The sequence below is a fragment of the Porites lutea genome, chromosome 2 (assembly GCF_958299795.1).
Source record: "Porites lutea chromosome 2, jaPorLute2.1, whole genome shotgun sequence".
In the NCBI taxonomy this organism is placed as follows: domain Eukaryota; kingdom Metazoa; phylum Cnidaria; class Anthozoa; order Scleractinia; family Poritidae; genus Porites; species Porites lutea.
The window spans coordinates 13947819-14017616 of record NC_133202.1 but is presented as its reverse complement, the minus strand read 5'-3'; the positions used below and the strand labels follow the sequence as shown (position 1 = coordinate 14017616).

The 69798-nt window shown below is 37.8% G+C and overlaps 7 protein-coding genes across 10 annotated transcripts in view; 2 read left to right on the top strand and 5 right to left on the bottom strand.

The window, feature by feature from the left end:
* LOC140927791 (copine-3-like) overlaps nt 1-9391 on the top strand; it is a 19563-nt gene extending 10172 nt beyond the window's left edge. The window contains exons 8-16 of the mRNA XM_073377474.1: nt 535-621; nt 738-797; nt 2533-2666; nt 3752-3806; nt 4062-4113; nt 4694-4827; nt 5188-5351; nt 6412-6481; nt 7043-9391. Of these exons, the coding sequence (XP_073233575.1) occupies nt 535-621; nt 738-797; nt 2533-2666; nt 3752-3806; nt 4062-4113; nt 4694-4827; nt 5188-5351; nt 6412-6481; nt 7043-7147 (861 nt within the window). The 3' untranslated portion in view covers nt 7148-9391. The remainder of the gene's footprint in view (nt 1-534; nt 622-737; nt 798-2532; nt 2667-3751; nt 3807-4061; nt 4114-4693; nt 4828-5187; nt 5352-6411; nt 6482-7042) is intronic.
* Nucleotides 9392-22153: 12762 nt separating this feature from the next.
* Nucleotides 22154-24630, bottom strand: LOC140927784 (uncharacterized). Its single transcript, XM_073377464.1, has one exon. The coding sequence runs from the start codon at nt 24575-24577 to the stop codon at nt 22169-22171; it is 2409 nt and encodes an 802-aa protein (XP_073233565.1). The 5' UTR covers nt 24578-24630; the 3' UTR covers nt 22154-22168.
* On the bottom strand, nt 24631-27259 carry LOC140925668 (uncharacterized). The gene has a single exon (XM_073375575.1). The coding sequence runs from the start codon at nt 27244-27246 to the stop codon at nt 24631-24633; it is 2616 nt and encodes an 871-aa protein (XP_073231676.1). The 5' UTR covers nt 27247-27259.
* An 83-nt stretch (nt 27260-27342) lies between these two features.
* Nucleotides 27343-36348, bottom strand: LOC140927797 ((Lyso)-N-acylphosphatidylethanolamine lipase-like). Of its 2 annotated transcripts, none has more exons than XM_073377480.1 (5): nt 36140-36348; nt 33982-34097; nt 32867-33391; nt 31130-31241; nt 27343-30130 (listed from the first exon to the last, which is right to left on the bottom strand). In XM_073377480.1, the coding sequence occupies exons 1-5, from the start codon at nt 36289-36291 to the stop codon at nt 29812-29814; spliced, it is 1224 nt and encodes a 407-aa protein (XP_073233581.1). In that variant the 5' UTR covers nt 36292-36348; the 3' UTR covers nt 27343-29811. The 2 variants fall into 2 exon arrangements, with proteins under 2 accessions (XP_073233581.1, XP_073233582.1); XM_073377481.1 differs by lacking the exon at nt 36140-36348 and adding an exon at nt 34216-34315.
* A 1062-nt stretch (nt 36349-37410) lies between these two features.
* Nucleotides 37411-41724, bottom strand: LOC140927798 ((Lyso)-N-acylphosphatidylethanolamine lipase-like). The gene is made up of 5 exons (XM_073377482.1): nt 41600-41724; nt 41393-41514; nt 39717-40235; nt 38972-39092; nt 37411-38424 (listed from the first exon to the last, which is right to left on the bottom strand). Exons 1-5 carry the CDS (start codon nt 41659-41661, stop codon nt 38124-38126), a joined length of 1125 nt encoding a protein of 374 aa, XP_073233583.1. The 5' UTR covers nt 41662-41724; the 3' UTR covers nt 37411-38123.
* A 649-nt stretch (nt 41725-42373) lies between these two features.
* On the top strand, nt 42374-44060 carry LOC140927806 (guanine nucleotide exchange factor MSS4-like). Its single transcript, XM_073377490.1, has 2 exons — nt 42374-42594; nt 43567-44060. Exons 1-2 carry the CDS (start codon nt 42490-42492, stop codon nt 43819-43821), a joined length of 360 nt encoding a protein of 119 aa, XP_073233591.1. The 5' UTR covers nt 42374-42489; the 3' UTR covers nt 43822-44060.
* A 4580-nt stretch (nt 44061-48640) lies between these two features.
* Nucleotides 48641-69487, bottom strand: LOC140927785 (rhophilin-2-B-like). 3 transcript variants are annotated; one of them, XM_073377465.1, is made up of 19 exons: nt 69207-69487; nt 68709-68845; nt 66389-66517; nt 65050-65128; nt 63687-63764; nt 59281-59414; nt 58702-58756; nt 57953-58006; nt 56297-56354; nt 55960-56051; nt 55297-55392; nt 54046-54135; nt 53838-53904; nt 53571-53660; nt 52886-52983; nt 52640-52736; nt 52403-52479; nt 51074-51220; nt 48641-50374 (listed from the first exon to the last, which is right to left on the bottom strand). In XM_073377465.1, the coding sequence occupies exons 1-19, from the start codon at nt 69282-69284 to the stop codon at nt 50003-50005; spliced, it is 2028 nt and encodes a 675-aa protein (XP_073233566.1). In that variant the 5' UTR covers nt 69285-69487; the 3' UTR covers nt 48641-50002. The 3 variants fall into 3 exon arrangements, with proteins under 3 accessions (XP_073233566.1, XP_073233567.1, XP_073233568.1); XM_073377466.1 differs by having other exon boundaries at nt 68709-68842; XM_073377467.1 differs by lacking the exon at nt 53571-53660.
* Nucleotides 69488-69798: the final 311 nt, after the last annotated feature.

Genomic DNA, 69798 nt, shown 5'->3' with positions numbered 1-69798 from the left:
GTATGGGTTACCATAAATGATGATAATTATAAATCCTTAATCCTCTAGTTTGACTGAGAACCCATTTTCTCATAAGTGCTAGTTCAAGTTCAGTAGCACTCTCAAGGCTGTGCTCTAAATATATTTAAGGAAAATTGATGGGAGCCCCCAGTGCTCTGTATCTGGAAAATCTATAGTTCCCAGTATATGATTTGTATAAAGAACTAAGTTTTTCTAGTCACCCAAGAGCAAAAGCTGGGCACCAGGGGCCAGCGGGCTCTGCTAGAGCACAACCCTGACTCTGGAAAAAAAATGCCCGGATTGATCACTATACATTTCTGGGAAACTGCCCACCTACCCTACCCCTCCCCTAAGCCAACAATAACACTTACTTCTCACTTAGGGCAAAATGTTGGCTTAGGGGAGGGGTAGGTGGGCAGTTTCCCCGAAACGTATAATGATCCAAAGGCCTTAATGGGACTAAGTAGGGGAATGTGTTTCTTTTAACTACGCCTTTATTTTGTACGTGGAAATAATTTTGTATTTTGTTTCTAGGTTCAGTGGCCATGTATAAATATCAAGAAACAGAAGAAGAAGAAGGGATATAAGAATTCTGGTTTAGTTTCTGTTTCAAGATGCGAGGTACAACTCCACTGGATTTTAGAGGGCAGTGTTTCTTTTAAACAGTGTAGTTTTTGTATTTTGATATATTGTTTGCTATTTATAGCTTGGAAACTTTTTGTTACTAATTTTTGTAGGTTATCAAAGTTTCATCGTTTCTAGACTATATTCAAGGTGGCTGCCAACTAAATTTCACTGTGAGTTATTTTTTAGTTGTTATGATCTTTTTTTGCCGTAAGGAATTCACCTGCCACCACAGATCATGGTGCAATGTTCCCCGTGCAAACCCTTATGCCATACATCTTGCTATGTTATAGTTATACACTGTTCTTTCTATAAATTTATTGTTTAAGGCCAAAGGAACTGCATCTATAATCATGGACAAAAGTCCTTGGGACAGTAATGCAGTATTCATATTTTTCTGTCATTTCTGGGTTCTCTCATAAAAATGTGCATCCTTTTGAAATTTTCTTGCAGTTCTCCCTCCCCTAGCCTATAACAAAATTGAAACTCAGAAAAAATCCTGGATACATGCGTCCAACTTTGTTTGTGGGGTGAGGGGAGGGGTTGGGCCTTTGCGAACCAGAAAACACCCAAGAAATGCAAACGTGTCCCAAGACTTTTGTCCATGATTATTATGATCTTTTTTTGCTGTAAGAAATTCACCTGTCACTGCTGATCATGGTGTAATGTTCCTCGTACAATCCTTTATGCCATACATTTTGCTATGTTATAGTTATACACTATTCTTTCTAAAATTTATTGTTTATAGCCAAAGGAACTGTCTCTAGATCTACATATAAGTAACGTAGAAGGAACAAAAAAGTGGCTGCTGTACTAACTTAGGGGGAAAAAAAAGACTTTGGGTTAGAGCTCTAAGCTGACTTGTAACAAGAGCCACTATCACATTTAGAAAAGGTTACTTACGTCCAGCAATGCAAGAAAACTTGGAACTCTGGTACATTTTGTACTTCATATCAGACACAATTATTTCTAATTTCCATAATTATAATGACTTTATGTAGACAGAATTGCTTGCATTTTGATGAGGATTAGAGCTTAAAAGAGACACTTTGTGGCATCTATCATCAAGAGCATGAATCTCATTAACTGGCAATCCTGGACAGTCAGATCTGATGAACATAGTCAAGGGTTTTTTTTTGTCCTGATGGAAGAAAAAATAGTAGCTTCTTAGGGATAACTGTAGTTTTGATGACTAGTAATGTCTTCCTATTCTGTGAATACTGCACGTATTAAATCTGGGCTGTTAAACTATTAATATTATTTTGACCTTAAATACCTTAAAATCAAAGTTCATATAGTTTGATGGTAAATAAGTGCTGTATAGCAAGACTTGCTGGGCTGTTCTCTTTATTTATGCTGCAATTATAGTAGATATGCATGTACATGTATTATACAAACATGTACTTACATGTAATGCAGTATTGTCTTAATTGAGGCCCCATACATGTCCAATTTGGTACAAACTTATCCTGTAAGCATCTTTTCAAATACCTCAATCCGCCCTCTACCCTGCCCACTTCCTCAAAAACCATTACTGGGGTCAAAATGTCAAATGTCAAAACATCAAAAGGTGCATTAATTGTAGAAGGGTTTCACATGCTCAACATGTTTGTTAGACTCTATGCACACGAAGCTAAATTATTGATGCAAGTGTTGAAGTAAGCTGTCACAATTAACCAATCACAGGGCACACCATGCCAGGAGCTGGTATACCGAAATGAGGTGTTGAAGACAATGCTTACAAGCTCCACTACTCAATCTCTCCCCAGCCCCCGCACGGTTCTTGCACAACTTTTTTCGAACCACTTTCCCCACTACCCTGGAGTCTGGAACAGGCTTTTTGTACTGTTACTCCGGCATGTGAACAGCTGATGTAATATTTATTACTAATTTTGCATTGGCTCACAGGTTGGAATAGACTTCACAGCCTCTAATGGTGACCCTACTAAGAGCACTTCACTTCACTACATCAATCCTTATGCACCAAATGAATACACGCAGGCGCTGATGGCTGTGGGGGAAATTATTCAGGATTATGACAGGTAATGAATGCTTGAAACTAATTAGTCAAGAACTAAATTCTTGTTGGTGTCTATGTCGTGGTTTGATTTTATCCGTGGTTTAATTTTTATCTCCCATTGTCTCAAACTCATTATCATACATTACCATACCCCCCAAAAAAGGAAAATAAGATTTAGACCAGGGAAAAAATTGAACCACAGCAGCTACACAAATGTGAGGTCCAAGTTATGTGGAATTGCTAAATTACTTTGAATCAGTGGATTTACTCGTGGGTTACAGTGTAAAGGGCAGTTTTGTCAAATATCAGAGATGATTCTTGAAAATTTACTTCAGCCAGATCTGTTTAGTGACACATCATCTGACTGTTCCAAGTTTCTGCAGCATTCACTCCTCAAATGTCATTTTGCAGGGAAACCAGCAACCTGCATAGCTGCAGATGGATCAAACTCCTGGTAATGTCTGCAAAACAGTGCCAAAATCCTTGTTCTGGGCCTCCACTTGTCTACCAGGATATGAGTACATGCCATTATTGGCCTGTTAAAATGCTATTGTTGATTTGTCAATCAGGTTGAAGGGAAATTTCTGTTAATACAATGAGCTTATTTGGGGCCAAGAACAAGGATATGGGCACTTAACTTTGCAGACGTCACTAACCAGGGTAAAATTTTGTGTACCAGTGGTGACTTCATGAAATGTCAGCTTTTTTCTCAGGTTAGGATCATGCTGGCTGACGCAGTCAGCAAGACTGTGTGGCTACAGTGTACAACAGTGCATTTAAAATAATGTAAAATTCCGAAAATAAGCCCCTCCATGTATAAGCCCCTCCAAATATAAGCCCCCCCCCCCAAACTGGTAATGAAAAAATTAACCCTCTGTAAAACCACCCCTCCAAATATAAGACCCCCAGGTACTTGGAAAATTGCCTTCAACTACAAAGTAAAACAAAGCAAAAATGGTAAAGTTAACCCTATCGATTTTGAAACACAAATTTCCCTCCGTAGATAAGCCCCTCAAAAAGGGCCTTTGAAAAATATAAGCCCGGGGCTTATTTCGGAATTTTATGGTATACTTGTCAAATGAAACCTTTTCATCTACTTTTTTACAGTGACAAACTTTTTCCTGCATTTGGTTTTGGAGCCAGAATTCCACCATCATACCAGGTATGTTCTGATAAGCTTTCTCCCCCTGGGAATTTTGGATCAATTATATGTCTCTGGGAAACTGCCCACCTACCCCTTCCCAAAGCCAATATTAACACTTACCTCTCCGTTAGAACAAAATGTTGGCTTAGGGAAGGGGTAGGTGGGCAGTTTTCCAGAAACATATAATGATCTGCAATTTCAAGGTTACATGCAGTTAGTGTTCTCATGCTTTACACCAATGTTTAAATTAGTTTCTTTTTTACTGCTTTTTAGGTTTCACATCAGTTTCCACTGAACTTTAATCCTAGCAATCCTTACTGTGCAGGTATAAATAATATTTTATTGTTTTCAATTGTTCTTTGTCCCTTTTTTGTCAGCAGATCGAGTTATACTAGACAGAGGACTGATGCTTGTATTGTATCATTTTCCTCATGCTCACTTCACCCAGGTTTATAAATGGGTACCGGCAAAATTAATAATATATGCTGGGGATAAGCATGAAATAGAGGAGGAACTTCTCCAGGGGGAAATAAAAATACAGTGTATTCTTAGCTGCCATATTAAAGGTAGCACATCCATAAACTGGTTCTTCTACTTGGGTTTTGATGAAAGGGAAAAATTGGTAGAGTACCCAGAAAAAAGTTTAAACCTCTGAACACTTTTAAAGAAGAGAACTAACAACTTAAATAATGCAACTTTACTTACATGTTTGGTATCAAAACCTGGGCCACATTGGAGGGCGGCCAGTGCTCTCACCACCGTTCCACCCTTGCTTCCAATTTATACTACAGAATATAAACCAGGTTGCTCCAGCCGAAAAGCCACTCAGCTTAAAAGCAGACTTGAAGATGTACCATGGCCAGTGGCTTAAATGCCAAAACTGCAATGTTTATCTTGTTCTGCAGGTCTCCCTGGTTTAGTTCAGGCTTATCAGTCTTGCATACAAAGTGTACAGCTTTATGGTCCAACTAACATCTCACCTATCATCAACCATGTCGCCCACTTTGCACAACAAGCAGCTCAAACCCCAACTGCCTCTGTAAGTAGTGAAAGATTAAGGGTTATCAGTTATCAGATTATCAGTTTTATGACAGTCAAATATCACCCCCATAGCTAGAGTCTGACAAGTTTAGTGAACGTACTTAATGCAAATATCGCCTCAAGATCTCTGGTTTCTTATCAGATATTGGAGGCCAAATCATAAGAACATGAATTAGTACCTCAAACTCTGAGTTTTGCAGGATCATCAGTGGAAATTTCATTAATTGTGCTCACTTCAGTTCTTACCTGCAAGAGCACTGCTGTGGGCACTGTAGTGTTTACTATTTCTGGTATTAGATTAATAAATGAAATAAGGGGATAATGTGGATGTTTTTTTTAAATTTATTTCTCTTTCCAGAACTACTTCATACTTCTAATACTGACTGATGGTGTAATCACAGACATGGATCAAACCAGGCAGGCTGTTGTGGCAGCATCAGGGCTTCCCATGTCAATCATTATTGTTGGAGTGGGAGGGGCTGATTTCAAAATGATGGAGGAACTTGACAGCGATGAAGGAGTGTAAGAAGATTTTCAAGTTTTTAATATCATTGTTAGTGAAACCTGTATTAAGCAGACTCCCGTGGGACTTATTTTGGTGATTTCCACCTAATAGAAAGGCGTGCTAAATACCCTCAGGTTTACAGAAAATATTGTATTATTAAAAGAAACGTTTTTGAAACAAATTGAACCATTTGTCTGTTCTATACAGAGTGTCTGCTTAATACATTAAAGGGTGTCTTCTTATAGGCTTCTTTTCTAGTTAAAGTAAGTTAACTAAGTTAACCACCACGAAATTAGCGGTCAAGCGGTCCTTGAGCTTAGCGGTCAAGCAGTTCATAAGCTTTGCGGTCAGGCGGTCCACAAGCTTAGCGGGTATCCAGCAGTCAATCCCATAAGTGCGGGCTTACATGGTACGTGGTAGCTTTCTACATACACTGCTAGGATCTGTGAGTTCTTCTTTGAGCATTTGTGCAGTGGTCTGTGGAGTGGTTTCTTTAGCATCTTCCCCTTACCCCCATCCCTTATTTTTCTTCCTTCCAGTGTTTCATCAGTGTGACGGGTGCCTGGAATGGGGGCTCATGGCTGGATTATTGCGGGGATTTGCCAGCCATGGGGCAGTATTCTATGTAGGGGCTGGCATGGCTGGCCACAGTGGAAGCCCCTGGGTTTCCCAGGCACCCACCTTCCACCTAAGCGAGGCAGTTGGTTAATTTTTTTATGTTCTGATTGTAACATTAAAGGAGGATGGAATGAGGCCATAACTGACCCTTTAATTAATAATTTATAAATTCTCCTTTTGTTAATCATAGGTAAATACCTGGTAATTTGGAATTTAAGAGTATTGATTTCTATAGCAGGCCATCAGTCACTATATTATATATTATAATATATTACTTAATACTAAAATGAAAGGCTTTTTCCACACAAGACAGACACTATCATTAATATCAAGGCAAATAATGTCATAAAATTAATTATTCAATTGCTAGATTTATGATAATTTACCAATAAATGTTTATGATGTTAAAACTTAATCGTGCATTGCAGTAATTATTTTGTAATGTCTTATGATCTTCAGGTTGAGGGCTGGTGGAAGATCTGCCCAGAGGGACATTGTTCAATTTGTTCCCTTTAGGAAGTTCAAAAATGTAAGGTTCCTGTTCATTCTGACTTGCTGTTGTATAATAATTTTTATACAACTCTCTGAAAGCTAGACTTTTTTAGGGGTGGGATGGTAGTGGTGGTTGGAGTAGGGAAGAGGGGGGCAGGGCCTAAGCCTCAGTTGCACTGAGGGCAAAGAAGGGAGTACAGACAGTCATATAATTATCTGGGGGGGAGAAGAAGAAGTGTACATAGGGTTTGTGGCGTGCACAAAGACTGGCCTCCCCCAAGATCTGTCCGAAATTTCATTTTTGGCTCAGAGCAGTCCAAAGAATAGATTGAAGTGTTCATTATTAATACCGTGTTATTATTATAATAGTTGGGCGAATGATGGAGCCAGGTGACTTGGAAGTCTTCTTTTCTTTCAAAAGTAATTTATTATTTATTATTAAGTGTATTGTCAGTGAAAACTCTACAACTTCACGAATTTTTCAAGGTAAATCCCATTTTGTGCATGTGTTGTCAAGTGGCTTTCGTTTGTGAAAGCATTGGCTTTGTCTTTGCTCATCATAAATTTTGTTGATTATTTATTCCATTGTACATTTCAGTCTTCTCCTGCTGCCCTTGCTAAAGAAGTATTGGCCGAAGTACCCAAGCAGCTGACAGAATTTTTCAGAGCCAGGAACATCTTGCCACAGCAGCGACCAACATAGGACAGTAAATTTAACTTATAAATAAAAATGAAATCAAGCGAGCAGGGCTGTCAAAAAGATTTTAAGTAGCAGTCTGATAATTAATGGTAGGCGGCTTTGGAACTCGTACCAAAGGTGCAAGTTCTTGAGGGCTAAGGCATCTAGGTACATTTTGAATTTAGTCTCGGAAATGGCGTTTCCAGGGGCTTTGAAGAGGTATTTCCACTGCAGACATCTTGTTGTTTCGTCAGAATACACGCAAGGCTAGGAACATTGCCTTCGAAATGTCTCAGGCGTTTTCCACAACATCGCACTGTTCGAACGTCTCACAGATCTAAACCTGTCTAAAAATGCATTCAGTGTCATTCAAAACTGGGAAACGGATGCTTTACAATTTTATTCGATGGTGCATATTTTTTGTTCGCAGTTCTGATAGAAGGAGATGAAAGTAGCCGGCTAAGGATGGCTAACTAGCCGGCCGTTTTGTCTGGCTAGTGGCCCTTATTGACAGCCCTGAGCGAGTAAACATGTTGTTAAGGTGTCCTTAGGATGTAAACGAGGTAGAGAAAAAAATATATTTTTTTGACACCTCAGCTTTAGAACTGCTGGCTAGAAGTTGAGATAGATGCCCTATTATAACTTCCTAGCTAAAACCCTGCTTGGTATTTTAATCTCAAGGTCAGTAAGAAAAGTACATGGTCAACAAAAATATACTTGAGAGGGCTATAAATTACACCACCCGGGGGCGGGGGGAGGGGGGTACTTCAGATAGGTGTGTGCCAACCAGGGTCTAAAACCCTGACCCTATTAAAGGAAGAGACAAACGAAAATTTACACCCCATTTAAGGCCCAAACACAAACATGTCACCCTATCCTACATGTATTCAAGGGAAAAACAAAAGCTAAAAATTTAATGGTAACACACAAACCTTCATCAAATCGCTTTCCTAATACTATAAGGAATAGTTCAGGTTTAACAATGCTTTGTTTCCCATCTACCTGGGCATTGTGCTCTTGAATCTCACCTTATTAAATTCCAGGTACCCTATCTAAGGATCACACCAGGGATGCAGTGCCAACAAAGGCACAAATGATACCTTATTTAAGGATCGGGTCCCTCAAAAACCATGCCCTATTGGGCAGCACATACCTGTCTAGCCCATTTATGGACGTACCCCCCACCCCGGACACTACCCTCATGATGATCACAAGCCTCATGGAAATTATTTTTACCGTGAAAATTTGAAAGCAGACCTCTCTATTTTGTCTGCATTAAGCTTACACTTTGTCACAAAAACAGCACAGGTCGGGGGCTTTTTAAAAAATGGCCGTTTTATGCTAGAGGCTTTTAAGCCTTCTGAGACATTGACGTCGTCTTTACACAACTTAATAATAATTTAAAGAAACAAAAGTGATCAAAGAAGACAGTTGAGTACAACATTTGACTACCTTAATGTCTTCTGTTAAAGGACGCACTTTACAGACAAATGTGGAACAGAAAAAACTTGTCCAGAAACGACTGGAAAGAGTTAGTGTTTTGTCTTCAGAAAACTCTCGACTGTTTTTTTCCATGTTTCTGTCTACTTTTGTGCGTCCTATAAAATGGCCAATGTTGTACTTATTTTCTGTCAATATTAGAGATGGGACTTTGCAAATGAGTAGCCATAGTTGTAATGACTGGGAAAGGCATGACATAAAGACACCTTGACCAATTTTCCTTCAGAGTGATGGGCTTGGCAGTGAAAAATGTTTTCAATTGACCATTAATTTTTGCCTTACTGGGTGTGTGTATGTACTGCAGTTGCGTCAAACCTTTGTTAGCAATTTTTTTTAGCATTCCATATTCCTTTTTCTGCAAACTTGGCCATCATAGCAACATTTCCTTGTTTAGTTTTACTTTTATAGACAAGAGTGTGAGACATTTTTAAAATAGTGACGTGTATTTTAAGATATTTACGCATAATCTTCTGGCTAAATTTAAGTTGCCTTTGGTTTTTAAATCTATTACTTTAAGCATCGCTGTGTTAATGTAGGGGTGGTGAGCAATGTACGTAGCCACAATACAAATGCATAGTTTTTTTAAGTACGATAATATACCTATTTTTTTTTCTAGCAGGTATGTAAAAGTAAAATATACAATTTTTACATGTGTAAAAATAAGGTATCAGAACAAAGAATGGATAGTATCTACTTTAACTATTTAAAAAATCATAGTCATCTTGATATCATTGCATATTGGTAAATTATTAAGATATTATGTATGAGCATGTATGTGTTGTGGTTCAATTTTATCCATGGTTTAATTTTGTTGGTGGGTCCCCTGCACTTAGTTATCAGTCACCAGCATGTCGCACTCACCACTTCGCTCCCCTTTATTCACGCAAAAAGTGCAAATTTGATACAACTGCAAAAAAAAACTGAGGTAAAGGTAACTAAGGTAAATTTTTTTTCCATGGTTGTTGGTCAAAAATTAGAAATTTTGTCCTTTTTTGTTTTTCAGCAAAAAAAAAGACCAAACGAAGTGTTTTGTGAACTTCTAGATAGTAAACTAGCCGTTTTAAATTCGAAAAACATCCATCTAAAAAAAAAGCGAAATTTGGCATTTTTCCAAAGGGGTTAGTCCATGGTTTGTGGTCAAAAATTGGATATTTTGTCCTGTTTTGTTTTTCAAAAAAACAGGCCAAAACAAAGTGTTTTGTGACCTTGTAGATGGAAAACTAGCCATTTAAGACTAAACAACATCGATTTAAAAGCTCGAAAATTTTGCATTTTTCCAAAGAGGTAAGTCCATGGTTCTCGGCCAAAATTGGAAATTTTGTCCTTTTTTGTTTTTCAGCAAAATAGGCCAAAACAGAGTGTTTTGTGACTTTCTAGATCGAAAACTAGCCATTTTAGACTAGAAAACATCGATTTAAAAGTAGAAAATTTGCATTTTTTCAAAGGGGTAAGTCCATGGTTTTTGGTCCAAACTTGGGAAGTTTGTTCCTTTTTAGTTTTTCAGCAAACGAGTCGGAAACAAAGTGTTCGGTGACCTTGTAGATAGAAATCTAGCCATTTAAGATTTAAAAAAACATCGATTTAAAAAGTCGAAAATTTGCCATTTTTCCAAAGGGGTTAGTCCACACCGTTTAGTAAAAAATTGGAAATTTCGTCCGTTTTTGTTTTTCAGCAAATAGTCCAAAACAAAGTGTTCTGTGACCTTGTAGATAGAAATCTAGCCATTTAAGACTAAAAAACCGACGATTTGAAAAAGTCGAAAATATTGGCATCTTTCCAAAGAGCTCAGTCCATGGTTTATGGTCAAAAATTGGAAATCTTGTTCCTTTTTTTCAGCAAAATGCTCCAAAACAAAGTGTTTTGTGAGCTTGTAGATAGAACTATAGCCATGTAAGACTTCAAAAACATGGATTAAAAAAAGTCAAAAAATTTTGCATTTTTCTAAAGGGGTTAGACCATGGTTTTTGGTCAAAAATTGGAAAGTTGATTGTTCAGCAAAATACTCCAAAACAAGTGTTTTGTGACCTAGATAGAACACTAGCCATTTTAGACTAGAAAAACATCGATTTTGAAGAGCTGAAATTTAAAATTTTTCCAAACGGGTGAGTCTATGGTTTTGGTCAAAAATTGGAAACTTTGTTCTTTTTTCGTTTTTCAGCAAAGTAATACGAAGCAAGTGTTTTGTGACCTTCTAGATAGAAAACAAGCCATTTAAGACTAAAAAACAATATCTATGTATCGAGTCGAAACTTTTGCATGTTTCCAAAGGGGTTAGTACATGGTTGTTGGTCAAAAATTGGAAATTTTGTCCTTTTTACAAATTTAAACGTTTTTTCCTCTTTTTTCAGCTAAATAGTCCTAAACAAAGTGTTTTGTGACGTTCTAGCTTGAAAACTATATATATACATTTTAAACCAGAAAAACGTCGATTTCAAAAAGTCGAAAATTTGGCATTTTTTTCTAATGGGTTAGTCCACGGTTTTTGATGAACAATTGGAAATTTTGTCCTTTTTTTCAGCAAAAAAGTCCAAAACAAAGTGTTTTATGACATTGTAGATAGAAATCTAGCCATTTAAGACTACAAAACATGGATTTAAAAAAGGGGAAATTTTGCATTTTCCAGAGGAGTTAGTACATGGTTTTTGGTCAAAAATTGGAAATTTTGTTCCTGTCTAGTTTTTCAGTAAAATAGTCCGAAACAGGGTGATTTGTGACCTTCTGGATAGAAAACTTGCCAATTTAGACTAAAAAACCTTTGATTTTAAAAATTAGAAAATTAGCATTTTTCCATAGGGGTTAGTCTATAGTTTTTGGTCAAAAATAGGAAAGTTTGTTCCTGTTTAGTTTTTCAGCAATATACTCCAAAACAAAGTGTTTTGTGAGCTGATAGATAGAAATATAGCCATTTAAGACTACAAAAATATGGATCTAGAAAAGTAGAAAATCGTTATTTTTCAGAACGGGTAAGGCTATGGGTTTTGGTCAAAAATTGCAAAATTTGTCCTTTTTTTTGTTTTCCCGCAAAATTGGCCAAAGCAAATTGCGTTTCTTGACCTTGTAGACAGAAATCTAGCCACTTAAACCTCAACAATTATCGATTTAAAAAGTCGAATAATTTGCATCTTTTTAGTGGGGTTAGTCCATGATTTTTGGTGAAAAATTAGAAAGTTTTTACCCTTTTTTTTTCCTGATTTTTGGACAAAAATTTTAACCTTTTTTCCTTTCTTTCAGCTAAAAAGTCCGAAACAAAGTTTTCTGTGACGCTCTAGCTTGAAAACTATCCATTTTAAACCAGAGAAACGTCGACTTCAAAAAGTCGAAAATTTGCCATTTTTCCAAAGGGGTTAGTCCACGGTTTTTGATAAAAAATTGGAAATTTTGTCCTTTTGGTTTTTCAGCAAAATAGTCCAAAATAAAGTGTTTTGTGACCTTGTAGAAAGAAATCTACCCATTTAAAACTACAAAACATGAATTTAAAAAGGTCGAAAATTTTGCATTTTCCAAAGGGGTTAGTCCATAATTTGTGGTCAAAAAGTGGAAATTTTGTTCCTGTTTAGTTGTCAGTAAAATAGTCCGAAACAAGGTGTTTTGTGACCTTCTGGATAGAAAACTAGCCAATTTCGACTAGAAAAACTTTAGAAAATTTAAAACTTTAAAAATTAGAAAATTAGCATTTTTCCATAGGGTTTCGTCTATGGTTTTTGGTCAAAAATAGGAAAGTTTGTTCCCGTTTAGTTTTTCAGCAAAATACTCCGAAACCAAGTGTTTTGTGAGCTTATAGACAGAAATATAGCCATTTAAGACTACAAAAATATGGATTCAGAAAAGTAGAAAATTGTTATTTTTCAAAAGGGGTAAGGCTATGGGTTTTGATGAAAAGTTCGAAAATTTGTCTTTTCCTGTTTTTCTGCAAAATTGGCCAAAGCAAATTGAGTTTTGTGACCTTGTAGATAGAAATCTAGCCACTTAAACCTTAAAAAATATCGATTTAAAAAGTCGAAAATTTTGCATTTTTTAGTCGGGTTAGTCCATGATTTTTGGTCAAAAATTAGAAAGCTTTTTTCCTTCTTTTTTCCTGATTTTTGATAAAAAATTTAAACGTTTTTTCCTTTTTTTTCAGCTAAACGGTCCGAAACAAAGTGTTTTGTGACGTTCTAGCTAGAAAACTATCCATTTTAAACCAGAAAAACGTCGATTTCAAAAAGTCGAAAATTTGGCATTTTTTTAGTCGGGTTAGTCCATGATTTTTGGTCAAAAATTAGAAAGCTTTTTTCCTTTTTTTTCCCTGATTTTTGACCAAAAATTTGAACGTTTTTTCCTTTTTTTTCAGCTAAACCGTCCGAAACAAAGTGTTTTGTGGCGTTCTAGCTAGAAAACTATTCATTTTAAACCAGAAAAACGTCAATTTCAAAAAGTCGAAAATTTGGCATTTTTCCTAAAGGGTTAGTCCACGGTTTTTGATGAAAAATTGGAAATTTTGTTCCTGTTTAGTTTTTCTGTAAAATAGTCCGAAACAAAGTGTTTTGTGACCTTGTTGATTGAAATCAAGCCATCTAAGACTACAAAACATAGATTAAAAAAAAATCGAAAATTTTTCATTTTCCAAAGGGGTTAGTACATGGTTGTTGGTCAAAAATTGGAAATTTTGTCCTTTTTTTTTCAGGAAAATAGTCCCAAACAGAGTGTTTGGTGACCTTGTAGAAAGAAATCTAACCATTTAAGACTAAGAATGCATCGATTCAAAAAAGTAAAAATTGGCATTTTTCCAAAGGGGTTAGTCCATGGTCTTTGGTCAAAAATTGGAAATTTTGTCTTTGTTTTTCAGCAAAATAGGCCAAAACAGATTGGGTTTTGTGACCTTGTAGATAGAAATCTAGCCATTTAAGACTCAAAAAACATTGATTTAAAAAGTCGAAAATGTAGCGTTTTTCCAAAGGGGTTAGTCCATGCTTTTGGTCAAAAATTGCAAATTTTGGCCATTTTTAGTCTTCCAGCAAAATAGTCCGGAAAAAAGTGTTTTCTGTTCTTGTATATAGAAATCTAGCCATTTACGGCTCAAAAAAGTCGAAAATGTTGCATTTTTGCTAAGGGGTTAGTCCATGATTTTTGGTCAAATATTAGCAATTTTTTTCCTTTTTTTACCTCATGGTTGGTCAAAAATTTGAACGTTTTTCCTTTTTTTTCAGCTAAATAGCCCGAAAAAAAGTGTTTTGTGACGTTCTAGGAAGAAAACTATCCATTTTAAGGCAGAAAAACGTTGATTTCAAAAAAGTCAAAAATTTTGCTTTTTCCAAAGGGGTTAGTCCATAATTTTTGGTTAAAAATAGGAAAGTTTGTTCCTGTTTAGTTTTTCAGCAAAATACTCCAAAACAAAGTGTTTTGTGAGCTTATAGTTAGCTCTTATTAACCGAGCGAGAGGTCTGTATAGGAGAATCTTGACCGAGGTCGCCAATACAGACCGAACGCAGTGAGGTCTGTATCAGCGACCGAGGTCAAGATTCTCCCATACAGACCGACAGAGCTTGGTTAGTAAGGTGTTTATTATATGGCCAAGCAAGAAAGCAAAGGAACAAAAACGTAAACAATTTTATTTGCTTCCCTGCGCGGGCTCAAGCATTTAAGGGAACGCGTCCAAATATCGGCATCGGGTCACACCGATGCCGATCAATTGGGCACCGATTTTTTCCGATTCCGTTGAAGGTCGGACCCGATCTTATCGGCACCGAATGAAACGGAATCGGCAACGGGTCTCAAGTCTTTATCGGGCCAATTAACAAAGGTCAACAAAAATATCTGGCAGCTCAAATAACCCGTCACAAAAGCAAAAGCAAAAGCGTGAATGTTGTTTTTTATAACCTTATCTTTCTTATAAATGTGTCTTGTTTGAACCGAAATTTAACGTCACAGTTTCGAACATTTGTTTGTATTTCCTATGACAGAGTATGACCAGAAAATATTAAATTTGTGTATCAAAATGGGCACGAGAAGAAACTGCAGGTCATTCAACAACGCTGAAGAGCAACTTTTGAGTGAAAGACGGCGCAATGTACATTGCAAGTGTACGATCTCAAAATGATAATTTTAAAATAGCTTGAGCCTGTGCTAACCGGAACCCAAAACGCATGATTATAGGATCTTTGGAGGAATAAACAGTTTAGGACTGTAAACGAAAAAAATAGAAGTCAGAACATCCACGACCAAAATGCAAATGTTGTTACCATGTTGTGTACTTTAACTGCTAAATTGCCACAGGAGAGAAGAGGACATCGTCTGAGAATCAGGCTGCAACTTGTTTATTGGTTGCATATGAACTCAAAAAAGTGACTGATGGAGGCGTTCAACTGGTTTTCTCTTTCTCGATTCTCTTTCCGCTATTAAATTGAGTCGAACTTACCGGATGTATGCACAGTTTGCTTTAGTTGAACACTCCGGTGAAAAAAGGTTCTGATTTTTGTCAAAAAGTCAGCCACCCAGAGTCAAGTGCAAATTTTTCTAAGTGCTGAGAGTGGAAAGCAATTTCACGTGGCACCATTCTCAAGCTCACAGAACATACAGCAAAGTCGCTAAGCCATTCTCTTTTTGGTAGCTCCTGTATGAAACTTCGTTCCGTGTCTTCCGTGACTCGCGAGTGTGGGAATCTTTCAGTTCTTGTTGCTAATTCCCTGGAGACAATCTAAGGCCGCAATCTAATTGGTCAGTATTCTTTGCCTCAGATCGCATTACACCTTGCGTTTAGGATCGTTGAATGAAAGACGCAAATTTTCGTAATAGTTTATCCCGTGGTTTTATATTATCCATGGTTTTGCTCTCGCTCCGCTCGCTAGGAAACCCGTTGAGGTCTACTTGTAACACGTCCATGAATCCAGTTCAGTTTCGGAAAAGTGAGTTCCGGTTGTGTTTTTGGATTGCATTGTTAGAAAGTATCGAGTAAAGAACACACTACTCAGTAAGGTGTTTTGTTTGCTATATATCAACGAAGAACAGTGGTGTTTTGCTTCGTAATATTTAACTCCTTTTAATTTTCATAGAATAAATGTTTTGGAGCAGCGTGGTGTTTGCGATCGACTGAAGGAAATACGTCTGCAAAACGCCAAAAATCACGTGTATAGGCAAGCATCAAATCAACAAACTCGAAACACAACATGCAGGAACATACAATATTGCTATTTGTTATGGAGTAGGAAAAAGGTACAGTCGATTGAAATTATTTTGGAGTGAAACGACTCTTTCATTATTTGGTTCGTGACACGCTTCATTTTACATATCAGATAAAATAATATGACGATGACAAATATGAACATCGGAATGTCAACCGGCTCCGATTGAATCGGCAAAGTTTTTATCGTAATCGGAAACGGCAACTGGTGCCTATAGATCGGTACCGATTCCGATCAATCGGAAAATTAATGGGGTCCGTTTCCCATGATCGGGTTCCCTACCGATATTTGGACGCGTTCCCTTTCTTTTGCCACTGGTTTCCAGTCCAAACGGGACAAAAATAACTGTTCAACCAGCTTTGTACAAAATTCGCCAATGAATGCAGACAAAACTTTTCATACAGGCTCAATGAAAAAGCCTGTGGTTGAAACAACAATTTATGAAAAGCGGCCAAAAGTGCAACTACAATGTAAGTAATGCCGGTGTATCTCTTGATCGCTTAGCGATCAGTTCTCATTCAGCCTTGCGATCTTCGACTGATCACCACAGAAAACGTTGATGTTAAATTTGCAGCCTTCAAACTTGTCAATATGCGCTCCGAAAAAATTGCCTGAGGCTAGATTTGTTAGACTGTGAAGACATTTTGCTGTATTGTAGTGGAGGTACTGACTTGGTTTTCTTCGGACTGAGCGGATGTACCTGGCTCACGATTCATAATCCAGAAATTTCTCGCTGTCGCTTCAGAGATGCTGAATGGTAGTTGTCGAGGCTTTTCAAATTTTTTGACCGCTTAGCTGTTCAATGAAGTTTGGCTAAACGTCTGCTTCGAGAAGTCGTCGAACACTGGTCTTTCCAACGGAGAGATTAGAAACCTTCTCCTTGTTTGTGTCATCGAGTTTGGCTGCAGCAAACGCGTCTTTATAGTCGGCTCGTACTCAGTGCCATTTTGTTTACGAACGGAGATGAAAAATTTGGACAAAAGAAGGTCGAACTCATTGGCAGGTATGTTTTCAATTGCTCTAGACTCTTTCAGTGACTCACAAAATTTCTTTCATGCGTTTAAATCGCTCTTAGTCTTGTATTGAGTGTTTTTTGATTTTTACTCCTGCAAAAATTTCTAAATTTCGACTTCATCTTTGCTCTTAACTTCCTCGGGAAGACTCAAATTTGCCAGCGTTTGCTCGTTTTCTTTACCTGCTTCCTCGTGAAGGTCCATTGATTCTTCCATTTAGTATTATCAACGGGAACAAGCCAATTTTTTCACATTCTTTGTTTGTAACTTTTTGAGGACAACTGTTACAACAAGATCGGTCTAGATGCCGGTCTAGATGGGAAAATCTAGACCGCGGTCAAGATCGATCTTAGCCAATCAAATTCTTGGATTTGTTTGTTTCCAGTCCTTTTTGAGACACGTCCATATAATAAATAGAAATATAGCCATTTAAGGTGACTCGACCCAGTTTTTTGGGGGGGATACCATCCTACTTTGAAGCTCTCTGGTATCCCCACCTTTACTTTTATCGTAAGTCTAACACATAGAATGGATAATATATAGATCAATCTACAATATAACATAAAATTTTTGGCGATCGGAGTAAATGTCACGTGGTTATAATGCTACGCCCCTTTGAGGTCTGAGTCGAAAATCTACTGTTGCCGGCATTTTTTCGTGAAAATCTCTCGGCTACACATAGTGCGCATTAGTGCCTTGCGCTGAACAGAGTTTCACCAAAATCGCAAAGACCCAATTCGAGAAATTCAGCGGTTTCCAAATTTAGGTCATAATTTATGCGAAAATGATAAGCAAACTTTACACGGATTATATCTAATAAACTATGAGATTCATCTCTTTATTTTGGGCATCGTTATAACAGATGGGTCCTGTGCAAGTCAGCAAAACGCTTTAGGGCCTTGTAAATGCGCGCGATTTCGAGCAAAGCAAACATATAGAAATTATAGTTTTCGCTATTTGTTGACGTTTGTCAGCGTTTAAGAGTCCTTCTCACGAAAAAAGCATTTTCTTAAAAATTCGTAGTTTTTTTTCCTTCATATTTTTTCAGGGCCACAATTGATTAACTAACTACCCCGACTCTGAATTTCATGGTCATTGAAAAACTGTGACATTATCTTCTATAAGCCCAAACTTGAGTAAACATTGAAGATTTTTGGCGTTTTGGCTGAGTTTGTGCTTTGGGAGTTGTCTATTGTTTCTAGTCTGTCATTATACAGCATTCTTGTTCAGCACGCGTGCAATGACCACGCTTGGCTGACTTCCGAATGCTCACCGAGATATTCCCGTCACGAGTTGGTTTAATTATTGGCTTGCATTAAACCTATGAAAAAATGATATTTTTTTAATAGTAAGTAGATTTAGTGTGTAGCACTTCTTGATTTTTTTGCAAAGGCACAAGAAGCACGAGAATTGATTAAAAATTGTGACTTAAACCTCTATGTATCACGCGATGGCCTGTCTCACTGTACCAAAATTATTATATCTCGGTGAGCATTCGGAAGTCAGCCAAGCGCGGTCATTGCACGCGTGCTGAACAAGAATGCTGTATAATGACATACTAGAAACAATAGACAACTCCCAAAGCACAAACTCAGCCAAAACGCTAAAAATCTTCAATGTTTACTCAAGTTTGGGCTTAAAGAAGATAATGTCACAGTTTTTCAATGACCATGAAATTCAGAGTCCGGGTAGTTAGTTAATCAATTGTGGCCCTGAAAAAATTTGAAGGAAAAAAAACTACGAATTTTTAAGAAAATGCTTTTTTCGTGAGAAGGACTCTTAAACGCTGATAAACGTCAACAAATAGCGAAAACTATAATTTCTATATGTTTGCTTTGCTCGAAATCGCGCGCATTTACAAGGCCCTAAAGCGTTTTGCTGACTTGCAAGGACCCATCTGTTATAACGATGCCAAAAATAAAGAGATGAATCTCATAGTTTATTAGATATAATCCGTGTAAAGTTTGCTTATCATTTTCGCATAAATTATGACCTAAATTTGGAAACCGCTGAATTTCTCGAATTGGGTCTTTGCGATTTTGGTGAAACTCTGTTCAGCGCAAGGCACTAATGCGCACTATGTGTAGCCGAGAGATTTTCACGAAAAAATGCCGGCAACAGCAGATTTTCGACTCAGATCTCAAAGGGGCGTGGCATTATAACCACGTGACATTTACTCCGATCGCCAAAATTTTTGTTATAGTGTAGATTGATCTATGTGTTATCCATTCTATGTGTTAGACTTACGATAAAAGTAAAGGTGGGGATACCAGAGAGCTTCAAAGTAGGATGGTACCCCCCCAAAAAAAACTGGGTCGAGTCACCTTAAGACTACAAAAATATGGATTCAGAAAAGTAGAAAATTGTTATTTTTCAAAAGGGGTAAGGCTATGGACTTTGATGAAAAATTCGAAAATTTGTCTTTTTCTGTTTTTCAGCAAAATTGGCCAAAGCAAATTGAGTTTTGTGACCTTGTAGATACAAATCTACCGACTTAAACCTCAAAAAATATCGATTTAAAAAGCCATTTAACTAAAAAACAATATCTATCTAGTGTCGAGTCGAAACTTTTGCATGTTTCCAAAGGGGTTAGTACATGGTTGTTGGTCAAAAATTGGAAATTTTGTCCTTTTTTTTCAGGAGAATAGTCCCAAACAGAGTGTATGGTGACCTTGTAGAGAGAAATCTAAACATTTAGACTAAAAATGCATCGATTCAAAAAAGTAGAAAATTGGCATTTTCCAAAGGGGTTAGTCCATGGTTTTTGGTCAAAAATTGGAAATTTTGTTCCTGTGTAGTTTTTCAGTAAAATATTCCGAAACAAGGTGTTTTGTGACCTTCTGGATAAAAAACTTGCCAATTTAGACTAGCAAAAGTTTCATTTTAAAAATTAGAAAATTGGCATTTTTCCATAGGGTTTCATCTATGGTTTTTGGTCAAAAATAGGAAAGTTTGTTCCTGTTTAGTTTTTCAGCAAAATACTCCAAAACAAAGTGTTTTGTGAGCTTATAGATAGAAATATAGCCATTTAAGACTACAAAAATATGGATTTAGATAAGTAGAAAATTGTTATTTTGTTATTTTTCAAAAGGGTTTTGTTTAAAAATTGAAAATTTGTTCTTTTTTGTTTTTTAGCAAAAATTGGCCAAAGCAAATTGCATTTTGTGACCTTGTAGATAGAAATCTACCCACTTAAACCTCAAAATATCGATTTAAGAAGTCGAAAAATTTGCATCTTCTTAGTGGGGTTAGTCCATGATTTTTGGTCAAAAATTAGAAAGTTTTTTCCTTTCTTTTCCTCATTTTTAGTCAAAAATTTAAAAATTTCAACGTTTTTTCCTTTTTTTTTTCAGCTAAATAGTCCTAAAAAAGTGTTTTGTGACGTCCTAGCTTAAAAACTATACATTTTAAACCAGAAATTGCGATTTCAGAAAGTTGAAAATTTGGCATTTTTTTTAATGGGTTAGTCCACGGTTTTTGTCAAAAGTTAGAAATTTTTTTCCTGTTTAGTTTTTCAGTAAAATAGTCCGAAACAAGGTGTTTTGTGACCTTCTGTATAGAAAGCTTGCCAATTTAGACTAGAAAAACATTGATTTTAAAAAGTAGAAAATGGGCATTTTTTCCAAAGGGGTTAGTCTATGGTTTTTGGTCAAAAATAGGAAACTATGTTGTTTTTTAGTTTTTCAACATAATAGTCCGGAACAAAGTGTTTTGTGACCTTTTAGATAGAAATCTGGCCATTTAAGGCGCAATAAACATCGATTTAAAAAGTCGAAAATTTTGTATGTTTTTGAAGGGGTTAGTCCATGATTTTTCGTCAAACATTACAAAGTTTTTCCTTTTTTTTCCTGATTTTTGGTGAAAATTAAGAAAGTGTTTGCTTTTTTTTCAGCTAAATAGTCCGAAACAAAGTGGTTTGTGACGTTCTGGATGGAAAATTATCTATTTTATACCAGAAAAAAAGTCGATTTCAAAAAGGCGAAAATTTGGCATTTTTCCAAAGGGGTTAGTCCATGGTTTTTGGTCAAAAATTAGAAATTTTGTCCGTTTTTAGGTTTTCTGAAAACTAGGCCAAAACAAAGTGTTTTAACCTTGCAGAGAGAAAACTAGGCATTTGAGACTACAAAAACGTAATTTAAAAAAGTCGAAATTTTGTCATTTTTTGAAAGTGGGGAGTCCCCAGTTTTTGGTCAAATTTGGAAAGTTTGTCCTGTTTTGTTTTATGACAAGATAATCGAAAACGAAGTATTTTCTGGCCTTGTAGATCGAAATCTAGCCATTTAAGACTCAAAAAATGTTGCGGAATCTTCCACTGCGTTTGGAATATCTCCGCGTCCGCTGGTTCAACAAACAATCAGGACTGTATCTTTCACTTCTTTCGCTTTATTTCGTTCGTTCATTCGTACATCACAATCGTTCTAAACGTTCTACTCAAAATTACAATGCTCACTAGTTTTATGGTTACCACAAGTAAACGCCTTAACTACGTATGTCCGGCCGCAAACCGAACTTGGCAAAGGCTCACTATTATTTCTTGCGATCTCAAACATGAGCGTGATACCTATTTCCTTAACATATCCCACATTATCTACCTTAATTATTATTTACCGCGCATAAACCGATTACAATCAAAACCACTAAGGTTGATAAAAACAAACCGAGTCAATTCTATTATTCCGTCATAGGATGTGGTTATACGCCTAAGATAATTTTCTTCTTGCAAAGCAAAATCAACTGTTCAACAATTACGAAAAATAATGCTAATAACTTGTTATAACACTTTCCTTCCCTTAGTCTCCCTCGCAGCCGTTTTTAGTATCGTCACGCAACGCTCCTCCCCACAAGGAGGAGCGTTGCGTGACGATACTAAAAACGGCTGCGAGGGAGACTATCCTTCCCTTGACTCGCCTACGAGTCAAGCATAAGGCGTGATTTCCACCGCGAATCTAGTGCCGCATTCCTGCGCGGAACGGTTCGTGTGGAATTTTCAACTGCTCGTACAGATCTTCTTGCGTCTCCCTCCCCCTGACTTTTAATTTCCAAGGGATATAGTTTTTGTACTGGCCTGGATAGGTGGGTAGGTTTCCCCTTTGTTACAACCCTTACTTTAGCGCCTCTGACAACATTGTCTGACCCCCTCACAAGGTTTTCAACTACTCCCACCCTCCATTCGCCTCTTTTCTTTTCTTCCTCGAGCACTAGTGTGACGAAATGTGGCTTATCTCGGAAACCACAAGAACTCAATGAACTTATAGTATGCGTTAGCGTTTTATATTGCCGAATAGTTTAGTTATTTGTTGGCTAGCCACAAGCACATGTATTCATTCTTTTAAGCCTGTTCCGCAATAAACAACGTTTGCTTAAACACGATATATTTACTCGCGTGTCTTTACAACTAGAACAACGTCTCCCACTTCTGCTGTCCTTTTTTTACTTTGCGCCTTACACCTATGAAATTCTCTCAGATTCGCTAAATATCCGTTTCGCCACCGGTTCCAAAAATGGTTTAATCGAGTGCTTAGATATTTAAACCTTTCAGAACATTGCGCCTCACTGACCACATCATCTGGTTCTATTATTTCATCCGGAAGTGATTTAATCCTTCGCCCATAGATCAAATGAGAAGGTGTCAACACTTCGTCATCCACCTCGTTATATTCGTAGGTCAACGGCCTCGCATTTAGCGTACATTCTACTTCCACAAGCACTGTTAACAACTCTTCATAAGTTAATCTAGCATTTCCCAGTGTCGTTCGCAAACAGTCTTTCACACTCGCAACCATTCGCTCAAAAAATCCCCCCCACCAGGGTGCCCTTTCTAAATTGAACCTCCACTCTACCCTCATATGACCCAAATCTGATTGAACTTCTGGATGGTTGAGTAATTCGTTTAATGCTTTCTCAGTCGCTTGAAAGGTTTTTGCGTTGTCAGACACAATCAGCGCAGGCGTTCCATATCTCGCAGCGAATCGTCGCAAACAACGCCTAAACGCTGCGGCAGACAAATCTTCTACTAACTCTAAATGGATAGCTCTGGTCACGCAACACGAAAATAGTGCAATGTACACTTTTTCCATCCCTCCCGTCTTACTTTTCACGTATAAGGGCCCAGCAAAATCAACACCTACCCTCGAAAATGGCGGGGCTTCTCTGACCCTAAACTCTGGTAACGCGGCGGTTGGTGGCGAACTGTACGATTTCCCCTTCAGTTTTCTACAAGTAACACACTCGCTCAGTACCCTTTTCACTTCTTGTCTGCCCTTTGGCACCCAATATTTCGAACGCAATTGAGCTAATGTGGCTCTCACACCACTGTGGTGCACACCTTCATGGCTTTCTCGTATTATCAGTTTAGTCAAATGGTGCCTTCTGGGTAAAATGAAGGGTCTTCTAGCGTCAAGATCCAAATCCGAATTTACAAGCCTACCCTCACACCTCAAAACTTCTCCTTGCTTTACAATCCCAAGTTTACTTACCAGTTGTTCGAAATTGCTCTGTTTCTTTAGTTTGTCTTGGGCCGATTTAATTAATTCGAGCTCAGCTTCATTCAACTCTCTCACTTCTAACTTACCTGTTCGTCTAGTGTTTTCGTTTTGCCTTAAAGCGGCCTTCAAATTGTCAACAAATCGCCTCACCCACGCGACGACACACATCAGCTTAGGCAACTTACTATAGTCACTCGGATTTATTACTGCTGCAACACCGACTTCGCTCCTCGTCTCGACCAACAATGCCGATGTGGGCTTCTTCTGCTCGAGTAGACTCTCAGGAGTTTGAAGCTGCTCAGTCGTAACTGGCCAATCTTCTCTCTTTCTTATCAGCCATTGTGGGCCAAGCCACCAAAGTTCATTTTCCTTGAGTTGGGAAGCTAGCGCCCCTCTGGAACCAAGATCTGCTGGATTCTCACCAGTCGGACAATACGCCCATTCCTCTTTGCTCGTCAGGCTGAGAATCTCGTTTACTCTGTGCCGCACGAACTGTTTCCATTCTCCCTTACTTTGAATCCAACTTAGGGCCGTTTTGCTATCTAGCCAAAATCTCACGCCATCTATTTTTAGATGTGACTGTAATGCATTGCGTATCGTGTTCATAAGTTGGGCCAATATTCTCGCTGACATCAACTCCAACCGTGGAATTGAAAGCTCTTTCAAGGGGGCAACTCTCGTTTTGCTTGCCACTAACCTCACATGGGTCTGTCCATCGTCAGTACGGTACATGAAGTAAACCATCGCACAGTACGCTTTTTTACTCGCATCTCCGAACCCATGCAAAAAACACTCAGTCACGCACTCTTCTCTCGCCTCATACAAACATCTATTGACTTCTATTTCCCTCGTTTGCGACAAATTTTCGACCCATTTAGCCCATTTCCCTTTAATATCGTCCGTCAACGTTTCGTCCCAGTCAAACTTGCTACTACAAATTTCTTGAAAAAGAATCTTCATACTAACCGTCACTGGACTAATGAGCCCAAGTGGGTCAAATAAGCTGGCTAATAAGCTCAAAACATTTCGCTTGGTGGGTTCTAGACCTTCCGCCCTTTTAGCAATATGCGCGAGATCAAGGTGGAAGGTGTCTGATTCACAGTTCCACTTAACACCCAGGACCTTTTCTCCCTTCGACCCCCCTTGACATTCTAGCTTCGATTTCGCATAAGTTTCTTCATCTTCTAATCGTCCCACGATTTCCTCTTTTCTACCGACCGTCTCCATCGAACCGATTCTCCTCTTTAACTTCGGGTCGTTGGTTTTCCATTTCCGCAGTCTAAACCCTCCGTTTGCCATTCTGGCCCTCGCTTTGTTGTATAGATCGTGTGCCTTATCAGTTGTGCTGTCACCTAAAAACTGTCAACCATTTTCTTAACAAATTTAGGATCTGCTTCTGCGAAGGTCGCTAAATGATGCCTTATTGTTCCATTTAGCAGAAAAGGTGAAGCATTCAATCCAAAGACAACTCGACAAAATCGATACACGACAACATTTGAATTGCTGTCTCGTGCGTCATCCACCCACAGGAACCTCAAACAATCGCGGTCATTCACATCTACTGCTATATTTAAAAACGCCTTCTCAATGTCTCCGACAAGCGCGACCCTATTTTCTCGGAACCTAACAAGTATTTCAAAAAGTAAGGGGTTTAGAGATGGCGCGGTGTGTAGACAGTCGTTCAGGGATGTCCCATTTTTACCCTCTTTTGCTGAAGCGTCATACACTATCCTTAATTTTGTTGTCTCCGCATCTTTGCGAATGACAGCTTGATGTGGCAAATAATGGACCTTGCACGCCCCCTCCAAATCCGTTACCCTTTCAATGATCCCCGAACTTAATTGGTCTTTAATGATTGAGTCATACTCTTCTAGTACTTCCGGTTCCCTTTTCAATCTTTTGATTTGGCTCTTCATGCGTGACAAACTGTTTGCATAATTACTGGGAAGGGGGTTGTGACCCTGTTTCCAAGGCAACTTGACCGAATACCTCCCCTCAATAAAACTGATATCGTTCTCGAACAATTCGTGTACCTCATCACTCGCTTTAATTCCTAAACTCTCCAAGTTCCACAATTTACCGACCGCCCCTTCTAAACTATCTCCCACGGTCACCGCACCCTCATGTGCCACGAAATTTACAGTCACTTCTTGTCGCTCGCTCTCTAATTTTTTCTTTTTCAGGGGGCCCGACAACACCCATCCAAGCTCAGTCTCTACGGCTACCGGTTCTTCTGGCTCCCCCCGTATTGTCCGCCCCTTTTGAAACTCCCACAAGTAATCCGATCCTATTAACAAATCTATTTCGAGCTCTTCTTTGGTTTGGCAAACATCTGAAAACCACAGATCACGCAAATGAGGATAATCGTTCTTGACGACCTCTACGTGCTCGTTGCTTATGTGAGATATTTCCGGCACAACATAAGCTTCAAGCCTAAGTGAACGGTCGGCCTGTAGAGGCATTACATCAAACTGGACGACTTCCCTCAAACCCGATTCCTTAACTGTTTGTCCGAATGTGTTAATAGTTACCCATTCTTTTCTTACAATTTCTAAACCATAATTACTCGCGGCCTTTGTTGTTACGAAAGACTTGTGACTTCCTGAGTCAAATAGAACTCTTACCCTCCCCGGTACATTCCCCTTAATTAAGGCTTGGGCAGTCTGAAGGGCAATTCTACTCTCTGTTCCCACAAGCAAACTACTCGGACTATTTACTAGTGGTTGACCACTATCCCCCGCTGGGGTTTGCTGTGATCCCAACTCACACAAACACGTGTTGTGAGATCCCTTACAATTCTTACATTGAACGGAAGCCTTACAATCTCGGGCACGATGGCCCTTGTTAATACACTTAAAACATCTACCAAACTTAATTAACAGTTTCTTACGTTCCTCCGTCTTCGTGACTTTCTTACAATCTTCCGGTAGGTGATTCTCCAGGCAGAATGCGCATCTTCGGTCTCCCTTTCCGGCAAACAGCGCACTGGAGGTGACAGGACCCTTTTTCGCCTCGTTTGATCTGTGCTGCGCCAGACAATGGTCCTCTCTCAGTTCCACTTCCACTAGGAGTGGCTCCAACGTGTCTCCTAAGGTCCACTCCAAGTACTGTCTTCCTCGCGTAATCGTCAATCGGATGGCGTCGGGAATCTTTTCTAATAGTGTCGGCACGACGACTTCTGAATAGCTTTGTTCATCCACTCCTAAGGCCTGTAACGCTCTGTACTTCGTTTCTGCGAAATCGTAGAGGCTGCGAAGTCTTGGCGTGTCACTCTCGTTGAACACGGGACGTGCATTCAACAGTTCGCTTATTAGTGCTCTCTGAATCGCGACCTTTTTGCCATAACGTTTCTTTAGGAGCTCTATGGCTGACTCGTAATTCGCTGATGTCAGCGCAAGTCCCCCAATTGCCGATTTTGCCGATCCCAGAAGTAAGCTCCTTAGATAGGAAAATTTGTCGACGTTCGAAAGCCCATCGTTCATATGTATGGCACTCTCAAACGAGTCCCAAAACTCCTGCCACTCGCAGAGTTTTCCTTTAAACTTTTTTACTTCTAATTTCGGAAGTTTTGCTCGCACTGTCTTTTGTTGGCTACTTATCGGCTGGTAACCTTGGCTTGAATTTACGTACTGAGGTGCAACTTGTGAAGCTGGCGGTGGAGGAGGTTGGTCTGTCAGTCGTTCTTCGATGGCAGCTAACACTTGAGTCGCGTCTGCCCTCAATCGGCCACTCCGTTCAATCTCGTCTGCCACTTCTTCCTCTGTTACTTTCTCGTCTGCCGCTAACTCGCCCAAAATCTCTTCGTCAAGCGGCACGATCTTTTGAAGCTGTTCTCCTAAACTAGCTTTCCATTTCAGCAGTTCTGCCTTTCTGACGGTTGAATATTCGTCATCTAAACGCTCGTTGGCCTCTTCAATGATTTTCGTGAGGAATCCACGATGGCCCGCTCTTACTTTCTTTTTAGACATTCTCTAATCCGGCTCGAAGGACCAGTTGTTGCGGAATCTTCCACTGCGTTTGGAATATCTCCGCGTCCGCTGGTTCAACAAACAATCAGGACTGTATCTTTCACTTCTTTCGCTTTATTTCGTTCGTTCATTCGTACATCACAATCGTTCTAAACGTTCTACTCAAAATTACAATGCTCACTAGTTTTATGGTTACCACAAGTAAACGCCTTAACTACGTATGTCCGGCCGCAAACCGAACTTGGCAAAGGCTCACTATTATTTCTTGCGAGCTCAAACATGAGCGTGATACCTATTTCCTTAACATATCCCACATTATCTACCTTAATTATTATTTACCGCGCATAAACCGATTACAATCAAAACCACTAAGGTTGATAAAAACAAACCGAGTCAATTCTATTATTCCGTCATAGGATGTGGTTATACGCCTAAGATAATTTTCTACTTGCAAAGCAAAATCAACTGTTCAACAATTACGAAAAATAATGCTAATAACTTGTTATAACAAAAAACATGGATTTGAAAAGTCGAAAATGTAGCATTTTTCCAAAGGGGTCTGTCCATATTTTTTGGGCAAAAATTGGAAATTTTGTCCTTTTTTGTTATTCAGCAAATAGTCCAAACCAAAGTGTTTTATGACCTTCTAGATAGAAAACCAACCATTATGGACTAGAAAAGCAATGAATTTAAAAAACTCGAAAATTTGCATTTTTCCAAAGGGGTTGGAAATTGTGTCCTTTTTTGCCAAAGGCGCAAACAGCTGGAGCTTATCCCTGTTTCCTTAGCATGAAGCATGAGTAGGAGTGTTGCTACTCCTCGCTGGATCAGATGCTTGTCCATTACAGGGTTAACCCCCAGCAGTATGTCACTGGTACCCATTTATACACCTGTGTAAAGAGAGACCAAGTGAGGTAAAGTTTCTTTAAAGGAAAAAACGTGATGGGCGAGGCTTGAACCCTGGTCCTTCAGATCCGGAGTCTGAGGCGTTAACTGGTCGGCCACACATAGACTTAATAATTAGAAATTCTAGGACAAAATTGAACCACATTATGCGCATAACAAGTAGTCAAGAATTATATTCTGGAGATAACAACAAATTTACTTACATATAAAAATACTTATTAGTGTATCCTTAGTAAATTTTCCTCTCAGAGCAAATAAACAATTAAACAAGGAGCTTTAACTTTTGTCATGCATGTGATGTGAAGGAAACATGCAGTAAAAAGCAGAAATTCATTTCGCAGATGAAGCCTCTACGTAAGCAAAAGCTGGCTGGCTCATTACTTATTTGCTCAGAGGACAGATACTAATACATGTATGCTTACTTGTTGGAGTATTATTAATAATAGTCTATCTAATAATTTCTAATTAATTAGTTTGTCCTCATGCAGTCTCAGGGTTATTCATACAAGAACACACTTTGTTTCCTTACAACATTCAGATAAGTCTAGAAGCATCTATTTGAATGTGAGAGCAGAATTTATTCACAGAATATCAAAATAAAACATTATGCTAGTGAATTTAGAGAATGCTATTTACCAATTGTGGAAATTAACTAAATAGCAGTTCTTTTTGCAGTTGGTTCATTGAAGGAAAAGAGGGCATAATATAATATTATAATATTATTGTTTTGATTTGACCTCTAACAAGACGGCAGGTCTAAAATACAGGTCACTTTTCCACAGGTCAGAGTACAGGTCACCAGGATACAGATAAAAGAATAGCATTAAGTGTCTCCTTGCCCTAATCTCTTAACAAAATGCTCTGTTATTAGAATCTGTGTGGTTTGGTAATTTATCGATGGAGCAGTGACCTGTACTTTAGACCTGGCCCTAACCACAAGCCTGCACCTTAAACGAGTATAGTGTCCTCAGATAAACAGCCTGGAAATGTAAGAAATAACTGCCAACAGCAGTAGCACTTGTTTGTTAATTTTTAGTGCATAGTGATGGTAATAAAAGGTATTAAAACATACGTTGGCATTGAGCTGCAGTGTATTTTTATTAAGTTTAATACCTATTAATAAAATTATTATTTCCTTCTAGCAGCTAAAATGTACAAAAGCAATAATTTAAATAACCCATGTTAAAAGCTATCAACTTCATCTTACCCAAGAAGAAAATTATATTAAATCTGTTCCACCTTACATACACACATTGCAAAAAAATTAACATTATTTTAACAATATCAATAACCAGAGTATAATACCATCAACTCATCATGACGTGATACAACTCACTTTGCCTCTGAAGATGGCTAGTACTCAACTGCACAGGTTGTCGAAACGTCAGTCACTGTCAACAACAACCGTCCTATTCAGGACCACGTTCACCCAGATGATCAAACTCAACCTACTTTTGAAATGACTCCTGGGTTCAAACCTTTCACAATATTAATTTGTTTTAGGCAAGTTAATATCCTTGAATAATTCCCGTCTCTTGTTCTTGTGGGGTAATTCAACAATATCAACAACAGCAATTTTTTTTTCCAAATTTTCTTTTACAGTTATGTTGACCGAATAGTGATCAACTGATGCAAAAGCAGCTACAAGTAGCATGATTGCTAGTTATTACTTTCTGAAGGAGCATTAAATTCTACACCACCATTGTCCACTGCTTGACAAACATTTTCAATGATCTCATTGAATTTATCTGGCTTATCTAGATACACATGGTGTCCAGCACCCGTGATTACTTGAACATCAACGTAAGATCCACTGCGTCTTGTCTGTGTTTCCCGGCCTGAACTGCTTTCTATCCATGATCGTGATCCATAAATCATAGTTATAGGAACGTTTCTGTCAATATTTCCAATTCTATAAATCATTGGATGTCTTGCCCAGCCATATGGGATGGTCATATTTTTGAAAGCTGATTCCCCACTGCATGAAATAAGAAAAAAAGAAAAAGAAGACTTCAAAACAATTATTACCAGTACCAGTAAAAATACAACAATATTGCAGTGTGCAAAGAAAGTAGTGTCCGATAGCCCCAGGCTGGTGGATTTTGCTATTGGGCTAGTGAATTTTGTTCCTAACTTGCGCGACGGGCAAGCGCTGTTTTTCGGGGAAATTCAAATTACAGAAGGTTTTGGGGCTAGTTGAAATGACTTATGGGCTAGCTAGTACATGCTAGCTACAGCTTGCCTGAATGGTAGGCTATGAAACTGACTTTCTTTGCAAGCTGTATTGTGTTGAAGAACTTTCTAATTTTATCTACTGGAAGGGGGTTCTTTTTAAATTACAATTTTTTTTATTTATTTATTGACATGTATAAATAATGTACAAACTTACATAACGTACATAACTTTCTTTTGCAATTCAGTGACATAACTATGTTTCATTTCATTTTGCTTCACTTTATTTTATTAGTTTTGTGATAGTTGGAACTAAGGGAGCTTGACTAACCCAAAACTAAAAACGTTTTTTTTCAAAATTTTATTACAGACACGCTGGGTCAAGTACATAACCCCCACGAATACAAGTGTAATCTAATGGAAGTTGTAGATTTCAGATTGACCTCTGCATCCCTGAATGCGTAATGAGCAGTAATTCACACGTGGTGGTTATGAAGTTTCTACCAAATCAGTTTTCTTGAATTTGAATGTTTTCAATTTTATCCATTCAAAGATTTCTCAATCTGACCGACTACTGAGAAATTGTAGCCCAAAATTCCCTGCTCATTATGCATGCAGCAATTTAAATTTGATACTGGTTCGGGCAGTCAAAACTGAATTACTCATTTTTCAAAAAATCGATTCATTTATGGAATCTAGTGGGGGTGGGGGGAGGGGGGGTGGAGGGGGCGTTAATGCTTGACATTTCCTGACCATAAGAGACATTAGGTAAACAACATTGTTTCTGTTATCAAAGTTTGTTTACCTCGGCACTTGAGCATTGCAGTGGTAAATGTAGTTAAAAATGGTGTCATCAGACAAAATACTAGAGAACTTTCTTTGGAAGTCTGGTCTGAATCGTCGTACCAGTGAAGGACCTGTTGATTAAAAACCCTATGATCACTCAAGACTGCAGCATGTTTGTGAAATGTAAATATTTATAAAGGTGGGTCAGACAAGGGCATTGTGTGGCCTGGGGATTTTAGGTAAGGATTTATTTGCTTTGGTCATTTTCTAGGAAATGGACAGCAATAAAAACTTTTAATCACAAGTATATCCCTCTGTATCATCAAATATTTCCAAACCCCTAGGCAACCCACAGGGCAAATTTCTCACTCCCTGAGCCAAAAAGCCGTTTAATTGCCTCATCAGAAGTCCATTTACTTAGGTGATAAAATGCCCCCTTCTCCCCCAGATCCAAGGGGAATTAAACAGCAAAGACCATATAAATCTTTTAACTGGCTTTGTGATAATCTTGAACCTGAGTTTGAAGACAGACCTAAGCTTGTGTAATCCTTTGCTTTGTAGCCGATCCACCATGAAAGCTGCAATATTTCCCTTTGAAATCATCCAATCGCGCCATGTCAGCCTCTGAGGTGATTTATTATGCCTCATCCAAGCACCGAGGCAATATATAACAGAAAGCCAAGGAAAGGGTTCAAATTTTCTACCCCTTATACATGGGAATGAAATTCCTTATCCCAGAAGACTTTGATGATCAAATTCCCTCCCCCTGGGAAGACAAACATGCCAAATGCCCAAGGTATCCCCAGGGGGATGTTAAAGCTTTTATTTGACTGATACTCGGTTCCTTCATTAAGGACGCCCTGCAAAGCGATTCACTCAATTGTTGTTTGCTCAGGAGCGAAGGGGACACGAGGGATAATTGTCACTACCAAAATCCAACTAGTGGTCTATTATAAATGCTGCATTCTTATTGGTTGAGCCACTACTAGGCTATATGCTATAGCCTACAAGTAACGAAAAGTGCACGCTTTCTGGCGGCAAAAAAGGACTACAGTCTAGCTTTAACTACAACCCTGGTCAAAACTCTTGGGACACTGACGCAATAGCTTGTCAAATTGAGGCATCTTCCCTCCCCCCTTCCCCCTCAGTGCAATGTTGGCGTTATGCATTCAAGTTTTAATTCAACACAATCAACACTGCTTGGGGGGAGAGGGGGAGAGCAGAAATAGCCCCTTATAACAACATCTCCAAGCCTTTTTAAGAGGTAGAATACGAGTAAATTTAGCAAAGTGCGTCTTTGTGCCTAATTTCCTCAAGTGTCCCAAGACGTTTTGACCAGGGTTGTAGCTAAAAATTTTTTATTCTCCATATTTTTGACCACCTAGTTGGATTTTACTAAAAAAATTACTCCTCTTGCCCTCATGGCCTCTGAGTCAATCGCCCATTCGGCCGAGCCCATTCGGGCTTGAGGAATAATAATTGTTAAATATTCCTAGTGTATAACTTAATAAGCCCTAGGACCCCACAATGTTTTGCCCACAGGGTGGTGACTGACATCTTCTTGTTATCTGATCATTTGTCTCGCTCAGTCATTTGATTTGCTGTTTTCATTTCCCTCCCTCTCACCCTGGGGGCCTCCCTAAAGTCCTCAAGGTCTCAGTTCCTTCATGAAAGATGCCCAAACAGATTCACTGGATTGTTGTTTGCCGAGGTGCATGGGAGACACGAGGGATAATTATACCTGAGCAATACCTACCCCATGGGCCAGCCGCACGCAGTCCTGCTAATGGATTAAATGGACTTAGAACAGCCCCAAGTAATCTAACCCAAGCTGGAATATGCCTGCTGACATTGTCCTCAGTAGGTTTTACAGGAAATCCCCATGGATCTGCAAGAATTAGATGTTGCACTCTAGAAGGGTGCTTAATGGCATAGGAAGTTGCTAAGAATCCTCCAAGGCTGTGTCCTAATAGCACAAATTTTTCCAACCCAATTTTTTCTCGCCACTGTTCAATAGAGTCCACAAATTGTTCCTCAGCTTCAGCTGGGTCGGTGCTTAACTCAGGCCTTGAACTGCGGCCAAATCCCAAAACGTCAAATGCATACACAGTCCTTTTCTCAGCTAAGGTGTCCACATTCATTGCCCATAGTCCGACACCCCCACCAAATCCATGAACCAACACAAGCGGTGATTTATTAGCTGTTGGGTTGAACTTTAATGTCCATATTCTCTGATCATTTTTCAAAGGAACAAATTCGCTTTCGTAATAAGATCGGATCTCTGTGAGCAAAAACAGAAACAAGACAATTCGATCATTCTCTATCGCCTAAATTTATTTATAGTTATTTAAACAACGAGGGTCGGTATTTCACAAGCTCGCGGCGCACGTTCTGCCCCTCTCGATCTATTATTGTAGATCTGAAGCTAATATTATTAATTTTTTTCTAGAAAAGTGTGTGATCGTTAGTAAGCTAAGGAGGCACTTATAACGCTAAGTGTGTTTTAACTAAGGAATCAGATCACGATCAACATATAAAAATACAAATTGGGTGTTGGTATGATATTGAATGTCGGCGAGGAATCCATAAACGTAAGTACAGTAAGGTAATAATATAACTTCGGCAAACTAAGACTGCCCAAATTTTCAGCAGAATCTTGTGAACTGAATAATCTTTTAAAGGATACAAACTTAATGATGATTGAAAAACAAAAAATGCAACATTAAGGTGGAATAAGATAGGAGACCTTATCGCCAAATCGTTGATTGCATGCATGTCACCGAGACGCCGGCTGATACAACAAAAAAAAATTACATAATAGCTATCGAGCGCTCGTCGCAAGAATGTTACTTTAAAAACATTTAAACCTACTCTCTAAAATCTGCGATTCTGCGATTTCCAACAATCTTTCGGAAGTTGGACACCAACTAAACCAACCCGAAAACCAAGTCGCTCCTTCGTCTTCGGCGCCAGCGGAACCGGCAGAGCTACGAACAAACGAACAGAAGAGAATGACTTTCAGTGTTGTTTCGAACAAAGCTCCCAAAAAACATCATCGTCTCAACCTATTAAGAACTAAAATAAAACACCCCATCACCATCATACCCTTGGTTTTCCGTTCCGTGCATATTCTCAGTTAAACTTCGTGTCAAGCGGCCATGTTGCTTGTTTACATGCGTGTGAACTACATGGACAACAACATGCAAATTTCTTGTTGTTGTTACGTCACGCGATTTCCGCGCGCCGCCTCACGTTCGTGCAAAAAGCAGGCAAAAGGTAATCCCCGGGAATAGACTGAAATAGCAGTTTTTCCTTTCGATTCTTTTTTGGCCGCTGTTGTTTTGAAATGCAATCCTTATTTCTAGATCCATGGACAGATTTAGCGTTTCTAGGGGGATAATCCATAAACGGATCATAAATGAAAAAAAAATCCACACTCTGAGCAAATACAATTTGGATTTTTGAGTTTCGCTAGTAATGCATGGTTCAATTTAGACTTGCTACAAGTAGACCTCTCATCCTTTTAGAAAGTCTAGGTTCAATTTCACTTGAAACCGTGCCCCTCTGGGAATTGCAATTTTTTTCTTTCTTGGAGGTCTATTCCCCACTCCCGGGCACACAGAAAAAGACAATTCCCCACCGGCCGAGCTCCTGATTGACCTCATACACGTTTTCTGCTACAGCTTTTTTATTCGTACAAGAGCAAAACGACGAATTTTCGCAACTTTCATTTTTAACGTTTTCCTGAGTTTATTGAGAGAAGGATAATGGATGTCATAATGTAGTTAAAACATGAACATTAAATTTGAAAACGAAAACGAAGAAGAAAAATAACTCTTTACAATGCGCCTGCTTGATAGAACACTTCACGAGAACACTGGACCGAATCTCTGTTTCTCTATCATATATATCAAAAGCCTTGTATTTGTTTTCGTATAAAAACTTATCATTATTTGAAGCTAAGCTGAAGAAATATCTCTGTCCTTCCTTTCCAGAAAATAAAATCCACTCGAGTGCACATCATACGCACATTCGTTTCAAAACATACCTTTAGGACAGACTTTAATTTTGATAAGTTCTTCCTCTCCAACCATTCTCCGACAAATTCTTGCGTTTTCCCTTAAAAATACGTAGTCTTGAGGTCCACAGCCGTGTAAACCGCGCGAGAAATAAAACGTACTTCGCAAAACCAGAGAGAAGATATTTATTTGCCCCACCCCTACCCCCGCGACAGGACCACTTCAAACACTTCCCAACCCCCGGGCGCGAATGGCTGGACTTGTCCCCGGAGTTGCCCGGGGGTGATGGTAACAAGTAAAATTGAACCTTGAACTATGCATAAGTGTTTGTTTGTTTGTTTTGTTTTTTCTGGGGGAAGTGGGGAAAGGCTTAGAAAAAATGCTAAAAATCGAGCAAATATTCTCAATAGCTGAATCTGTGCCTGCTGGCCAAAATTTTCTAGTAGTAACGTAAATTACAAATCACTTCAATTTTTGGTATCTCTTTAGTCTTTGACCTTTTTTAACGATCATTATTATTTTTTCTAGGAGCGACTTCTTTGTCTGGTTTGTAGCTACCTCTCATACTAATCGGCTGTAAAAAAACTAATAATTTCAATTATTACCGGCATTGTCACGATACTAATTTTCTTTTCAGTTTTGAGCCCCGATTAAGGAGTGCATGTTTTTTAAATCTAAATTTCTATTTTATACATTTCTGTTTCATACATAGTTCATGAGGATTTCCCATCACGAGAAGCTCAAGAACGTGACGTTGTCATGCCAAATGATCCTTTCTCGGATCTTCCAGATTTTTTTCCTCCCTTTTTTTTTAGAGTTTTAGAGTCGTCACGCAACGTGGGTTTCAATGCTGTAAACAACCTACTGTAATGGTGGTGGGTTTTCATTCCATATATAAACAACTTCCAGGCGTGTGGAACTCCCTATATTTTAACGGGATTAGACGCAGTAATAGTTCTTAAAAAGTCCGCTTCCCAGCTAAAGAAGTTGAAAGATACTAGATGTCTCACCTGCAGATTGCGGTCGCCATTGCGAGGGTCTTAATACGAGCGCGCATCAAATACGTGCGAGCCACTTGGGAGACATGACAAAGAAATTGAAGTGCCTTATTATAAGTCGCTGATAACACTCGAACGGCTCTCGAAGCTAATAGCATGATCATCTTTTTCTAAAAAGGTCTCTGTTCCAACGCGGTACAAGCTGTTTGTTGTTTGTACACATGTTTGTACGCTTTCGTTGAGATGCAAAGTCCAGACAGTGGGCTAAAGGTCAACCACACGCTAGTTCTGTCACGCAGTACCGCCAAAACTACCGTGTGGCAAGAAATTTTTGAAGGAGTTTATTTTTGCGGATTAGCGATTTTTTTGTGTTTTGCGGGAACTAATTTTTGCGATTAGGACCGACTAGTTTTTCTTGCTGGGAATCAATTTTTCGATTTTCATTAAGTGCCCAGTACCCAGTAATGGTAATGTTTTCGTTTTTTTTTTGAGTACGTGCCAGTCTGAGTACGTGCAATAGAAATACATATTTTCAAACAATAAACCAGTATTTCGTTGTAAAGTCGACTCTCTCTTAATGGACACCTCTATAAGACGGACACCTAGAGTTGGTCCCTGCCTTTGCTTATTCCCTTTATTTGACTCTTTATAAGACGGACATCTCTCTATAAAGGCGGACACTTAGTGCCGGTCCCAAAGGTGTCTGTCTTAGAGAGAGTTGACTGTATACCGTTTTGTTTCTGAATGAAAGAGACAAGTTGTGATTGAACAGACACGATTTGTTAGTACTGTATTTTTGTGTAGCAAAGTTAAGTTAGAGAATATATTATTTTACTCTGGAGTAAATTTTCGCGGGAAAAATGTTTCCGGTGATGTTTATTTGCGGGAAAAAAATCACAAAAATTAGAAACCGCAAAAATTTCGTGCAACACAGTAGTCAGAAATAGGCCACTGTATATCGGGACATTAAGCCTCGCTTTACTTGTTGGTGTTTGGTCTATTTGTTGTTCTTTTTGCTGTTGTTTCTGTGTGTGTGTGTGGGTGGGTGGGGGTAAAGGGATGGGGGGTGGGGTAGGTGTATTCAGATAGTGGGGGCAGCACTAAGAGAAGTAAGTAGTGAGGGGGTGGGTATAGGGAGAGAGGGCAAAAGAACCTCTCTCCTTCCTCCCTCCATCCCCCTCTCTTCAACATTTTTACTCTTTATTCTCCATTTCTCTTCACTTTCCCCTATATGAACACAGAAACAGGCTACACAGAAAAATACATTGCAGTGAGGCCGTGGCTAAGGCTGTTTAGGATTTATTTCTCTTATTTATTTACATTCATTTAGCTATTTAAATATTTTACAGTAAAATGAGTCTTCCATAACACCTATAACTATAATCTTAAATAATAATGTACAACAGACAAGTCTTTTTGCTGTGTCTTCTTTTCTTAGAGAACACTTTAACGTACTGTTTACAAAAGTGAAAATCTAAAAACTGCTAACACTCGGAACCCAATAAGATACCATCAAAGGAATTAAGGGAAAAGTCATACAATATGTGTGATGTAGCAGAATTTCGTAGATTTATAAATACTTGCAAAGCCCTCAAGTCAGGAGAACTTTGGTCAGTCTTCTCGTCTTAGAAAATAAAATTTATATATTTTGGATCTGTCACTAAAATAGGCTCGATTACCAGAACTGTTCACAAAATCTAGCCCACACTGATCCTCCTGAAATAGCTCTTTTGAGGAGGATCAAAGGACTAGATTCGGAAAAGCGGCAGAAATTGAACTTAACACTTCTGCATCTATTATCTCCTAGTACATCCTCCCTCATTTCTTATTGTTTAACTTAGTTAACATTTTCTATACAAATTTGTCTTTCTGTTTTAAATTCATTGTTGTCATTGCAGTTGTTGGAAATTAATGGCAACATCTGTATTTTTTTAGATAATAGTAAACAGAAAAGAAAGAGTGCAGAAAGCCTGAAATATCACATCTTTTAATGTACTTAGTGTGTAACTGCATTTGTCTTTCTATCCTCTTTTCGACAAATTTTGTCCACAAGCTTGTTAAAATTGTCAGGCTGATCAGCATAAACGTGGTGTCCAGCATCTACAATGATTCTGATGTCCACAAAACTATCTTTTCTCAAATACTTAGTTTGATAACTACTCTCAACGCTAATCCATGATTCACTACCATGGATCATAGTTATTGGAATGTTTTTGTCCACGTCGGAAATTCTGTCGATCATAGGAAACTTGGCCCAGCCATAAGAAACATTCATGTTCTTGAAAGCCGTCTCCCCACTAACCAAAAAAGAGCAAAATTCTGTTATTAAAATAAAATAATTTATGATTATTTTCTTTCCTAATGGATAATTGGAGGAAGTGATGACAAAACATCCAGAGATGGAGACAGAACATTCTTTGCATTCCCTTTGGGTCTTAAAGTATCCACCTTTCCTTCCAAGTAAGTGGCTAGAGGGGTCACATTTGCAAGTGAGGGAGTCAGCTGGAGTCACAAAGTTCTTAATAACATTGTCTTGCGCATTATTGCTTGACAGACTCAGGCTGCAAAGAAAATCATTTTTACAGCTTTCCATTCAGGCAAGCTGAAGCTGCATTTACTAGCCCAGACGTCATTTCATCTAGCCCCAAAAGCTTTTTGACTAGCAGAATTGATTTCACAGTTCTTCTGTTATTCACATTCCTCAAAAAACCTCACTTGCCCATCGGGCAAGTTAAAAACAGAATTCACTAGCCCGATAGCAAAATCCACTAGCCCCGGGCTATTGGACAGCACTTTCTTTGCACGCTGCAGACTATTACAAACTGCCAAAATTAGAGTACATACCTCGGTTTTTGAGCATTGCAGTGGTAGATGTAATTGAAGATTGTGTCATCTGATTCATCTGATAGAAGTCTTGAGTATTTTCTTTGAAGGTCTGGTCTAAACCTCTGAACCAGTGATGGACCTACCGAATATATATAAAATAATAAAAAAACAATAAATTACATGTATATGTACAATACTATTGCCTATTTAATTATAGCCACAAAAAGATGCCAATTGTCACAGCAACATAATGTTATTGTGTGACTTTGTCATCTGTACAATCCTGACTGCCTAGCAAGTTTTTTTTTTTTGGAAACCAAAATCGTCAATTTCTATAACTGCAGCCTCAAAATAAATCTGGCTAAAACAATCAACGTGGCTGGCTTTTTATTAAAAGCCTCAGAAAGGGGATTGTCATTATGTTGCTGTGAAGGGTATTAATTTTAAAGCAGTTTGGTCAGGAATGGGATTGCAGTGAGATTTGGTCTGAAAAAGGGTTTCTGGTTCAGGTCTACAGTCTGGGATAGGTAGGGTGGCACAATCCCAGTTGAATATAGTCTGGTAAAGGCTAGAGGTATCAGGGTCTTAGCTGCAGTGCTCTGGGAAAACTTCCTTCAACACCCAATAATTTATTGATGCTGGTGATAAAATAACAAGGGTTTACGTTTGCCAAATTGTTTTGATTTAAATTCTAGAAAAAAACAACCACGTTAGAAATTAGTCAAAAATCAAGAATTATTTGGAATTGCTTGAAATTACATACCCCAAGGACCAGCAGCTCTGATTCCTGCAAATGGATTAAAGAACCTTGATACTGTGGCCAAAGCTTTAACCCACCAAGGTATGGTAAACTCAAGTTCTGAGGGTTTCTCTGGGAAACCCCAAGCATCCACCAGGACTAGATGTTGAACTCGGGACGGATGTTTTAGAGCATAAGAACTCGCAAGGTAACCACCAAAACTATGTCCCAGAAGTACAAACTTTTCCAAGCCCACCTGATGTCGCCATTGTTCTATTGACTCCACAAATTGACTTTCGGCCTCTTCTGCTTTTGAACTAAAGTGAGGGCGGGAGCTGCGGCCAAATCCCAGCACGTCAAATGCATAGACAGTCCTTTCTTTAGCGAGGGCATCAACGTTCATAGCCCAGAAACCCAAACCTGCTCCAAAGCCATGAATCATTACTAGTGGAACTTTCGTTGCATTGGGATTGACTTTCAAAGTCCTTATTTTTTGGTTATCTTCCAAGGGCACATATTTACTTTCGTAATGAGTCTTGATAACTGTGGAAATAAAGTTGAGGTATAATTTATCATTATTGATCAATGGCATGAAGAACTTGGAGTTTGTTGTTCATGGTTTAGGGCAACCAGTGTGGTAGGAGAGGGGATTGGAGATGGAAGGCTCCATTTTGTGTTTTTCTCTCCTTCCCCTCCCCCACCTCCCCTCCTTTTTGCACCTGCCACCAAGAGTTAGGTATAGCGTATGGATTTTTGGTGCCTAGTCTCCCGGGGGGCAGGGGGGGAAGGGGGGGTACTCTGGATTTCAATGACAGGGATGATCGAATGGGGGCAAAAATCGAAACTCAAAAAAATCCCTAGGGCTTCAAACAACCCCCCCCCCCCAAAAATTCCTCGACCAAAATTTAACCTCCAAAAATCCCATGCCAAAATGACTATAGTAAAAGCCAAGAGATAAACACAAAAAAAGAATTGAAACATTGGTTCACATCCCAGGACACTTTGCAGACTATTGACTTGACTGATTGTATATTGACCGGTTTTAAGAAAAAAATTACAATGTAATACATTGAATATTGAAACAGTCGCAATACTTTAGTTGCGGAACTATATGTTGCCAGGATACACGGGAACTATCAGGAATCTTCAGATTGTCTTGAATACCCTACTTAATTCAAGCTACCCAAAGAAAACCCCAAAATTGAAAATTTCAAACTCAAAAAAATCCATTGATCATCCCCATCACTTGAAATCCCGAGTACCCTACCTGGGCCTAGTCTAAGGGTGGCAAAAATGCACCAGTGAACATGGTCTGGTAAAGGGCTACGTGTTCCTGACCACTACTACAGAATAAAACCAGTCCAGAATTTTCCTACAATTTTTCCGGTGCTACTGTATACGTAAATGTTCCTATTCTAAGGCCCTGAAGCGGTACACCTGCAAACCCCCCATCCCCCCTCCATTTTAATTTGCCCTTTCCCGAGTAATTTCTGTTGAGATATGGTGCTGCGCTGTAATACTCAGCATATCGGCTCCTTCTCGCTACAATCATTTTTCATTTTCGTCGATTATGTATAAAGCCGCCCGGCACAATCACCAGACACAAACCCGCTTTGAAAAAGAAATTCTAAGTCGTCGATCTTAGCTGAAGAGCAAAGAGATGTTACAGATCTTAGATCATAACAAAACTCAAAACTCACATCGCAAAATTCTTGCCTCTGCAGCCTGTAGTAATCTTTCTGACGTTGGTCGCCAAGAACATGTTCTGTAGAACCGACATCTTGTTTGATCTTCGACTGCTATCTCCGACGAAGAGACTAACCTAGAGATGAGTGAGTAGAAATTTTACACACAGATATTAGCTGAAGGATCAGTTTCTTTGGGCAAAAAGGGACTGACTCATTTACCTCTGGTTCGTGGATTCTGGAAATTCTTGAACAACTGCAGCGGCTGCCATCTCTGAGGTCATGATACAAAATCTTCGTTGTGTTCTTGAAGATTTATCTTCTCAGTTTATGACGTCATTACACTGTGTAAATATAAAATTTCGCAATGAAAATGGTCTCTGATTGGTTATCTTGTCTAAGTGGTCATGTTTTTCATGTAAAGTGCACTCTGTGTCACTGTCAAGTGACTCAGCATTTGGTTTAAAAATATAACAATACGTAATGCTAAGCAACGCCAAGTCTGCGACGATCTGCGACCCTCACATAACAAAAACAAAAAAAGACAAAAGACAAAAAAACGGCTAATCACAGGTTAGAGCAGCCGGTCCTCTGAAAGGTAGTAGACAAAAGTACTTCAGACTGTAGACTGTTCACAGTCCCCTATTTTCCCACAGTATACCAAAGGATATATCACCAAATATCCTGATATCGCCAAAGATACCTTTGGTGACACCAGGAGCCGATTGTACCAAAGGCAGCACTGAAAAAAAAAGTACAAAAAGGGAAAACAAAAATAACATTCAATTGTCTGGAAAAATTGCGAATGTCCAGGGCTGCAAGACAGTTAAGAGGTAAAACAATAACATTTCATGAGGTAAGCGATTTTTTTTCTTTTTATGTTTATTTTGTCAGGAGAGGCTCTTGAGAGGCTCCTGCTTTTGCTTGAGTGAAAAGCGTGGGTATCCTGTGCAATTTAGTTCCCAGTAGCACGCGTTCGTATTCGCCTGACTAATATTTGAAAGAGTATTTGAAAATGTTCTTCGTCTGACGGAGTAGAAGGGCATTTTCGCTTCATTTGCACCACCCCATCTTCGAAAATTCGTCTTGAGGAGTGCGTTTAATAGTCACAGATGGATGATCTCATCGAAGATGGAAAAAACAGCAGGTGGATAGTGTGCAAGTTTTGTCAATCAAAAGTGCTGAGACCAAGCACTGCAAGATATGAAGAAAGGGAGGTGAGGTTAACGCTTCCGTTGTTTGTTTCGCCACCATGAAACTTGTATCCCCAATGTTCGAATGAGGGTAGATCAGCAGCTTTATTGGATATACACGGCCTTTCCTGCCCCAATGCTTAGTGGGGCCAAGGGCACCAAATGACGGCTTTTCATGTTTAGGATTCATAGACATGCATAGTTGTCTAGAGTGGTAAAAGCTCTACAGTGAATATTCTTATTAAGTGGTACTATTAGCTTGTTTATCTGCACGATAAATTCAGGGATTCTTAATGCATTTCGAACTGATTGTCACTTTCTTCATTTTTTCCCGAAAAGCTGAGACGTTACTTACATGTAAAGATTCACGAAAACGAGAGATTTCTGAGACCTCTATATCTGTAACTATTTTCGAAAACGAAAATTTTAGGGGCTCTTTCTGAAGAAAGGAGCCAAATATAGGAAGTGAAAATAAATGTAAATAAAAATCAACTCTCGAAAATCTTAAGGAAGTAAATATAAAAGCTTCAAAAAAAAAAAAAAAATGGTAGAGTCATCTGGATATAAAAAGCCTTTCTCAAGCTCAGAGAATTTATAGTCTTAGTATTTGCTTCCTAAAACAGATATTTCGCATATAACTGGCAGTCATCCAATGCCCTTGGGTGTACATGTAGGTAAATATTGACTTTCTGAATGATTCACACCTCTCAGCTTTGTTACTCCCTTCTTTCTCAGAACAAATTGGATCAGAAGCTGTGCATGTCACCTCACCTCTCAATCAGTTCATTATGTCAACTATTATGAATGCGAATAACTCCACGACATGGTCATATGGTTATCATTCACTCCATATTTTCTTAAAATCCAAAAAAACCGACTTTTAACTTCATGTCTTGATTTCTGACAGTATATTCATGCATCTTTACAACTGACAAAAAAGACAGACTTTATGTTATGTGCTTTCTCTTATACATTTTCCTGTCTAATTATCAACAGCTCTTCCTGCCTTTTATGCAGAAAAAGGAAGATTTTACCACAGAAAATCAAGAAGGTGAAACCCTGAAAAGTCACTGGCTTGTCCCTGATATGTTTGCTTTTGAAAATGTCGGCTTTTCAATGACTGTACAATCCATCAAATATCTAGCTTGTGCTGACTGTGAGCGTGGACCAATAGGATGGCATGATATCACAGACAAGACAAGGTTTTACATTGCGCTTGAACGAGTTGAACATAAACAATTACCTCAATAATTTGTGGGTGTAATGAAGTTTGGCATTTTTATCTACATGTTTATTGTACACCTATCTTATTTTCCTAGACTAATAATATGTCAAGATATGAATAGTTATTATTATAAAATAAATTAATAATGAACAACCAATTAAGACCAGAATAAATGGCAACTTTCTAGGAGACATTCCAGTGTCTAGCAATTATTTTAATCTAACTTGCATCCTTTGTAGTGGAGCAACCCTTCAGTGGAACTGTCATACATATATAAATAAGCCTCCATATAACAAAGTCCTCAGTTTAACAAAATAATTTTATTTTTTACCCCAGTGAGTATCAATAAATGAAAAAGACCCTCAATATAATGAAGCCTTGTTATATGCGAACTAATTTTGTCAGTCCCTTGGCCCTTTGTTATAATGAGGTTCCAATGTATGTATACATTTCCTACATGTAGACTACATGCTGTAGAAGGTATCATAATTGTTAAATATACTAGTACATGTGAATACAGCAGTAGGAACTCCTCGGACTATCAACTTTGAAGTCTTTTTCCCCAACAGCACAAGCTGGTCGACCATTTTTGGTGACTTTCAGGTCACATTATGTTTAAAAATAACAATAGTTGTTTACTGCGTAGTATCTAAGCTGGGATGCCATTGCTAAATTTTGGACTCCAGAGGCAAAGGTATATACGTATACCATTAATGTTGACCTCTACAGTAACTTTGTTTTCACACTTAATCAGCAAAAAACATTTATAACAGAGCCAGTCATCATGTGGCAGACCACAAATCATTTAATGATATGTGGTCTAACTCTGTTTCCTCTAGTACAGATAGCTTCAGTAGTGGCATGGCAGTATGGACAGTGAGGAAGGGAACGCTTTTACTTTTCCTTTCTTTTTGAAGTGTCCTCAGGTAATTTATCACCCATTGATGCTTTTACTAAGTAAAAATGTCTTTGTTGTGATTTGGTGGCAGGACAAATCATTTAGAGTTTGATTCTCTTGAATCACAAGAAATGCCAGATCATTAATACGTCTCTGGGAAACTGCCCATGTACCCCTCCCCTAAGCCAACATTAAACCTTATTTTTCACTTGAGGCAAAATGTTGGCTTAGGGGAGGGGTAGGTGGGTAGTTTCCCAGAAACATATAATGATCTGAAATGCCCCAGGTAAGGTAATCCAAAACTGTAGTCCCGGAAATTTTTGTTTGTGAAATCCAGAATCCTGGGCTTTGTAATTCTAAATCAGCAATCCTGCTAATGATTGGAATCCAGAATCTAAGTTCTACTGACAAGACATTGAGAATTCAGTACATGGAATCCGGAATCAACAACATGGAATCCAGAATCAGCCTAAAGTATGTTGGCCCGTCACCTTTTTAAGCCCTAATAATGACTAGCTTCTAGTTTTTTAATACAGTGAAACCTCTTTTAAGCAGACAGTAAGCCGGGTTCCAAACCTAATGTCTTATATTTCCTTTTTAACAAACCCCTGTTCAGCGGACACCTCTATTAAGCAGATGTGGACACTAAAATAAGGTGTATTTGGGTGATTTCTCTTGTTAAAAACCTCTATTAAGCAGACACTGGACTGAATTGACAATAGTAGTATTGGATTATGTCCTTGAAATACGTACTGTGGTTGATTATTAAAGATAAATCAATACATTTAGCTGTCAAAAAACTGTAAATTAGACCAATATCTGGCTGTACGATTGTCATCCGCTATCAAAGTTCACCTTTAAGTCTTGCAAAAAGTATAGGACAGCTTCCTTAACAACATGGAACTTTATCACAGTACAGAGTAACCGTTGAATTTTAATAGTTAACAAACATTGCACAATTTTTAAAATCTCTATTAAGCGGACACCCTCTCTTAAGCGGACACTTGGGTAGGTCCCAAAGGTGTCCGCTCAATAGAGGTTTCACTGAATTAAATCATTACTAAATCAAACAGGATAAATTGTGATTTTCACTGAGCTTGTACCCCGATCTATAGTCAAGGAAACTGACTTTGTCGACAAGAGATCTGGGTGCGCGATGTAAACAATTTTTAAGAAATCTCTTCTCATTCATTTCTACAGTGAAATCTTTGATGAATAGGCCATTGCCATTACCAAGTTCCAAAACTCTCACCCCTCCCCTCTCCCGTGCAAAGAACAGGATCCTGTTGTAAGATACATGTTCAAGGAGTTCAGGTTGTGGTCAGGATTGGAGGATTGGTGGTGAAAAATGTGAGGACAAGAAAAAAAGGAAACAAAAAAACTAGCTAGAGACTGGCTTGACTTGCTCTATGTTTTACCCGTGCTCCACTAACTGAATGCCAAATCTTTAAACTTGTTATATATTGGCATTTAATCACTGTTCTTCAACAAGTGTGGCAATAAATGTCAAGGATGGTATGTAGTATAATGCTATTGTGAGGGGGCTTCAAAGGTGAGACAGTCCCAGGGGCGGATCTAGGGGGAGGGTGCAGGGGGTGCGCATCCCCCCTCCCCTGAGATGACCTGCGGTTTTCTAATACAACTGCTATTCTGCAAAAAAAAAAACTATGTGGTTTATTGGTGTTGAAGTAGAGCAAGAGACGAGTGCACCCCCTCCTAAAAAAAATCCTGGATCCGCCCCTGAGTCCTGCACAAAACTCCAAGCAAGTCTCCCAACTGAACGCTTGATTAAAGAGGTTCTTGAAATGCTGTAAAGCGGAGGCAAAGGGTGGATCACTCTTAGCAAATAAACAAGTTTGTTTGTAACATACCAATTTGCAATTAATTTTGTTCTGAGTATTGCATTGTTGTGTACATCATCCAGAAGAATAATAACATCTATGAATGAACAGATTTCAGTCAGCTTATTATCAATTACTCTTTGTACAAAACATCGTCTGTATATACAGCTGGAGTTTTTTATTTATTTATTGTAATTTTGGTGAGTTTTTTTCTTTGTGGTTTGTAAAGTAAGAGATACAGCCACGTGAGAGCGGAACAGTGGTCAAACCAAAAAAAAAAGGGGGGGAGGGTGGGGCAAGCGGAGGGAGGAAGGAGTGGGAAAAACAACCTGCATTCAACCCCATGAGAGTTTTTGGAACTCCATTTGCCAGCAGGCGGAACAAAAGGCATACCTGATTGGCTAGAAGGGGTGTTTCAAAAATATCAATGGGTTGAATACAGGCCTCCTTCTTTTCTCATCATGTCTTATCACGCCAGTAGGTACATAAGGCCACCACGCTTTTTGACCAACACTTTCTATTCTGTCTTGTGCAACTGCTTTGGCTACTCCCCAGCTCTTCCACCTTGCTTCGTTTCCACAGGAAAAAATAACGGATTCCCATTTTTGGATATTTTTGGGTATTAATTTTAAAGAATACCCACAAAAATCCCAAATTTGGAAGAGTGAGACAAGTCCCAATCTGGGAACTTGGTTGGGAATTCCCTGGTTGGGACTTGTCTCACTTTGCCAAATTTGGGATTTTTATGGGTATTCTTTAAATACCCAAAAATATCCAAAAATGGGAATCTGTTATTTTTTCCTGTGTTCGCTCCTTCTCGATTGTCCTTCTCAAAGTAGTTTTTGGTCTTCCTCTCGCCTTCCAACCCGAGGAGGCCGCATTGATTGTAAATACTAACCAAAAACGAAAATCACCCCAAAAACCTTGCAGCTACACAGGCTATACAAAACATAATGAAAATAGCCATAGCATGAATTAGACCGATTAATTTTTTTACATGATAATAGACTGAAAAATAATAGCAAAAATAATAATAACCTACCTGGAACAAAGACCCAAGTGACTTCATGGGGAGAATTTGCCATCAGATCAAAAGCCACTATTTACGATGCATTCCTCAAATCCTCAATATCAACATACAAATTCTTCAGACTGATCAACATACATTTCTGAAAAGAATTTTTAAAGTTTTTATAAGAGAATTTAATAAGAGATCAAAAAAGCTTTTTTCCCTTTTGATGATCATTCCAAGACGTTTTGTAACCTTTTCTCGTGATTATGTATTAATACTAAAGGAGAGGCTGACCTTGATCACTTTTGGGAATTAAAGGGTTGATTACACTGTCTTACGTGTTAGCAACACTGCCACAGTTAATTAAGGTGGCTGAACACAGTTTTGCGCGCGGTCAGCGGTAACTCACGTCGCGGCGAAAAAAAGCAGTGGTACAGAGAAGACGATTTCTCAAAATCTACTTATTAGAATTTTGTGATATTTGGCAGAATTTTTCCTTTTATCGTATTTTAAATAATGAGAACTTTAAAATGGAAGTTGAACAGAGGAATTTTGTGACACATTTAATAATTACAGTACAATTGTATTATTGATTATCTAAAAACTTGTCTGTTAAGATTTGGTCAAATAAGTTTCAAATGGTCATGATTAATAATAGTAAGCTGTGTGCAAGTTTATAGGAAAATCTAATGAGCGAACTTTATGTAAACTGGGCAAAAGTGAAATTTTATTCAATTGTTCATGTTGCCATGGAAACTACGAAAACGTCACATTTTACCTGTCAATCAAAATCTTTCATCAATGTATTTTTCACTTGCCAAGTTTCTGCGTGTGAGCTGCAACCTTTCTCTTGCCATGATTTGGCAAATAACATTTACTCACTAAATGACCAAAGATCGCACAAATACTGTCAAACCTCAATTTAGTGGCTTCACCCTTGGGGACAATTGAGTTAGGACCAATTTTGTGCTATGACTCTAGCACTGACTGTTAAATAGAGGATTTAAACTGCTAACAGGTTTGAATAATATTATGACATTTCTAAATTTCAAAAATAAAGACCATATTCAAACTCTCTTCTCTGACAAATAAATTTATTGTCTAAAAAAATAGATTTCTTTATACGATCTGACAATACATTTTTAAATTAATATTTTTATACATTGTGAATGTATATGAATAAATCACTGTAGTTTGGGTCATAAGCTTTATATCTGTTATAATAATTTTCTTTTAATATGATGACAATATTCAATATTTTAAGCAGTTTAACATGCTTGGGTAAATTATGGTGTGGCTGAACCAATAATAAAATAGTTATGTATTATATAACTTTCCAAGTTACTATTTTCCTGTATTTTTCTGCATCCATACAGTTGCGACAGTTAATAATGCCCAATTATGACTCTCTTAACATAGAATAATAGACATATCAAGCTCTCCAGCAAGCAATAATATTAAAACTTTCTAGTTTACAAGGTTAATAAAGTGTAATACGGCCCTTAGGTTCAAGGCAATGATGAAAACATTGCAAGTTTCTTTTCTTCTGAAATTAATCTTGCCTTCTTTTTGGTCAAGTAGTATTCAGACAAAAATATAATATTATAGTTTCAAGCAATCACTATTAGTTTATTCTAAATATTTAAGGAACAATGTTGCTGTAAGTATGTTATATCCAAAAGCGTTCTGATTGCAGAGGTGGTGAGTTATGTACATTATACACTCAAATTTACAGAATTAATTATTTTCAATAACAAAATAAATACACAGTAGGCAAAACAAGACACATGAATTAACATTCACCAGTCAGACTTGCAGTTAACATAATATACTCCCATGCACAAAACACAGGTCACAGGTCACAAGTGCAGGTCTCTGCTCTATTGATGAATAGCTGAGATAATCAGTTTCCTCTTAAAGCTAAAACTCTATTGTGGAGTCTACAATTAATTTTAGCTAGGAGACACTTTGGGTGTTTACTGTTGTCTATTTGCCGTTGTACAGTGATCTGTCCTCTAACCTTACTTGTGACCTGTGATCTACAAAAAAAAAACTATAGTACTTGCCACTGATATACAATAAAATATTGTGTCATTCCAAATGCTAACATGACCAGCTATTGTACGGTACTGTTTACTTAAGGGTATGTTGATCATGACTGTAGTATTAATTTATTATCATTTACAGTATTACTGAAATGTATATGGGAAAGTTACTAATTCAGATGGTCTTTCTTTATAGTAGAACTGCAATCTACCTCTCACACAAGGTTCCATCAAAGTATTTCCCTTGACTGTAGAAAAAAATTAAGAACCAGATGAGCCTTTAGAAATTTTAGTACACACAATTCTCTTCCTTGAATACTTCAAAAGTGAGATTTTGCATAGATCACTTGGACTGCCTTTATAATGAAAGCAACTTGCTGCTCATTCACAATTATTAACATCCACCATCTGCTACCACATTATTGACTCATTTCCAGTTTCTAGCGCAGCACTGTGCTTCACAGGAGTTCCAGGTCTTGAACCAGTTGAACTGTGGGTGCTTCCAGTCAGAGAGTACAATCCATTAAGGGTACTGTTACGTGAAGAGCTAGAACTCCTACTCCCAATAGAACCACTATAGTCACTTGTTACAACTTGGTCATCTCTTGCCAGTTTAACATTGTATATCTCAGCTATCTCTTTGAGAGAGTTGGGTGTCACAATATCAAGTGTTACGCAGGTTTCAGTATTGCGAATTAATGAGACAACAAATGAGTGATCTCCCCATTTGCAGTCTGTATTGTCAACTCCAGTGATTACGTCTCCAACTTGGACCCCTGCATCCTATGATGCAAAAATAAAAAAAATAATGACAATAAATTAACCCAACAGGTGATTTATCAACATATCTTTTTATGTCACATAGTTATCCAAGTAACAAAAAACTGAGGAGACTATAATAACTGCTAACTCAAAAGTGAGTGTGTTACTGATTGAGCTTTCAAGTGGTGGGTTTAAACCACGGGTCAGAGAACAGGTCACCATGCTACAGATATATTAACAGCAATGTGTCTCCTAGCCATAATATATCTCTTTACAAAAGTGGTACTTTTATTTTGAGGGGAAACTGTGTGGTTTAGTAATTTATCAATGGAGCAGTGACTTCTACTGATCTTGACCTGTGGAAAGTGACCTGTACTTTAGACCTGGCACAAATTCTTTATTGTTTAAAACTGCAGGTACAAAACACACGTTACAGGACTCAGGTCACAAGTGCAGGTTAGAGTAAAGGTCACCGTGCTACAGGAAATAAGCAAAACTTCAAGTGTCTCCGAGCAATACTAAATAGAGTGTTAGCTTAAGGGGAAACTGCAAATTATTCTTATTTTTATATCAGTAGAGCAGTGACTTGCACTTGTGACCTATGACCTGTGTTTTTTGTACCTACCAGTGTTTCCACTATCATGACTGTCTTATTAGAGGATCATCTTTGCAGAATATTTATAAATCCCTGGACAGTAAGTTAATGTCGGTGTAAATCACCTTTGCAGCTCCTTCTTTCTCTACGCTCTGTACAATCACAGGAGCAGAGCCAATAACACTGAAGCCATATCCACCGTTTCTTCTTTCCAGCGTGACAGTTTTTGTTGCACTCCATTCTGATTTTGCATTGAAGATGTGGACAGGACCCTAAAAAGAAAATGGTATTTTTTAAAGTAAACTTTGTGTCCATCCAATATTATACTACTTTACAAATACCTGGTGGTCAAGGAGTGGTGGCATACTACATTTACATAAATAATAATAAATCATGCCATTAACAGCAAAAGATATTTTAGTGAATGGTTTAGTATTTCATTGGTGTTTCCATAATAAAATAGAACATTACATGGCCATTTGAGGAGACCAAATTTCTCTAAGTTTGAGATTTGAAGGAAACCTTGAAGATCTCTCTAGTGATTGCTTCAAAAATTTATTAAATAACTTTTTTTATAGTTCCATCTGTAAAAATTCAAACATGACCCCACAGCAACTCAACCAGCAAGTTCTTCAAGAGTCATAGCGTTATCATCAAGAAGTATAACACTACACCCAGGGTGATGACACTGGCAATCAATGGTTGCGTGGTACCACCATATCCTTTGTTGATTTAATTATTCCAGAATTCTTCCAGTATTTTGGTGTAGGTTGTGTGTGCACATGCAATTTTAATCCCAAAATTGCACATGCTTTATTCACTTTTTTAACTGGTGTGACTGTATTTTTATTTTCATTATTTAACACACTGCAATAGACTGGCTTCCCACTCATAGGCCTTGTCAGTAACTGTGCTGTAACATTAGTGAGTTTACGCAACAGGACGGCAGGAAGAAGAGGACGGCAAAACAGCTGTGTGTGACAAACGTGACAGGGCTATCACTTGTGGGTTTTGTCGTGATCTTCACTGAACACCAAGGTTTTCTGGTCCTTTACAAAAAGATCTGTTTAAAGGAAAGTGAAGTTTGGCGAAAAGTTGTTTCAAATAAAATTATTGTCACGCTTGTCACACAAGGTTTGCCGTCTTCTTTCCTCTCCCGTCCTGTTGCATAAGTTCACTAATATGGGTGGCTCCTCCTAAAATGTTCTGCAATTGGTATAGGATTTAATGGAGCCGAAACCAATTGTGGAATTGCACACATTTTAGGCATCCTACTGACGAACAGTTTAGACATACAGATATTTCGAGCAACAACAATTTTCTGTCTGTTCAAAACACCCCATGTATGCACTTAAATTTTGGCAATAATAGTCACACATGACAGAGTACAGCTACATAAGATAATTAAAGATATGAGCCATAAAAATGCTTAGAAAGGTAACTGAGTTGCTTACCAGTTTGTGAAACAAGTCTTCTACTGATGCACTGTTGAAGTTGGGCTGAATACAACAGGCCTTTACTCTTGGCAATGCTGCAAAATAAAACTCCTATTAAGTTACTATGACTTGAAAAATTCCTGCCACAATAACATTATTAAGGCATTGGGAAGAACATGGACAAAAATATTAAGCGTACATGACATTAAACAACAAGCTGCTGGTATATGCAAACCTTGATATCATTAAACAGACCTTTTACTGGGGTAGGGGTCATAGGATCATCAAAGTCATCTTCTTCTTCCATAGCAACCAGTGTGTTGGTGGTTGTCATGCGAGCTTCTTGAAGAGCCTGGTAAAAAATTGGATGGAAAATAATATGCCCTATTTAAATTATAACTAACATGTATGACAATGTCTGATAGACAATTTGTTATAAAAAATTCATGCAAGGATCCTCAAGTTGTAAAATAATGCATTTCTCATTTGTTGCTATTTTACCTTATGTAGACCTGCAATTTTTCTGCAATGCCTACAAATCTGTCTTGCTTTCATGGCTTCTTCATGCAATTTTAGGGCAGAATGAAGGTGTGCTTTGGCTGAAATTTAACCATGTATGTTAGCTCGTGTGCTAATGACCACATTATTAATAAACTAAGTTAAAGAAAAACTTCATTTTTTGCTGGTAGAAAAGACATGCTTAGTTCAATAGTCAACATGACCACCAAATTGGTCAGCCGGCATATGTGACAATTTCTTAGCAGGGACTGTAAAGTAACTTCTACCACTGAACAAAAACAGGCAAGTTAGCCTTTTGAAACAAGAAAAGATAACGTGACCATTGTAGTTTGATCTAACCAGAAATTCCAAAATAATATTATTGTTGTCGTTCTTCACTTCTAAAACATGACAGGGTCAACTTTTGGCGTTATAATGCTGTTATATAGCAGAAATTTCCTGCTTCTTAAAAATCGCAACTTAGCAAATTAAGTTTGATATTGCATTAAAATCCCCTCTGACTATCCAGGTGAATATGTTTCTATTATTAAAATTGACAGGGTGATCTACAAAAAGCACTTCCTTTCTTCTAAGGCTTGACTTTTCACACAAAGGAAAAGAGACAATTTTGCAATAACATCAGAGTGAAATTTGCTGTCACATTTTGGAGGAGAAAGAGAATTATTACCTTGTTTTTGCCTGGTGGCATTACCATCTGGCTGAGATGTATACAATAACGACATCACTATTTCTTTTTGTTCTTCATCACTGGGAGTACCTACCGAATATTAAAACAAAAAAATTGTATTGCGTCCCCAGATGGGACTTTTTGCCAATGGGTGAAACAATACAGTGAAAGGAGGTAGCAATTGAGCTGTTTAACGTAGTGACTTAGTAAAAGCCCTAATGCAGTAATATTTTGATACTAAACACTAGATAAATTATCAGACCTTACCAACACTTTTCAGCAACCCATCTGCAACATAATAGTGCGATAAGGCTTTGTAGTGGAGACACATAACCTTCAAATAAAGTAAATTTCATGTAATTAATAATAACAATAAATTTATTACCAGACAGCTGTCATTCATTATTGCCTAAAATTATGTTGCCTTTAATACAATGGAGAAGTCAGCCAAAATTTAACACTTCATACAACTCACCGACATCAAGTTTTTCCAAGAAGAAGGAACACAACTCAAGCAGATTCCAGCATTCATCATCATCTGTGCCCTTTTGTATCTATTACTAACCTGCAGAAAGTAATCAAAAGATCACAGCTGTAGCTAATAACAATCAGGATGCTGCACTTGTTTCGCACTTTGCACAAAATGCCACGTTCATCTCGCTTGGCTCATAAAGCGCCTGTTATGCAGGCTAGGATGCATACAGTGTGATTTCCAGAATCAATGATTTCCTTAAACTGCCATAAGCATTAACTGCAACTATACAAAGTAGAAATTGACATGTGATAATATGTTTGACATAACACAGAGATCCAGTATCAAGGGGGCAGGTGGGGGGGTATAATATTATTAATTCAGTATGTAATCACATGAGTTATTGACAAAAAAAAATAATCCTCCCAAACTTTTTCTTCTCCTCTAATAGCAAGCTTGAAATGAATGGGAATACATGTATAAATTTATTTAGTATATACTAAAACAGTGGATAGTGTTTTTCTCGCGCTCTGATTGGCTACTCAGTCAGTGAATATCCTGCACTATTCACTGATCCACCTCCAGTTCCTCTGAGCGAGCGACGCCAAACTCGCCTAAGTTGCGAGTAAAATGCCTTCCTGGTTTGCTGCCGTAACAAACAAAGAAACTTCACAACTAACCAAGCTGTTCCCGAAATACACGAAGAAGGTGACGAAGTTCGATTTGGAAGTTTTAACAGGTAAAGCTTTGTCTTTTTTACTAGAATCTATCGATAAAACTGGTCAAAAAGTTTTTTGTTTACAAATGCAAATTAAGCTTAAGTCTTGCATTATTTTATTTAGTTGACTTGTTCATAAATAAGCTTAAAACTAAACTTAATAACCTTTTTTAAATACAAAAAGAATTCACAACTCCTTTTGAAGAAATTTCCCCGCAAGAGCTAAACAAATTAAAGCCTTCAAAAGCATTATTTGCCGGCAAGAAAAAGCAACGGGCCCGGCCATTCGGTCATTACGCGCCAAAATTGTAATCGCTGGCAACAGTATTTGAGTTAAAAATCATCATTTTTTTCCTCAATTATCTCACTGTTTTAGTACGTACTAAAGCAATTATTCACCTCAGTGTCGGTGGCTAGTAGTGGATACTTAACCTCGCTGCGTTGCAGCTTAGTAAATATGCACGACTAGCCACTTCTACTTCAGTGAATAATTGCTATTATATTAATACCTCTGTCAGTTATTATTAATACTCTACCTCAGCACACTCCTGAGCTGCGCTAACCATGTCTGCTAGTTTGCTTTCTATTCCTTCAAGAAGACGTTCCTCCCACCTACAAACCTGAGCTTGAGCCTGCCAAAAAAAACACACAAATTTACCTTATGCTGGATTTTTTGAAATGACTCAATAGTTGCTTCAAGAAAGAAAAATAATAAATCACCAATTGCCGTAAAATTCTGAAAATAAGCCCCAGGGCTTATATTTTTCAAAGGCCCTTTTTGAGGTGCTTATTTTTGGAAGGGCTTATATTCAGCTTATATTGGGCTAGCCTTATAGTTGGAAGGAAATTTACCATTTCTGCTTTCTTTTACTTTGTATTTGATGGCAATTTCCAAGTACAAGCCCCCAGGGGGGCTTAGATTTGGAGGGGCGATTTAACAGAGGGTTTTTTGCGTTACGAGTTTGGGGGGCTTACATTTGGAGGGGCTTATACATGGAATTTACAGTACTGCATATACACCCTGGACACAAGCAAAATGTGATAGCTGCTTTCCCAAAAGACAAGCTGGAATCCAAGTTTTTTTTTAGCTTTGCAGGTTTTTCGAGGAGGATACTACTGATGAGCAATTGAATTCTCAGAAAAGATGCAAAAAAAATACAGAAGAACAAGCGAGGAGAATTGATATGTTGGTAACATACCAGCATAACAGCCATCAACATGTCCATTAGCTCTGGTGTTAAGTCAGCACTTGGAGAGTTGATGAAATTATCTTTGATAAATCTGAACACACCTGGAAAAATAATAAGCAATATTGACAGAGGCTGAGTATCATCTGAAGAATTATGGAGGATGAGGAGGGTGTTATCTGCCAAGGTAGATTGACGTCATTCTTCACATATTCTTCCAAATTTGGTCGACAGTATCTGGTTATGATGAAAAATGCATGGTATTTTACTTAATCAGTAACGGAAAAATGCTTTGAATGAATAATATAATGATTGTTAGAAATTTACGAATGAATATTTTCACACTAACCAGCAGCTTTCTGAAAAACATCAATTGCCTTGGTAAGACCTTCTTGAGTTCTTCTGTCCTTCATAAAGGGAAAATTATGAAATGTCAGTACTTATTTGCCCCGTCCCAAATAAGCATCCAACCCCTTGGAGTGGAGAATCCACAGGTAACACAAGATAAAACGAAACTGTTAATTTGATAAGCAAAAAGGTAGCCTGCACCACAGGCAAAACTAAATTCTGGTTAAGTCTGTCTGCACAACAGCACCAAAATCATTGTTCTGGGCAACTACCTGTGTACCAAGATTTGAGTAAGTGCAATGAATGGTTTGTCAAAAAAAGCCACTGTTGATCAGGGTGCAAAGAAAATCATTTTTACAGCTTGTCATTCAGGCAAGCTGAAGCTAGCAGTTAGTAGCCCACAAGTCATTTCAACTAGCCCCACGCAAAAACTTTTTGATGAGCAGAATTGATTTCACAGTTCTTCTGTTATTCAGATTTTCAAAAAACATCACTTGCCTGTTGGGCAAGTTAAAAACAGAATTCACTAGCCAGATAGCAAAATCCACTAGCCCCAGGCTATCGGACACTTCTTTCTTTGCACGCTGGTTGATTTACCAATCAGTATGAAAGGAAATTCCAAATTAGTTGGGTCCACTGGGGGCACAGAAGAAGGATATTGGTGCTGCTTCGCAGACGTTACTAACTGAGGTTAAATTACATCTGTGATACAGGCCACAATCTTGGACAAAACTGTTGAGAAATTGTATACTTAGGGAACATTTTTCTAAACACCGTAGCTGTACCGGTTTTTCCCCCTTCTCCTGAAAGCAGTGTTGTTGTGTATTCAAAAGAAAGCCTGATCCCTGGGCGTTTGTAGGAAGCAACATTAAACTGGGGGAAGGGGATTTCTTCCCGCAAAGGCATTGTTTTGGAAATAGTTTTGTTGCATAGGAATGTGGACATGATGGGGAAAACTTTCTCAAGTAGTTTTGTCCGGGATTGTGGCAAAAAGGTTACCATTCAGGCAGTGTCGTTCAGATACACTACTTTAATTAGCCTGCAATTATGCCCTCCCTACATGTATATATCTTTAATGTCTTTTGTGGGAATGAGAGCATGATGCATATTTTGTATTTAATTTCAAACAGATCACATGTAAAAAGTGCCAGAATCTGGAGTTATTTATTACTGGTCCAGATGTACGGTTCTGTTTTAAATGGCTGAAGATAAGATTTGACGTCCCACAGGAAAGCAACACTTGAATGAAACAAAACCAATTTAGTGCCAAGATTCCCACCAGCTTATGTTTTCTTTTTGTGATTTTGTGGCTGATTAAATAATATTGAAATAAAAATCCAGCTGATGCTACTCAATCACAGAAACACGCTTTTGCTAATTTTTAGAAGAAACGATCCCTGAACATAGTTATTGTTTTGATTTTCCAGAGTAAAAAGAGCAGGCATTTTCATTTTTTCATGCCTTTTCATTTTTTCATGCCATGTTTATGACTAGTCAACCAGATGTTAATTATTTTAAAGCAGGGGAAGATGGTGCTCATGAAAAAATAAAGGCATTGCTCTTTTTCCCTACTTTATTCTAAAAAAAAAACACACCTGATTGCAGGTTATAGCTATCTGTGCAATGCAAACTTAGGCATTCAATTAAGTCTCCTTACCTGCTTTGCTCCAATTTGACTCCAGATAGAACCAATGTTAAAGAGAATGCTAGCCTGCAATCAAAATTATTACAATTAAAAAAGGAAAATAATAGTATGTATCTTTAAAGAATTTCTTCCGTTACACTAGCTGCCCTGATCCTTGCCCCCAAAATCCTAAGGCAGGAGGCATCTTTTCACCTGGCTTTTTATGAAACCTCTTTTCCAGTAACAAAGTCTATTTCCTGTAGAGATTTGTAGATTACTCTACAAATTAACAATGTTGAAGTGAAGAAATTAAGCTTATTTCGATGCTGCACAAACTTGTATTTCACAAGAAACTTTGAAGAAAGAACCTAAAGCACCATTTACAAGACTCTCTATAGCGAAGGATACAAAACTGAGTTACAGCTGTCGTGAATGCCGAAGGGCCGTTCTTCACGATATCACAGTTTTAAGCAAAAACAGGGTTTATTTCACAGCTTCAATCCTCACAGTACAATGGCTCTCTCACAAACGACACGAAATTGTGACTTCAGTGAATCTATAAGCTTTAGTTTTTAATCCGATCTGTCATCAAGTTTTCTGTCGCTCTGACACACCAGTGAAACTATTAATAACAAAATCTAAAAGGAATAAAATCACGCCATCTCTCAATCACGCTACACTCTTGCTTCATAACACAGCCTGTTGCCAAAAGTCAGGGTTTCTTATGTGGGTTTTTATGCATCACATCACTATTTTCAGTTGGAAGAGTGACAAGGCCATACCTTTTCAAATGCTAGAGACCTCTGTATTTTTGGTAGACCAGTTGTCATATCAAACCTTAAGAAGACAGCAAAACTTCAATAATTATTGTTGAAAGGTGAATAATAATATTACTTTTCTGAATGATAAGTAATGTTCAAATATAGCGAAATGCCTTTTAAGATAATGGTGTTATCAGCTAACTCTCTCTCTACAACATTAATATTTAAGATGCCTTGGTTATTAATGTGCCATTAACAAACTTTTTATTTACATACTAGGTAGGCTATCTTGCAGCGTGCAAAGAAAGTAGTGTCCGACAGCCCGGGGCTAGTGGATTTTGTTATCGGGCTAGTTAATTCTATTTTTAACTTGCCCGACGGGCAAGTGATGTATTTTTTTAGGAATTCGAATAACAGAAGAACTGTGAAATCAATTCTGCTTGTCAAAAAGCTTTTGGGGCTAGCGGAAATGACGTTTGGGCTAGTAACTGCTAGCTTCAGCTTGCCCAAAGGGCAAGCTGTAAAAATGATTTTCTTTGCACGCTGTCTTGGAAGTAAAGTTGTATAGTATCTTCTCATAATTATAATAAGTTGTCTTACCAGTGAAAGTAAACTGGCATGGCTACTCCTTTTCTTTGAGGAAAGAATTTCTTCTCCACAAAATACAGTTGATTGTAATACGAGAACAAAGCATGAATACCACCCTCATCTCTGCTGACCTTGCACACAGCTTCCTAGGAACAACAATAACAAGTTAGAAATGAATCAAATCAACTTACAGTACAGCTCAGAGATTAGCATCCACCTTAACACCCTTCAAATGCGACAAATATGCATTAGCGAGAAATTTGCTAATGAAGGTTAGTCTATTATTTATCTAACTCGTTCCAGAAACAAGTTTGCACCAGAACTGATTAGTATAGTTTATATTGTTGTCGCAACAGCTGCAAACAAAAAGCCTAACAATGTCTACAAGATTCGGTGAAGTTTGATGAATGTGAACTGAAACAGGGTTTTGATTCTATACAGTAATCGTGGCTTGACCTCATAATTCGAACTAGACCAAAAAAAATTTGCAAAATAATTTTTTTAACTGGTGCAGAACAGCATTGCTGCATCAATAATGATACAGAATACTTCTACAGTTTAAACTCTCTTCACAAAAACTTTCACAGGGTTGCAGAGGACAGTCTACTTGCATGCAGTTGCCACAATAAAACCCAGTTGCTACAAGCCAGTTATCAGGATAATTCGCATAAGGGTTCTCCAGAAAGTTTTGAGAAGGAGGAGGAAAAATTCAAGTGGGTGCACAACAGTACTTGGGCCTGATCAGTGTTTAACCCAGAGTTAAGAAAGTTCTTCACGTAATTAATTTTGAGGGCCCTGAAAAGTACATTTCACTGCACTTAACGCAACCAGAGAAATAATTAATTTTAGCCACAAGGAAGACACCTTAATTCATCCACATTTACTTCACTTTAAATAATTATTTATGTCATGTTTGTTTTTAGCAATTAAATTTATCACTGAGAAACTGCAAGTACAGTGGAACTTTTTTGTGTGTGTTGCCAATGCTCCTCTGTTCTCTAGACAGCAATTTTCATCAGTGGCAAGAGGAGAACCCAACTATAAGAGGCCCAAGCCCACAGTAATATTAATATTTTGCTCCTTATTACAAGTGTCCAATAACTTTATGCCTTTCCCTTGTAGAACCAGACATATGCAAAACCTGTGCTCATGCTATTTGTTTACTATGTTGGACTATGTTTCAGCTATGTTATGTTCACTACTGTCTATGTATTAACTATGTAACACACCAAACAACATAGTCCAAAGTATGCAAAATCTATGTTGAAACTATGTTTAGGCTATTTGAAAAGCACATAGCTTTTGAATACCTATGCAAATACTATTCAAAATCTTTTCATAGTCTTTACATAGCTATGTATTTACTATGCAATAGAAAGTTCTGCTTTTCCTTCCGATTAGCATCCTATGTATTCACTATGCATCAAAGCAAAATAGTTTTTACATAGCATCTCGATCTTCATTTTTATTTCCAACAAGTTTCTTAGCTTTTACATAGTGCTATGTATATTCTATGCCATGTGATGAAACATATTTGCAGCCTATGTATTCACTATGTGACATTTTAATTTACCTTTATCATGAGATAAAGCTTACATAGCTTTTACATAGACGTATTTTTCCTGGATCACTCATATGAAATAATGTAGTCTATGCGTTTCCTATGTGATATTCCAACATAGCTTTTAAGTGACTGACATGTTGATAAGCATACTTCCAAAGTAAAAAGCAGTGTTTTAAACTAAAACACTGAAAAATCATGCACTATAATTCTTTTTGTGCTTGCAGATAGTTTCTTAGTGAGAAGATTCTTGTTAAGCATTGAATCGCTACATCCATCATCCCTGTCTTAACTTTCCTTTCTAGCTTTTCCCTAGAGTTTCTTCACTTGAAATGATACTTCCATGTATCATTTTCTTCTTTTATATTGGGTTCGATCCTTCGTCTTAATTGTGGACGTTTCCTGAATATAACTGCATGGTCAAAACTGCGAAACGCTAGCTGCAGTCCTCGGTGTTTGTCAGCCATTTTGTTTTCACTAGTTTCCAGGGAAGCCCGTGAGTTTAACACATGCGTATTGTGCGTTTTATCTTCACGTGGGCCTTTTCAACCAATGAAAAGGTGAGAAAATTGTCTGTTTCCACGCGGGCGCTTTCAAGTCAAAGAAGACGAGCTGTAAGCGTGCATTTTTACAAGAAGACGCTTCTTTTAACTTCAATTTCCAGTCTTTTTCCTGCCAGGCTCAACAAAAAGTATTCCTAACATTGGTAAGTGATATTTTTCTCAATTAAGTTTCGATTTGCCTGTGTTGTCTCCCTTTTTCGAGTATCTGAACAAGGATCGGTCACCTTCGATTGCGCTTTGATACTCCTTCGTTTCAATTCTAAAACGTCAGGTTGTTTTTATGTTCATTTGCCTTAAAATCTCCACTTTTCTGTTTGCAGATACTTATTCGTTGCAGTCAAAAGGAAACTGTATGGCACTGAAGAGCACGACATCAGCAAAAAGTCTACACGATAAGCAAATTAGGCAAACTTTAACTTGGGGTTTCGATTCTGAAACCTCCATGAAAATACTGCATTTGTGCTACTATTAGTGTTCGTGGTATTATATTGCTATAGTTTTTCGATTTTTCGTTTCAAAACCTATTTCATACCAATGTTAAAGGTATTCTAATTCATATGTTTATACCATTTTTACTATTTTGGTGATTTTTACGAGCGTATTTCAAACACTACATTTGCTTAAGCAGATCGAAACCTACATACATAAGAGACTATGTCAATTCTATGTAATTTCTGTTTGAACTCTAGTTAAAGCCTGTGTATGTGATATGTTTTACCTATTCAAATACTATTAAAATCCTATTTCAAACCTATGCAAAAACTATTTGTTCTGTGTTTTCCCTATTTTAATGCTATGCAAAGTATATGTCACCTTTAAAAAGGCTATGCTTTTCATATGTTTTTACTATTTCTAGGCTATCTAAATTCTAAGCAAACCCTATTCAAAAGCTATTTAATCAACTGTTCCCTGTTCCGTTTTACTATGTAAACTCTATTTCAGTCCTATGTGAAGGCTATTTATTTTCTATGATTTTTCTATGAGGATGACTATGAAGTCTAAAATCTCTTTCCACAAGCTAAGTAAACTGTATGTATAGGCTATGTGGAAACTATGTCATTTCTTCCTTTATTCCTACCTTTAAAAACTACATAGCTTTTAAGTAGGTTCCGTTTGACTAGCGAAAACATAGCATTTTCGATACAAAAAACATAGTCCTGGCATAGAAACAACATAGGATCTGGTTAAAGCAATGTATGACTGATTGACATAGGTTTTACATAGCTTTGTGACATAGCATTTGCATAGATTCTACATAGTGTCTGATTCTACAAGGGTTATTTGCAATGACAAAACTATGCAATTACCTCTTATAGGTAGATTTCCAGTCATAACTTTTAAAGTGCATACAGAAAAATTTTATGGCTAAGAGGCAATTCTTGAAAATGTAAAAGTCAAGCAAGGTTTAACTTTTACGGATACATATATGCAAAGCCTTTTATACATTGCAAATTATTTTATAATTTACGAAAATAAATTTCATGTGCAAAAGTGAAAATCCACCCTAATGCAATAAAAACAAATATTGGTCATATCATTGATATTCACCATTTTCACATAGACCACAATGCACTTTGTTTACCCCCAAAAGTTTGCATAACCATTGCTTCCAAATTCTACTGGGCATAACAGTTGTCCCATATGCCAAGAGAAATCAAAGACAATGGCTATGCAAGGTTTTGGAGGGTAAACAAGTACATGATATGGTCTAAAGGAAATTGGTGAATGGGAATTTTTTTAACATAATGGGAGCTTTTCATTTAACCAAAACTTCTGGTTTAGATTCTCAGCAACTTATAGTAGCGAATGGAAAAGCATTATCAAAAATTTTTAAAAAAGAGGACAACCTCACGTGGTATCCCAAAATTTGTGATAATTCCTTCCTGAAACTTTTCTTTTCATTTAACTTTGCTCCCTTAATTGACTGAACTTTTGGTTCGCATTTCAGAAATTTAACAGCTCCAGAGTTTTCATAAAGCATTCTAGTAGCAAGAGAAAGGTGCAACATTACAGGAAAATATTTTGAAAGAGGCTCCTCATCTGAATAAAAAATGGTCACAGGCTACCGAACATTAGCGAGAGAATTTTTCACAGTAAACGGAGAATTCTCCAATCTCTGATGCCTAATGAGCACCCTGCATTTTTTTGTCTTTCTGGAAATTTCGGCAGAAATTTCTGTGCCATAGGCCACCATTTCCAAATTTTCGGAACTTGAGGTCAAATGGAAAGCGCCCAATATCTCATTCTAATGTTCTGTCTTGCTCAAACATATTTTTATGAGTTGCTAAACAAACCTTTCTAAGATTTTCAAACAGCTCCAACTCCTTTTCATAATCGTCTGGAGCTTCACCATAATGATACAAAATAACATCCTAAAATGAAACAAAATAATCATTACCACCTGGTCAAGTTGCTTATCAGCTGTTAGAATAGGGACTATTAAAGTATTGAAGCCAAGGGATTTAAAATTTGACAAAAGAAGTAAACTTGAGAAAGAAATAAAAAATAATACTTTTATATAACTATTTTGTGTGCTTTTGGTTTGCTATGAGATGTCATGCGGTTGCCTAGAGGGTTTTACTTGGGGAGTCTTGAAAACAAAGACCCCTAGGACCCCCTAAGACCCCACCGAATGACTCGGAACTTTATTGATTAGCTAGGAAACTCAGCTGATTAACTTTCAGGTCAGTTTGTCCAGTGTAATGACTTAAATGGAACCTGATTCACTCAGTTTCCTAACCCTAATCAATTAAGTTCAGAGTCATTGGGTGGGGGTCTTAGTAGTCTTAGGGGTATTTGTTTTCTAGACACCCATTTTACTTGTAAAAGGCAAACTACAGTGAATAAATGTAGTAGTGCTTGGGCTACATGTATTATACACTGTAAGAGACCTGGTAGTAATCAAGGATAAAGAAAATGCATTCGCACATAATTTTTACACAGCAATATTCCATATAACTCACCATTACCAATTAATATAAGACAGTGAGCTATGTACAGTAAATTCATAAAATGACTTTAGAACAGAGAATACAGTGAAAATTAGAGTGAATTCTACCCAAACACAACTGAAGGATGCCTTAGACAAGCTAAAGTGCAAACAAAATTTAGCATTTTTGATAGCAGAGGCAGAAGGGGATGGAGGGGGGGGGGGGGGGGATGGGTTATGCAAAACTTAAAGAATCTTACTCCTATGCATAGGCAGTATGGTTAGCATACAAGGTACATCTGCAATACTGCCTGAAATATGACTAATACATTTATTGATTGTACATTATTACACAAAAAGAACCTTCCTGACCCTTTCAGTTTTCAACTATGATTAAGTTACACTACATAAATCAACAATGTATAGGTTATTCATTAATGGGGGAATTTTATCAGCTTACAGTATATGACTTTTTGCTCAAATCTGTAGAGAGGTAAAAAGATACAAATAATGACATTCACAGGTATATTTGAAACAGATGAAGTTATGAAATTAAAAAAGCCGACATATTACATCAAGATCTTGTTCCACCAGCTGACTTGAGTGATTCAGAGAAGATGATCTTAAATGAGTTAGCTGAAATTGATTATGAACTTTCTAAGTTGATAAGACAAGTATTACTGTATACTTTGCAGTTACACTGTATAGCAGCTAGTTATTGTACTAACTTTAAAATTAGCCTTGAACTCAAGATCCTTTGTTTCTCTGAGACCAACAGCAATCAAAGGGATCTGGTGCTCAACACTCCTAAATTGCATATCAAACAAATGCATTAAACTAAATTAATAGTAATAACACATGTAATAAATTAGTGACTGTCAATCTTTCAAGACGGGAATGTTGGCTAGGCTTTTTTTCTGCAGACAGGCACTGGCCGTCTTCATACTTCATACATCTCAAAGGGGGTATTTGACAGATGGATAATCTGTCTTGATGTTAAAATACGATAGTGTTCACTTTGGATTAATGAAGAATCCATCTGATTTTATCTATCTGGCCCGGGTTGTTCAAACACTACTGTCGACTCCTGGTAACTCGAACCTTTGAGAGAAACAGAAAAAAGTTCGAGTTATCGGAGGTTCGAGTTATCAAGGGTAAAATTAAACAGCAAATGTTCTGAAGGGAAATGAAAATTGCTTTGAGTTAGCAGGAGGTTCAAGTTATAGAGGGTTCGAGTTACCGGGAGTTGACTGTACATAGCATTATCCACTGGATAAATCACTGTTCAGCAGTTAAGGTTCAGGGGAACCAATTGCAGCATGCAAAGAAGGTAGTGTCCGATGGCCCGGGGCTAATGGATTTTGCTATTGGGCTAGTGAATTCTGTTTTAGACTTGCCTGATGGGCAAGTGATGTTTTTTATGGAATTCAAATAAAAGAAGAACTGTGAAATCAATTCTGCTAGTCAAAAAGTTTTGGGGGTTAATTGAAATGATGTCTGGGCTAGTAAATGCTAGCATCAGCTAGCCAGAATGATGGTAAGCTGTAAAAACGATTTTCTTTGCACCCTGAATTGTGTCAGCTAATAGATAGTGCTATCTATTTCTTGAAATACTGGGGGCTGTCTATTAATCCACTGCTAGTTTGAATTGGCCATTCTCACTCTCTTAAGATAGAAAAATCAAAGTTTACTTCTTAACACATGCTCAATGACCTTTCACAAAACATTAAAATATACATATATTTTTTAATTCCAGCTGACTTCCCAGACAGGAATGTTAACTTTAGTTATAAAATTCAATGATCTACATTATTTTTCCACAACCTGCATTATCATCTAAATGCAGCATGTATTTCATAGGTCAAAACAAAATTCAGGTTTAAAACTTTTTAAGCTAGTGGTAGGTTGATTCTCACTTTCCTTTGTATTTTGGCCATTATCTTTTATTAACAATAGAGACATTAAAGGAAATTGAGAATCAATCTATGTCAAAAGCTTTTAACCTTACTTTACTTTGACAACAAATTTACCCCCAACATAATATCTACATGTATGTATATACCACACCTGTCAAATTGATAGACATCAAATGTACTGTTAATCCCTTCCAATTCTTCTTTCAGCAAATCGAGCTGAGAATTGGCAAAACTCAACTCTGTCTTGACAGCAAGTTTTGTTTTACGATCATTCGTTAACCTGCAACAAAGCAAACTCTTTGTTGTTTAACCACTTTCAAAGACAATTTATTTTTTCATATTTTTAAAGAAATTCCTAAAATACAGTGTTGAAACTTTGGCATGCAGACACAGTTTGGGAAACAGAACCTGACACCAGGGGTTTCGATAAGCACCGACGATCCGCGACACGTGTCAGTTATTTTGTTCAGAGAAGTTGGCTACTTTTCTCCACGAAGGAAGAGGCACCTTGTGCTTATGATGTCATAAACAAATAACATATCGTAAAATCTGAATGAAAATGTAAAGGCCCACTGGTTTTGAGTTATGCTTTAGTTATGCAAACGCTGTATTTCAGTCAATTCTTCACAAGTTTCTTTAGAGGTTTACACATAATTTGTTCTCCTTCAAATGTACGTTTGTTTATTGCTTGTAATTATTAGTTGTGTGGTTGATAATCAGAACTTGAATGAAAGCTACATTTTCTTGAAAGAAAAACACACTCTTTCATACTCAATTTAGTCCCCAGAACGCTTGAAATCACATTTAAGGGCTTTGAAATTTCAAAGTTTTCTGAGGGAGCATGCCCCAGGAACCCCCTAGAGGTGAGGATTAAGAGCCCCTTTGTTGAGACAGTCGAGTACTCTACTCAAACCTGCTGGCTACTTCAATTATTATTGAAATCCCTGTGGCACCCTTGGTTGTTCAGGTGCAAAACCGTTTCCACCAGACTTAGAAAGCTACTATAGCTAGTTTTTTAATAGGCACTCTGTTGTCAGGGTTGTCAATAAGATTTCAAGTTGCCAGGTAGATACAACAAGTAGGTAAGGAATCAAACAACTAGGGATTTCTTTTGGTTCTATGTTTCTTCTATTTTCTGATAAGAGTAGCTGGAGACCACACTCAATCCCCGGCTCCCTACTCTTAATGACAGCCCTGACTGAACTCAAGGGCGAAAAACAAATTAATAATCTCAAGATAACAGCATAGACAAAATTAAAACCCGAAGTGGTGAAAGTCAACCAGTTGTTTAATTGGCTTACAATTATGGCTGTATGAGGAGTTGAACTCAAGACTATCGAAAATCAACTCCAGCCAAAGCTCAAATTGAGACTTGAACCCAGGATCACTGGAGCATGAGGCCCTCCTTAATAGGAGGCTACGTATGTCCCAAGTCTGAATTTCAAAACCTGTTGTTTGTATTAAGAAGGAAGCCACATCCCTGCTTTAATTTTCTATTTTTTTAATGCTTGTCTTTGTCACTGTCATAGTTTCAACTCATTTTTGTGTTATTCGTTGCCATTTCATGTATGTTACATGTAAGGCCCCTTATACCTACATGTATAAATAAAAGAAACGTAAAAAAATGTGGATGATATGACTCATTCAAAATGGGTGATAATTTTGGGATAGCCTTCGATCGTTTTGATTATCTGAAATTGTTTCCATATGATCACTTCATATTTTTCTTGATCATCCCTACCTACTAGATAGAACTTAGATCTATCCACACGATCAAGGTCAACCCATTGAACGGGGTCTTTGGCATTATTGTTCTCCGGGTAGTGTTTCCATATTAAATCAGCTGAATCACCTGAACATTACTAACTTGAAACAACTGGGGCAGTCCAGATGATCACATGGAAACTTCACGACCCCGGTTGGAAGCACATAATGGCATGAGTATCTGGGGAGCCTTCCCCTCTAACCAAACTGCCATTGCAAGCTAGCCTTTCGAAAGTTTGTGAAAGATCTGTGAAAAAATTGCCAAATGCTTTTTTTGAACAAAGGTCATAGACTTATGGCTAAGGATTTTAAAAAAGACTCCAAGAGCTCTCTAACAGCAGGGAAATCATAATATTTGAAAGAGGTTTACAGAATATGATTTATAAAATTAACATTATTGGTGTCTTTTATGTAATTGTTTTAATCAGACATGTGAATCAACATTGAAATCGTCTACAATTTTTTCAGACTATCGGGTCAAGAGAATTTAAAGCTTAAAAACAAAAAAAATAAACATATATTATTTACAAAATAACATCAAAATAAAACAGGAGAGTACTAGATATGAAGTTTCTAAGGCTTGAGTTCACGTCCAAATTCAAATCAGATGCCCACAAGAAAATCTATTTATAGTAGGCTAAGCTTATAATTCAGTAAAAGCTTTTTAACTTAATCTGAGAAACCTTGACAAGAGAACAAAACCTAACCTGAGAGCTTTCATCAGATTTTCTGCTCCGTCTCGCAATTTTGTCTGCCGAAATATTTTGTGATTTAAAACTTGTCTCTTGTGTTGAAGTTTCCATCTGGCAGAAGTTTGACGAGCGCCAAATTCGCCGTCGTCCTGCTGCGTAAAAATTACACAGAAAAATATCAGCGTACTTAAGCTTTTTACAAGTTAACACTTCATTGATCACTACAGATAACACCAATACCAGCCGACAAAATAACCACCAGTTCTGTGTAGCTTTAAGGCTTAAATTAAAGATACATCGATCTAGTTATTTATGAAATATGATGAGATAAATGCCCGTAGATCAGTAACATACTTCAAGGGGTTCATTGTTATCATGGTTGAAAGACCCGTCGATGGTCCGGTCAGATCTAGGAATGTTATTCTCAAAAACAACCTTAATTAAAATGAGCCAATTCGACTGCTTCAGGGAATGGAATATCGCTGCTTCACTGAGAAATTAAGCGGAACTTACCACCACCGAAATAGAATTTGCGCGCTCCTTTTTGAGAACAGAAGAATCGCTGCTCACCGCCATCAGATCGGTTGCCATATTATGTTAAAAGATGGTCATTTTTCATCCAGGAAAGTTCACCTCACAAATTAAACTGGGCAAGTTTTAGAAACCAATTCAAACGTATCGGATCGATAGTTTGTTGTCTAGGTGCGTGTTTCTATTTCCGTTCTGTCAAATACCAAAAATATATGGTCATTTTCCGCTCATTTGCAAACCAAAGAAGCGAGGAGAAGTGAACGGGACCATGTGACTATGATGTAAAAAGATCCTTCCCGCCAACCCACAATCCCCGTCTTACGGGGTCTCAAAAGCGTGCCCATCCTCACGGTGGGCCGGGCGTTCATACCAAAAACCCAACTGTGGGGTTACGTTTAAAGAAGGAAATGCCATGCCCCCACCTCGGACAACGGCAAAATTGCATTTTCCAGTGCTTCAAGTCGACCTCTTTAAACGAAGCGGCCGACCAAGAAGTAGCGAGAGGTCCCGCACCATATTAAATCCGACCAGGAGCCGACGGCTCCTGATCCGACTAAGGACTTTTTTGAAAGTC

What these genes read in the sequence shown, in the direction of transcription:
- LOC140927784 (XM_073377464.1), bottom strand. Translation starts at nt 24,577, where the DNA reads ATGGCAAACGGAGGGTTTAGACTGCGGAAATGGAAAACCAACGACCCG.
- LOC140925668 (XM_073375575.1), bottom strand. Translation starts at nt 27,246, where the DNA reads ATGTCTAAAAAGAAAGTAAGAGCGGGCCATCGTGGATTCCTCACGAAA.
- LOC140927797 (XM_073377480.1), bottom strand. Translation starts at nt 36,291, where the DNA reads ATGATCATGCTATTAGCTTCGAGAGCCGTTCGAGTGTTATCAGCGACT. An exon ending in AGAATCGCAGATTTTAGAGA is followed by an intron (nt 33,392 to 33,981) that starts GTAGGTTTAAAT and finishes TTTTGCTCACAG; the next exon opens with AGATCCGATCTTATTACGAA. An exon ending in TGCAATGCTCAAGTGCCGAG is followed by an intron (nt 30,131 to 31,129) that starts GTAAACAAACTT and finishes TATTTCATGCAG; the next exon opens with TGGGGAATCAGCTTTCAAAA.
- LOC140927798 (XM_073377482.1), bottom strand. Translation starts at nt 41,661, where the DNA reads ATGACCTCAGAGATGGCAGCCGCTGCAGTTGTTCAAGAATTTCCAGAA. An exon ending in CAGAGCTGCTGGTCCTTGGG is followed by an intron (nt 39,093 to 39,716) that starts GTATGTAATTTC and finishes TATATTCGGTAG; the next exon opens with GTCCATCACTGGTTCAGAGG. An exon ending in TGCAATGCTCAAAAACCGAG is followed by an intron (nt 38,425 to 38,971) that starts GTATGTACTCTA and finishes TTTTTTGGTTAG; the next exon opens with TGGGGAGACGGCTTTCAAGA.
- LOC140927806 (XM_073377490.1), top strand. Translation starts at nt 42,490, where the DNA reads ATGGATGATCTCATCGAAGATGGAAAAAACAGCAGGTGGATAGTGTGC. An exon ending in CAAGATATGAAGAAAGGGAG is followed by an intron (nt 42,595 to 43,566) that starts GTGAGGTTAACG and finishes AATTATCAACAG; the next exon opens with CTCTTCCTGCCTTTTATGCA.
- LOC140927785 (XM_073377465.1), bottom strand. Translation starts at nt 69,284, where the DNA reads ATGGCAACCGATCTGATGGCGGTGAGCAGCGATTCTTCTGTTCTCAAA. An exon ending in GATGTCTATCAATTTGACAG is followed by an intron (nt 65,129 to 66,388) that starts GTGTGGTATATA and finishes TATGCAATTTAG; the next exon opens with GAGTGTTGAGCACCAGATCC. An exon ending in AGAAAGAAGGAGCTGCAAAG is followed by an intron (nt 50,375 to 51,073) that starts GTGATTTACACC and finishes TTTGCATCATAG; the next exon opens with GATGCAGGGGTCCAAGTTGG.